Consider the following 60948-nt stretch of genomic DNA (forward strand, 5'->3'; position numbering starts at 1 on the left):
GTAAATTTGCACATTGCATCCACAAGCAATGCAGAAGCAAATTGCACACCACATCAACAAGATATGCAAGAACATATATGTGTGACAATAAGGCTACTAGTTCTTAGTAAAACTTGCACATCACATCCACAAGCAATGCAAAAGCAAATTGCACACAACATCAACAAGCTATGCAAGAACATATATGTGTGACAATAAGGCTGCTAGTTCTTAGTAGAATGTGTCCTTTCATTTCTGAGGAACTGAATGTGTCATATTCTCTACTTGAAACCGACACCAATTCCCTTCCCTTCTCCAATTCTTTTCACAGTGGATGGAATCTAATCTTTTCTTGAAAAAGGAAAAGATCCTATATTTCCATCCAATCACAAACAGAGCAGGACCAAATGCCCAAAGACACAGGATACAAGGTAGTCCTAACACATCAATTTAGCAGACTAGCAGGTAAGCCCCACGGTGCATGTGCACTGGCTCAAAGTTCGGGCTGGTCCAGCCATTAAGCGGACAACCTGAATGATATTTGGGCCACAGCACATACATGGTGGGCTTGACCTCATGAATGGCACAGATCTTGCACACGTTTGCATGAGTGTGAAGGCAGGATGCTAGATCCGGTTCACAGTCTCATTCTAGAAGAAGCCTTGGAATTTCTCAAAATGAAGAGGAACAAGGAAAGCCGTGGGGGGGACAAGGAACATGATTATATTTCTAAAACATGAAAGGAGCTACACCCAAGCTTGGATTTTTGAACTAATACACATGTAACACTATCAAGACCACTGTATATTTTAAACAGAACTTCCATTGCGTCAGGATGCAGGAAACGAAGTGCTACAAACATGCTTAGTAGAACAATGGGAATATGATTCAATAACTCTTTTGTTTATGGATATTTAAATGAGCATTTGTATAACTACCATTCCTCATAAAATTCAGGAGGAAAAAAAAAATCAGAATTAAAAGAAATGGAAAGTGGGGATCATGATCCAACCAGAATCTACTATATTCTTTAACATAATAAAACACTTTAAATAATTGAAATAAATACTCCACATCATACCTTTTGCATAAGGCCTTTAAGAGAAGAATGCTGCACCGCATCTCTTCCTGTCTGAAATAACTCATCTATCGACTTGCAAAGCATAGCATTTTTATTCACCTGAAAAAAGCTTCACCAATGAATGCGAAAAAGCAATTGGCTTTGTTCCTTGAATGCAATATTCTAAAACCAGCTGGGATACCAAACCGTTTTTGTTTTTTTTTTTTTTTTGTTTTTTTTGCCATTAGGTCCATTTGCCGGTCCAACCAGGTCAAACCGTTCCAACTTCCAACCAGTGCATCTTCTCAAGTACAATATGTTAAAGTCCCTTGATATACATTGATACACCATCCTCGGCTCGAGCTTTTAGAGCAAGTGGTTATTTGACATGGTATCAAAGCAGAAGGTCATGTGTTCGAATCCAGTGAGTAGAAAATATGCCTCCGTAATATATTCTCCCATGGGGGGGTATTGTTTATGGTGTGGAGTTCCACCCCGCACGTGCAGGGAAGTGTTAAAGTCCCTTGATATACATTGATATGCCATCCTCTAATAGCTCGAGCTTTTAAAGCAAGTGGTTGTTTGACATGGTATAGCGGATAATACTTTTGGCATTTGAAGGTGCATTTGAAGGTGGCGATATTAACAGCATATCTAGGTGGCTGAGACAAATACTGGGATGAAAAAAAAAACAGTTACTTTTATTGGTGATAACATTTCCCATATTGCAAAAATATAGTCACTGTTATGGATGTCGCCAATATATCATTGACACACCAATACAAATATTTACCTATATCGGCATTATAGTCGATATTATCGCCGATACAGTGGATATTGTTGAATGATTTAAATATTAAGAACAATAAATTAAAAATCTATTTATTTTTAAAGAATAATTATGTATGCATGTATGAGCGGATGGATGCATTGATGGATGAATGGATGAATGTGTTATGCATGATTGGATGCATCGTCTATGCAATATATGTATGTATGTACGGATTGATGGATGGATGGGTGCATTGATGCATCATATGTATGTATGAATAGATGGATGGATAAATAAATGTATCATGTATGTAAGTAGTGGGGACAGCCGACAGAGTCACAGAGATGACAACTTCAAGCCGCTTTGTAACTCCATGTGGGTTTAAGGCAAAGGTAATTTTTTTTCATTCTCTCTAGTTTGTGGATGTATTGTTTATGTTTTATACTTTTATTACTTGCATTGAAAGGTATTTGAACGATATGAACTCATTTGGTTATAATTGCACATTTGCACTGTTTCTTTCCGACAACACATGGTTTAGGCCCCTATAAAATGGAAACTTATTATGTAAGTTGTTTTTCGCAATTCTTTGATTCCTAATTGTGTAAAAGTGTCTTTTAACATCCCCTGAAGTTTCACTGAAAAATCCTACCTTTTTCCTAATGTTCCCTCAATTAGAAATATTTTCCCAAATATTGGGATAATATCGGAGAATCAATACATGTTTTTTGTATCCTAATTCATTAATACATGTAGCAATATGCATACTCTGAACTCTATTTGAAGGTAGGTCACTAGTTTAAGCTTCACCAATGTAAATGCATAATATTTTAAGGAAATAGGAAACCATCTTCTGTTTCAAGTGAATCAGGCAGTTTTTTTTTGCGTCCAGCTCAAGCCCAATCTGGTCTGAACATCCAGTCCAGTCCAGTTTTTTAAACGTTGATCAAATGGTCAGGTGAATGATTCTGTAGTCCAACTTATAGCTGTGGGAGAACATCTCTATGTGATAAAATGCAACAAATTGCAACTGGTGTGATAATGAAGATTGAACTTTGATCTCAGCCATTCATCCGGTGGGCCCCACTGTGGATTTGGCTAAACTGCTTCAATCAGAGGATCCAATTATCCAATAGGACTTTTTTTCTCACTGAAGGTGAAAATTGTGCTTATTTAACCATCCATTTGCAGAACACTGAGCAGTAAAGTCATCCAATTAGCGTGGTTATGGCTATCCCTAGGTGGGGCCCTAGGATGGGTGGTCCAGATTACAGCTGAGCCTACTGAAATAAACCAATCATGACTCGCCACCATTTTACTTTCAATGGGACTATTTCATAATATGATTCCTCTTCCATTCTAAGCATAGAATTTGGACAGTAGGGATTCAAATGCACAATAATTAAGGCTGGATTTGGATGATCAAATCTCGATTCAATCGAAACAATAACAATAATAAATTTTGGAAAAACTAGATGACATTATCCTCATTCCAACCATTGATGACCAACTAGCCCCCAAAATAGCAAGTCAGGTTATTCGAAGCCCAACCTGAAACCTGTAAAAGTGCATTTTAGGGGTTGTGCATCTTAAGAGTTAAAATGCCCGACTTCCATTTTGGTAATTTCTTCTATTTTCATGGACTTGTTGCTCCTCAGTCCAGCTAAGCATCCAAATGCACTCGAAAAACATCATCCAGTACTCAAAAAGCCCAACCAAGCATTTGAAGAAACATGATGAGTAATTCAAACAACTCCTATTAAGACTAGTAGAAAAAACAATTCCAATGTCTCAAGAAAGTAATGCAAATGATGACGATTGTGAAAATGATGATGATGGAAATAAGACAATTTCAATGATGAAGATGACTATGATGATGAACTGAAAACATACCACCAAAAAAGCCCAGAAAATTCAAATGTGTGGAAATGAACTAATCCTACATACTACACAAAAAATCCCAAAAACCCAGAAGAGAAATTCATAACATGCAAAATCTCCAACTATATATGAAAGGTTTAAAAAAAAAGAAAAAGAAAAAAAAGAGTAGTAAAATCAATAAAAACATAAATTACGCCAGAAAAACACAGATTTTCTACTGATTCAAAGAAATATCCATACCAATTTCTTCCGCTTCGCCTTGGGCGAATTGAATTTCCTCACCGTCTTAACAAAAGCCATTACGAACGATAACCCAACATAAGCCAGAGGGACCGCAAGAATCCATGGCAGAGAGCTCTGCCCGACTCTGGGCCCGGGGATCGCCTGAGTGACGGTTCCCGTGAACTCAACAAGATCCATCGCCTTCTCCTGAATCCACGGGAGATCCTCCTCCACTTCAATATCCTCCTCTCGTTCTTCCTCCTTGGGATTTTTAGGGTTTTTTTCACCGTCCGATTGCAGAAATGCAGTTTCTTGGTTTTTACCCTTTGCTCTTATAGCTGGAAGAGAGTTGGAGCGTTTTCTCTGTCTTTCTATTTGAGGAAGACAAGGGACGGAGATGAGGGAGGGCGTTGGGAAAAGGGAGCTGCCCTTACGAAGCGCACCTGGGCGCAGGTTAGTGCCGGCGCCAAGTGGTAGGAGCAGATGCTGAGAAGCCATGGGAGTGCGTCGGGGGCTCTGCTTCCGCTCTCGCTGCTACCTCTTCTTACAGTGTTTTTACATGGGTTTTATCGTTACGCTGGCCAGGGTGTCCTTTCTATGCTTGCCGAATTCCTTTTCTATTCGGCGCGTGGTGCGGCGTGCTCGTGCGCACCTGGCTTTGTTAGAGATGCGAGTTTCCTCGTATTGCCGGTAGTTTCCTGCAACACAGAGCCATGTGAGGCCCACTGCGTTGTGTGTGTGAAATCCACTCCGTCCATCGGTGTCAAAAGATCATGTTACAAAAAAGAAACCAATATTGAGAAAGATACAAATCCAAGTCGAACACACCAGAGGAAACATTGGGAATAAAAAGACCACTGTTGAAATCGTCACAGTATTTTATGTGCCATCCAACCCGTTGGTAAGGTGATTCCCTTCCCACTGGTAGGGGAAACACAAATATCAGCCTGATCCAAAACTTCTGTGGGCCCCAATAAGGTTTGATGGTGGCATTTAGTCCACTGTTTCTTGTGGTGGGGCCCACTTGAGTATTGGACCTGGTTCATTTTTAGGCTCTCATCTAAAATGGGCTGTCCACACTAACGACCGAGCAGATGTGCCACGGACAAAGCGTGCATTGGCCCCATGGGGCTCTGTGTCGCAGGAACTCTGGTTAGGGCTCGAGATGGAACGTTTGATGGATTGGTTGTACTTAAAATGGCGAATTTGATACGAAAACGCTTGAGTGACTTTCGCTTCTTGCGGATGAGGTCGACCGACGCCAGGTGCGCCACTCTATCTCTGGACTGGGACTGGGGCCCAAAAATCAGGCCGTTTCAACGCTCAGATGGGCTACTACATGGGAAACACTTAAGATGGAATGTTCCACCTTTAAAATAATCTAACTTATGTGTGGGGTATAGATCATCCAATCCACTCATCTGACAGGCTACACCAGGATGGATGGATTTGTTCTGGAGTATGACAGTTAGAAACACACTTTTGACCATGGTTATTGAGTCTTGGCTCAATATCATGGATGCATTGATTGTAAATCTGCTCAAAAATAAGATATTTCGGTTCTCATATGGAGCTGTGGATTAAGTGAACAAATGGCTCGGATGGTCGATATCCCTACAATAATTGTTGATTTTATATTACTGGCAAAAAAACCGTATGCACTGATAGAGCCAGTGCGCACATCCCCGCCATCCAACCATGGTGGGTCACACCCACCATGTGATTCAAATGGGAGGTGGTGCCATTTATAGTCAGGAGAAGATGAGCATAATCGCTTCACTAGGGGTGTTTGTTTTTCAGCCCCATTAAGGACTAAGGAAATGAGACAGCTTCTGGTAAATCCACCAATTTGCAACAACTATCTACGAATCTGCAGCAAATTCCAAAATACATTACATTACATGGAAATCAAACTATAAATCCGTGAACATTGAAAGCATTTATTGCAAAGGAGTAGCTTTTTTTTTTCTTCCTTTCAAAAGTCTTATTGTGAGGATTTGTTAATTCTTTTGTGATTTGCATGGTTCTCTTGATACTTGGCAATCCTTTTTTTTAAAATTTACGCACACCACGTGGGGCACACCAGCACTCAAACAGTTGAAATGCACTACCACTGAGCCATGAACCATGAACCGGGTTTTTCTTCTATGTGGCAATCCACTTAGGAGTGAAGTGGCAGTTTCTTTTGACATGTGGCGATCTCCTTCAAAGTGTTTCGCCCAGTTCTTTTGACACGCTGCTTCATCTGCACCGATAAACACGAGAGGACGAGACACAGGAAGTTGGAGTAACATAAATCAGTGTAGGGACCACCACGATGTGTAAAAATAAATAAATCCAGTCCAATCCAAAACTCTAGCGGGCCACACCATAAGGTGGGAATGGTAATACCCACCATTGAAACCTTCATGGGGGCCCAATGTTCTCTTTATACGAAATCCAACCTGTTTAAAGGGTGATCTAAAACTTCAGTGGGTCCCAATAAGATTTCGATGGTGTGCATCTTATCCGCGCTGCCATTTCCTTTGACCCACTTGAGTTTTGTATAGGCCTGACTTTTGTCTCAAGCCTACACGTGAGCTGGTGCAAGTGGGCGAAGTGATAATACATACATCAGTGGGGCCTACAGCGATTTATGATAACTAAGATTCCATTGCATTCAGGAGACGAGCATTTGATGCCAGAAAAAGGGAGGGTGGAGCAGTAACGTGACGAACTGCCGTTCCTTTTTTTTTTATCTTTTTTTTTTGGGGGTTAGCTTGTTAGTACACACCCATGTCAGTACACACACTCCATGTTAGCCACCCCCACTAGGAATGGATACCAAGACCTCTAGTGTTGAAACGAGGTATCTCCTCTCAGTCTGCCAGTTGAGCTATGGATCTGGGTGTTGCTACGAACTGCCCTAGCATTACTCAAAACAGGGAGATCAGTGTCAGCCGGAAAGGCCCAGAAATTGATTTCCAGCTGCTGAAAAGGAAATAAAAGACTACTTCGCTCTTGACTTTTGCACATTTCTATTCGGATCTGAAGAAAACTGCACTCCAAAACCAAGCACACAGATCTCCATATAAGATACAAACAGTTTCCATTTTCCTATAGATTCCATGTCCACGAAATGGTTTCAACAAAACAAAAAAGCAAGAGGTGGAAGGAATAACTCACCAAAATGCACAGGGAGATGGAAGAGTGGTCCTGTTATAGAAAGAACAGGTCGCTGTCATCCAAGGTACAGCAGCTTCATTACATGATCAATATGGATGGATCCAATCCCTCCTTAACACTGAAGTCACATCCAATGGTTGTGATTAATTGCCACCTGCATATCAGAAAAGGGGGGGTAATTTCTCTATCATGAGATGACAAAAGCACTTTTGACATCGTCCGTTTCAGCTCAATCAGACCATCCCGCAGGAGATGACACCGTCTCCCAGTAGATGGTCGGTGGACTGTCAATCAAACATTCTATTTAAATTAATTTCAGCAGACAAGACTTTATGAGCTTAAATTAACCTCACCCCTGTCCAGAAATGGCGCTGACTGTTGGAAACATGACTGGTTGACCCGAGTAGAACAGATGCTCGTCATACTCGGCTGTGTGGATCCCACGTCCTTAATGAAACAAGCAGAGTAGGGGCAGGCACATTTCCAAAATGCACGCCCAAAATCTAAAATGCAGGCGGATCACCAACAGAAAAGTGCTACACATTACCAATATTTCCTATGACTTGTTTCCAGACATTCTGACCTTAGTCTACTTGAATATACATACAGAACTCTTCAGTTTAGCACTTGAAAAGTGTAGCCAGTAGCCACCATAACTTTCCAAACACACCAAACAGGTTCTTAAACCGCTTCCTGGTCCCTGCCTGTGTTTGTGCTGCAATTCAAAAGCAAACCAAATATCAAGGCCAGTCAGCACAAGTTTTCCTGTGATGAATATATTATTTCCAGCCTTTAGCTTGCAAACTATTTCTTCCTAACTAGTTTTTGAATTTTCTAAAATAGGCTAATAGTACTGGAACTCAACCAAATCAACTCGACTTTGGCTCGTCTCAAAGTACTACTAGAGTAAAATTTTCAGTTGCCTGAAAAATCAGCCCAACTCAATGATCAACTCAATGACTCAGATATCAAATCACCTTTTTTTTTAAGGTAACACTACCAGGGATTGAACCCAGGATCACTCACACACACTACACTGTCCCCACCAGCTCATCTAACAACTGGGATGGAGCATGCAATGGACCAGGCTGTCCCCCTCGACAGTCCTGCCTAAAGAATAAATGCCTAAAGTTGGGGTGGGCAATGGACCAGGCTCACCCCATGCAGCAGCACTAGGGCTGCATGTCCAGCTCATTAGGGCAGCCTCACAATCAAAATTTGGGGCTGGGTGGATAAATGGCAGGTGGCTTGGGCTTAGGTTTGACAACTTTTCTACTGAGGCCCAGGTGAAGAATGGATCCAGGCCCTTCTGTTGCTGTGGAAATCTCAGCTTGACAGCTCTAAGTGATGAAACATTCCAAGTTGAAAACAAAAAGGCAATAAAGGAAGCAAGTAACATTTTGGCAAATATGAATAATCTAGCATAGAAAAGTTCTTGGTCTCTTCCTATGGTGGAATAATATCCTCTCACATAAACAACAAAGACGAACCAAATGATATCCATGCAACTGCATAAGGTGTTCCAAAACAGTAACGGTGGCTATAACAGCCACCACCACCGTTATCGTTATGATACAGGCCATATTGGCCGTTACGGCCATTTTTTATTTTTTCAAAAAACTGTTACATGACCGTTACGGGGCCGTTACGAGCCATTACGGACCATTACGGCCAGTTTTTTTTGTAACAGCCGTTACGGCCGTTTCGACCCCATAACGTGTAACGGTTATGACCGTTACTATTACATAATGGCCGTTTCATAACCGATTTTGAATACCTTGAACTACATCAACAAGTTCACTAGCAAGCATGGTTTAAAACCAAACAAATGAGATTCAGAATTGTAAGTAGAAACTATATGAACTGATACAAAACAATAACATAACAGCCATAGTTTGAAGACTTGAGACACCAGTTTATGTTGCTGCTATTTCTTTATCATCTGCCTTTAAATAGTCCAAGGGCATGTTTTGGTGCCACTTAAAAAATAAGTTCATCTCATTTTAGTTCATCATGATTATGTATCAGAAAACTTGAGACCAAGTCTACGGTTGAATTGAAACTTTTAAGGCATGTTTGCATGGAAACTCTAAAGAGAGATTAATCCATTTGGTTTGCTGATAATTAATCCGTGTCTCTTTTTTTTTGCCTTTTGCGAGGAACTGGTTGCTCAAATCCTTTTCTGTTCACACTCTGACTCAAAACCAAAGGCATTGGAAATACGTTGCTCTCTACCACAAAGAACACAAGAAAACGTGATGTTGGAATCTTGGGACTAGGTGATTCACACTATTAGAAACTGTCAGAACCCAAATGGATTCAATCACTTTGGATACTTTCCAGACAAAGAAGCCATAGAAAATCAACTCAATATACTTTGGAACCAAGAATTTTTATTTTTATTTTTTGCAAGTAGACAAAAAAAGGACTATATAAAAAACCTGATAGAATATTCGAAAAAAAAAAAAAAAAAAAATCCAAACTACCACATAAGCTCTTCAAACTAGAGAATCACAATTTAGTACTGGACTGAGGTGGGAGTTAGCTTAACATTGGGCACTAGTCAACTCCAAATGGTCCAATCAGAAGTCATATCTTTAGACCTTGCACACAACCACCAAATGCATGCAATGCATATATAGGTGTTTCATGCTGCATAAATGGGAACATTATGCACGATTTAGTCCTGATGACCCTGATTTGGAATGCATAACCCAACAGGAATCTGAATCAGTGTTTTAAATAGTAGTAGTGTGCCGCATAGCATTCAACCCTCTGTAGCATGTAGTGTAAATAGCGTAGCGTGTAGCATAAGCTACATGATACTTCTATTTTTTAATTTAAATATAGAAAAAATATGATAAATAGTAAGAAAAAAGCAATATATATATGCCTAAAAGATTATTCATTTTTTCAAGTATAAGCATATTCAAGTAAGTTGTTAATTATCATTTATCAAAAGCCAATCCACATATAAAGTCATAAACCAAATTAAATAATTATCACATCAACAACTTTCTAAGCAAACCACTTTAATTAATAATGTATAATTGAAACCACAAGTCACACCTCACAACTATGAAAAGAAATAAAAATCCCACAAGTTAAGAGTACTAAGAACAATACAGATGTCATCTATATAAAGAAGGTTTTTCAAAAACCCTCTTTCGAAACCTTTTTTCTTTTAAGTTTAGTTTTAAAGGTTTTTTAGCATGTGAGTTTCACACCAACTTTAACAAAGGATCATTACCATTTTAAGTGAAAGTAAACGAAGAAAGGTTTGGTTTAAACTTTACATTTTAAAGTTTTTTTTATTTTATTTTTTATAATATGAGTTCCACACTATTTTTAAAAAACAAAACTAAAAAATAAAAACAAAAATAAATGTTCTCATCACTCTTTGAAAATAAAAATAAAAAATACATTGTAGCATACGCTACAAACGCTACACACTACGTAACTGTAGCGTACAGAATGACCCACGTAGCGTACGCTACAGGGGATTTATACTACGCTACGAGCGCTATTTGAAACACTTATCTGAATAGTGTAATTAAACTCATTTGGCACAAAATGGCTAAAAATAAAATAAAAAGAAACTAAGTGGTTCAAAGTGTAGTTAGCAAAACTCATTTTTAAACTCCATATAAAAATAATAATAATAAACTCATAATTTTATTTTTTTTGATAATCAACTTTATTAGAAGGAACTAAGACATAAATCCCCACAACCATCCACAAGATAAAAGAAGAAGCAGTTGAAAACATACATACATACGTACGCACGCACGTACGTATGCACGCACGCATACATACATACATGCATGCATACATCTGCCACCCATTGGTAAAATTGAGTAGATGGTAGAAATTAAAATACCCCAGTGCTCTCAGAGATTGCATTGAGACACCGACAATCACGCATGATATAGACTTTAAAGTAAGTTCAACATAGATTCTTTGGGATACTATATATATATATATATATATATATATATGGGAAAAGGTACTATGCGCTCGACCTCACGAGTCCGTCCCATGAGGTCGAGCTGTGTGGGCCCCACCGTGATGCGTTTCGAACATCTAACCCATCAGTCAGATGCACCATTCCATCGTGGGCCTAGGTCTCAAAAATCAAGTCAATCCGTGACTTTTGTGGGCCACACCACATACAGAAGTGGGGAGGGGCCGTGCACCATTAAAACATTCATAATCAGTTTTTTGGGCCCACCGAGATGTGGTTTGCAAATCCAGCCCATCCATTATGTGTGTCCCACTTGCATGAGGGTTCAGACCAAGTTTCAGCAGCATTCAAAACTCAGGTGGGCCCCACCAAGTGCTTTTATATGTTTCACATGATTTTAGATGGTATGGCCCACCTGAGTTCCGTATACGGCTGATTTTTGGGATATCCCATAATTTAGAGGGTACCCATCAAATGCACGGTGTTGATGGTCGACACGCATCACGGTGGGGCCCACACAGCTCGACCTCATGGGAGCTAATCGTGAGGTCGAGCGCATAGTACGCACGTACGTATGCACGCACGCATACATACATACATGCATGCATACATCTGCCACCCATTGGTAAAATTGAGTAGATGGTAGAAATTATAGCAGAGACCGATCAGTTTCTGTGGGGTGTTACTTCACAAGGAAGGATTTGAGAGAGGCAAAGAATGATATTAAGTATTAACCCACTATTTGATCACCTATATACATTATTGCTCATGCATGTAGAGATTCTAATCATTTTCACTTAATTTTCTCTTTTAACCTTGTTATAAACAATACATACACACATACTCGCATATATAGCCTTTTAAAGTACACTTTTTTTTTCACTTCGAAAAAAATAGTACACTGTTTTTTTAGTTGAAACCATATTAAACTTGAACTTCTCATTCTCTGAACTTTTGGCATTTCCATTACTTTGACCAGATTTTTCACCACATTTTTAGTTATTGAGACCAAATTAAACTTTCTATGGTTCATAGTTTGCAACCCTAATATTTTAATTTGCAAATTTCCACGTCGAAAAGAAAAATCAAGCACAAACATGAGATCCTTGTATGATACGAAACCAATAGCCAGATAAGGTTTCCATACACAAAATTCCTTCCCATAAAACAAAAGACACAGGCCGGAATTAGAAATATCTCAAGTACCTGCACCAAATCCTCGTGCAATCACAAACAAGAACTTTGTGCGCCGATAGAACTTGGGACTTTAAACATTATCTGGCCAAAATTCCCTGAAGAAAGCTCGCTCAAATTCCTTTTCTTGAAACTGCTTCTCTTCTTCCTGAATCTTCCTCATCCTTTTTGAGGAAGCCTTGGATTTCTTTTTTGATAGCAAGTGTTCCTGTCATGTAGAAATACTGAAATTAGTCTAAAATTCATTAGTAGGGTTTTATGAATCAATGAACACATCAAGGAAGCACAACCGACAGCTAAGATAGCCATATCCATAATATCATAATATTCTCACTTGGTTAATAGTAATACAACCTCATGCAGAATTTGCAAAACACTTTGCCTCGAACAAATTATAGAAACTAGTGGGATACATCCCACATGTTCAATCCGGTGAGCATTTTTTTTTAATCCTTTTTTTTTTCTGTAAATCATGTTAAATCAATGTCAAATTGTTACAAATCCACGATTTTTCATGTTTTGCATGGCATGAAAAATCATGGATTGAGAACTTCGAATTTGAGATTTGGAGAAGAAGGACCGAGTTGCGGAAAATTGAAAAAAAAAACATAAAATCAAACATGTATGTAACCTAATCTAGTGATTCTTCTTTTTCTTTTGAATGTATTGCTTGTGTTTTCACATGTCTTCTTACAATTATAAATTATATAAATAGACTTTGAATATACTTGCATCAATTTAGTTAGACAGCGCATAAATTAGAACCCCATACAAAAAAACTCATTATGTGCACTTGTTTTTTCTTTTTTGATAGCAAGTGTTCCTGTCATGTAGAAATACTGAAATTAGTCTAAAATTCATTAGTAGGGTTTTATGAATCAATGAACACATCAAGGAAGCACAACCGACAGCTAAGATAGCCATATCCATAATATCATAATATTCTCACTTGGTTAATAGTAATACAACCTCATGCAGAATTTGCAAAACACTTTGCCTCGAACAAATTATAGAAAGCCGCCCAACTTATGAAAATGAATAGGAAAAAGAAATATAGAAGGAAAACGTGTGGAGAGCTGAATATGGCTCATTCCCTAGAGGGACATATCTTCAGTCTGTGAACAACAATATATGGCCCTTCCAGTGTCACAGGCCATATTGGTGTTCATTCCCTTGACGTTTTTCTTAGTTCTTTTGAATAAAATTTAGCGTTATCTTACCCTTCAAAAAAATAATACTATCTTTCAAAAAAAAAAAAAAAAACATTCTACCCATAGATGGAGTTGATTATCATGTTACTCTAAGGGATAACAAATGGTCCCATGTCTCAGTTATTATGCACCACTCCACATAGTACGGCTAACCTCAGTTTGGGTCCAGTCACTGAACGTTCAGCTATCCCAGGTGGTAGGAGCACCAAATTGGGTCCAGTCACCAAATGTGGGTTGGAAAAGAAACCATTAGAACTATTTGAATCAGATGGTTCATTCAGTGCAATGGTTTGGATCAAATTGCCATTCTATGCTTTATTCATTTATGACATCATGCTCATGTCACAGTTTGATTGGTTCCAACTAACCCACAAAGAGTGGTTGGGTCCATGCAGGTTTCAAAACATTGTCACTAGCCAGTGATGATAATTAAAGTGACTACTGTACCTAGTAGGTTTGGGACCCATCACACCTTTAGATCCAACCGCATTGGTTTTCATCAGTAAAATTCCAGGCCCCGTGGTCTAGTGATCCAAACCATTGATATGATGGACCTCATCATGGATGGACCACCGATCCATCGCTCATGCACCAAAATCCCCAAAAATGGAAGATCTCATTCCTAGCTATATAGCATATGCCTTCTATAGTTGAGTGTTGGTATTGTATTTTGTTTCTTCCCAGTTATTTGATGGCCACTTATGAACGTCCAGGATCCCCCCAATCCAGGGGATTTTCCTAATCTGCAGGCCCCACATGTACGAAGTTAAGGCGTCATTTGAAAAGCTGGGCATTCAAAAGTTACTAAAGAATTTGTTTCGAGGAAACAACTTCCTTAAGAAGGATATTCTATCAATCATGTTTGGGTACTAGGAACATTTTTTTTTAAGAGTTGGGTACTAGGAACTTAATACTGTGGAATCCGGGTTAAGGTTATGAACACCGGTATCACTGTATCAGTGGGTGGATCAGCTGGGCCCAAAGACAATATGATACGGGGTATATCGGACTGTTAATGCCCTCACTGGCCAGGGAAAAAAAGATGCAAAAAAATCTGGGAAAATATTTGGAAAATAGGAAAAAAGGTAAAACATCAGAATCTATCTTCTTTTTTTAATGTATCCAATTGTGCATCAGACTATTCTTTATTAAGAATGTTGTCTATTAGCTTGACCTGCTGAAAGTCAACCAAGCAGGTCCTGATCGAACATAAATCAAGCATGAATTGGTGGATTAGGGTTCATTACATATAAATACAAGTACACAACAAACAAGAAGATAAAAAAAATGAAAAAAGTGATAGATCCATTCTGCTTTGATTGCTCAATCTCACTCAAATATTGTGCTTTGATCCTCAAAATAGGCCTAATTCTAGTCTATAAATAGTTTCTAAGCTTCCTTCATGGTTCAAATGAAGAAGTAGAAAATTGAGGAAAAAAATTTTGAAAATATAATTTTCAAAATGGGGTCCTTATGGCCGTATCGGCTGTAAAGGTTCTGTACTGGTGACCATGAAATCCTATCTCTTGATGGACCAGTTCACCCCCGTATCGCATAACGGGGTTGGCCGATACGGTGACAATATGGCCATATCACAACCGATATTTAAAACCCTGATTCAGATACATATATAATCTGATGACCATGAAACCATATATATATATATATATATATATATATATATATAACACACACTTTTGGTGAATGTCTTTTGTCCATGCAACGGCACTTTTGTGATTTCAGAAAATGGACTACAATCACTTTGGATTCTTGGGTTCTCTGCCTCGGGCTATAGTGGAATTAGGGCTGTTAATGGGCTGGGCCTGGGGTTGGCTTCAGCCTGGATTTTAAACCGTTCAGGCTGGCTGGGCTTATTCAAGATTTTGATTTTGCCTGCCTTGCTCGGCCGAGCCCAGCCCCAAGTGGAATAGACTTAGGACACAGAGCTGAAGCATCTGTGGGAGAATTCAAGGTTGAAAGTAACCATTCCATCCCATGTGCAATTCTTTTATAGGCAGAAATGTCGCATACGGCATAACTAATCATTGCAGCCGACATACTTCTTAATATTTAATATTGCTTACTGTGTAATGAGAATTCTTGAATATGCTCATCTCAGTTTCCACGGATTGTGAAAGTACTTGCATGACCTCTGCCCATGAATTCAGGAGCCTTAATATCTTGAGGAATGCTGCTATAATATGTACAACGAAACATCACTATTTTCAGGACTGACGTCGACGGACCATGTCCATGAATCTAGAGATTGGGCTGTGGTATCCATTTGAAAACAGAGAAATAGTCCACATTCCAAGGACAAAACTCGTAGTAACTGGATGGTTAGAACTGCCCCATCACTACAAGGTTTGTTAGGATCTATGGACCCTGATCATCAGAGTGTATTGTTCATCCAGCCAACATTTTCACAGGTTGAGCTCCGCGCTGAGCTCGTTGGGGGCCGCAAGAGGCAACACCCCCTTGGTTGGGGTTTTGGGGGCGTCCCCCGGTCCAGAAGGCAATTTTGTAATCTCACATGGAATTTTTATGTAAACCCTAGTTCGTTTGGGGTAATATATATTGTCGTGAGAGAGAGAGAGTCATCATTGTATTGAGAACTGCTTCCTCATTTTTGTCTTTTGATCATAATGGATTGGTGTAAATCCGTGGATGTACCAAAAGGGAAACATGTAAATTTATGTTTTGTGGTTTGCCTCTTTTTTTTCTAGTTTCTTTTGATTCCGATATTGTTGTGCGTCTGGTTGAGAACGGATCTTTCTCCCAACCAGGTTTGCCCAATAGCAAATCCATGTGTAAGGTTGGGACTGAACTATATAGAACTAACATGTTCGCCACATGCAAGCGTCTCTTATATCAAACATACATGGAGTTCAGTTGCCTTGGGGTTTTTTTTTCCCAATACAAGCATCAATTATAGACTTCTAAGGTATTTATTGAGAAATTTCAGCATTGCCAAGTGAATTACCCATCCTGTTGTTCTTATATATGCAGAATGGAAATGGTGTTCAGTAATTTGTGATTGTAGGTAAAAGTAAGCCAATGATACTCATTGGACCTTGATTTTGCAGGATACTGGTAAGAACTACACTGCTCTCTTCGCAAATACTGTCGGCACCAAGCAAAAGAAGAATGATCAAATAATAGTTTGGAAGGTATTTTAGTACAACTTTCCATTTAACATGTGAATAATCCACATTCAATGATATTGAACCCAACTATTCAGTGTCATTGAGGTTCAGGTCAAACTAATTATTAATCTGCCTTTTTTTAGTTCAGTTTTCTCCAATGAATTGCTCCACGGCAATATGGATGGATGGGGTGATCTTGAATAGAGTGACAAGGCAGTGCAGATACTTGCACGTAACCAAACAAAATGGTAAGTTTCAATTGTAAAAGTGTGATTTCATTTTGGGATGTTCTACGTTCTCTTGTATTCTTCTCAAGATATTCAATAACGGTAACAGTGGACATAACGGCCAACCTTAGGCCATGAAACGTTCAAAACATTTTTCAAAGGAAGCAACTGTATCAGCCCCATATCACGTAACAGGTCCCACCATCACCGTTACTTAACCCAACTAATGATTCCTCTAGGCCCATCAACAAACTGCCATCGTTATCATATAAGCATTATTCCAACTAATTGGGTTTGGTTACAGTGCTATGCAATCCCTACTCTGCCATTCCACTCTATGAAGGCTCTTACTTTATATAATTGAATGAATTTACCTCAGTTCATCTTGTATCTCGTTTGGATCAGTGGCATTCTATGCAATTTAAAACTCAGTTGCATATTGTGAAACATTAGGTCAAAACTATTTCTTTAAGCTCATAGTTATAGAGTATGAACTGATTCAATATTCTTACGGTATAGTGGATGCAGCAAATCTCTAACTGTCCTTAATAGCTCATCAAGAACTCCCTGGCTCAGAGCTAGGTCCCTTTCTTTGGCTTGGTCCTCGAGGTGGGGATCATGTTCTCTTTCAAGCTCAAGCAGCTCCGGGAAAGCATATCAGATCATATTATCGTTCATTTTTATACTGATCGGTGGTGGTTGACTTCAAAATTAACTTAGTAAGGATGAAGAAAATATGAAGTGTTTGGTGGCTAGGTTTTTGGTACACTTTCTATCTAGATCAACTGTGATTGTTTCTAGTAGCCCAGTCATTTGAATGCTGCTTTGGACAACTCTCATGCATGCAGCTTTTGTATGGAATTTCTTGAGCATCATGGTTTGGGGTTTATCACTAAGCACATAGATGATGATAATAGATGCGCAAGCAACATGAATGACTAGCCTCCCCATAAAATAGTACGAGCCCCGCCGATGTATGAGAAACAGTTGCCAGCCTTTAGAAGTATTTATCCTCTTTGGCAGGGTAACCGTGCATACATTTATATAGTGCGTTAGAACTGGCACTATATCAACTGATTCTACTCTCTGGTTGAAAATATGCAGTACACAAATATAGGACCTTTTTCCTTTTCTTTTCTTTTTTTTTTTCTTTTTTCCAATGATTCCAGCTGGCAATTTGGATATGCCTCATTTTTATGAGGTTACCATTACCATCCATCTAATGATAGCAGTTACATAAACTTGTACCTGACAACTGTAAAAGGTGATCAGGCAATGTAGATTACATTTGAACCAATTGCTAAAAACATTCTTGTGACACTAACCTTTACCAAAAAAAAAAAAACTCATGACCCTGTTCAACTCTCTTCAAACATGGTGGGGAAAAAAACTGAACTGTTAAAGTTGTCGTAGGGAGTATCAAATGATTCTTCCTTTTTCACCATACCATTTAGTTATCAATCTACCTTGTTCTTTTGAATCCTATCACAGCTAGGAGTAGTTTTCATATGTCAATCTACCTGTTCTTTTGAAGCATATCAAAGCCATTAAAGAATGTAACTTTTTTTAATGATATGGAATTCGTAAGGTATTTTGAGCCCATTGAAGCTTACACTATCATTTTGCCCTCTAGGGGTCAGGTCTTTGTGGAACTCCACAGAATTTTTCTTTATTTTCTCTGCACCTATAACTTATATTAAGGATTTTCTTAATTCGAAGCTCTGTGGGCCATTTTCCAGAAATTCCTCAAAAATAGGTATTTATACTTTTTATTCAATGTTTTGCTGTTTTAATGGCAGAATATGATGTGTTAATCATAATAGAAGATATTAATGTACATTTTATAGATTGTTGTTGTTATTGTTGTCATTTTATAATTTTTTTCTATTTACGCACTATTTTCGGCCCTTTTTTTGAAAATTCGAAAAATCATTTTTTATTGAATGTTTTGCTATTTTAATGGTAGAATATGATGTGTTAATCATAGTAGAATATATTAATGTGCATTTTATAGATTGTTGTTATCATTTTATATTTTTTTATAATTTTTTTCTATGTACGCACTATTTTCGGCCCTTTTTTAAAAAATTCGAAAAATCAATTTTTATTGGATGTTTTGTTTTTAAATGGTAGAATATGATGTGTTAATCATAGTAAAACATATTAATGTGTATTTTACAGAGTGTTGATGTCATTTTATATTTTTTATAATTTTTTTCTATTTACACACTATTTTTTACCAATTTAATATTCGAAAAATCAATTTTTATTGAATGTTTTGTTGTTTTAATGATAGAATATGATGTGTTAATCATAGTAGAATAAAATGTAAGAAATTTTCATATTACATTCATTCTAATATATCTATCATTGATAGTAGATAGTTAGAAAATTAAATATATGAGTTTTGCATGAGTTTTGCTTCATAAATTCATCAGACAATCCGATACAACTTCTCACCAAAGAGTGGACCGTTACACCACCATAAACATGTTCCAATTTATAAATGAATGCATATTTAGAATGCTTAGAATATTCCGGATTTAATTCATATTTTTTCACTTTTTTGGCAAAAAAAAAAAAGCACCGTTACGGGTCGTTACGCCCCCGTATCGTTACTCCCGTTTCTCCAACCTATCTGCATATCCAACTTCACCTCTCTATTGATATGGTTTTTTTTTTTTTTTTGAAGACACGGGGTGTCTCCACCTCTTTTTTGAAGTGAGACTAATCCCTGCAGATACACGCAGTCACCCACAACCACGTGTATCGCGTAAAGCCAAGGAGAGGAATTGAACCCTCACCTATAGGGAGCAAACATATGGTGAAGACCATTCGCCCAAACCTCGTTTTCACCATACCATTTAGTTATCAATCTACCTTGTTCTTTTGAATCCTATCACAGCTAGGAGTAGTTTTCATATGTCAATCTACCTGTTCTTTTGAAGCATATCAAAGCCATTAAAGAATGTAACTTTTTTTAATGATATGGAATTCGTAAGGTATTTTGAGCCCATTGAAGCTTACACTATCATTTTGCCCTCTAGGGGTCAGGTCTTTGTGGAACTCCACAGAATTTTTCTTTATTTTCTCTGCACCTATACCACGCTTGTTCTTCTTCACATGTGGTTGTAGTGGCTCCAACCTACCCTGTCCCCACCAAAAAAAAAAAAAAAAAGAGAGATTGGTTAATACCACTAACAGGAAAAGGAAGAGTACATATGGGTATGGAATCCATCACGCATGTGCACAGAAATCATAATGGAAAACATAGCAAGAATGTCAAAAATAGCATAAGTTTCAATCTTGCCTGCCAAAAAGAAAAAAAAAATGCATTGGACTTTCAATCTTGTCAACAACTGAGAAAACAGCAAGCTGGTAACCAAGATTTAACAGATTCTTTAGCTTAAACTCTATCCTCTTTATTCTTGTCAGTAAACTTCATTAGAAGGAAACAAGAATAAAAACAAGGGATTTTTCACCTGGAAATTCCTCAAAAATAGGGATCATACGGGGAAAAAGTGCCTCTATGATTCTTTTTTCCAAAATGTATGTTGGACAGTACAGATGAGGGGTGAAACAGCAAGATTGCCGCTCACCCCTTTTTTTTCCAATTTGGAAGTTGGTTAAACTTTAAAAGCTTTTTAGGTACCTTTCTTTCCTGTTAGGTATTTCGACAACAATGAAGCAGCAACCTTTCTACAAAAAAAAAAAAGTTATAATACTTGTAACAAAAGGATTAAAATAACTTCTTCTTCTTCTTCTTTTGAGCGTTAAGGTTTAAAATAAATTAGTACCTTTCTTTACAAAATGGACTGTGATTTTGCCCTAAGTTTTTCACAAGTATTCAAACCAACCTGTGAAATCCAAAATTCACAAAAATGCACTTTAGAAAATTGAGATGGTCTTACCCACTACAACCAATTCCCTCTCCAAGTTGGCTATGAGAGACTGTTGGCAATCGTAAGGCTTGATGAGGGGAGAAAATACCTTTCTCAAGAGATGGAATTGGGGAAAGCGGTACGAGCAAGGTATTCAAAAACGGTTCTGCAATGACCATAATGGAGATAATGGCCCATAATAGTCTGTTATGGGGCTGAAACAGGTTTTCTTTACAAAAACAAAAGGCCGTAATGGCCATTACGGCCTGTATTGTAACAGTAAAGGCGGTGGCCATTACGGCAACCATTACCATTATGGAATGCCTTGGGTATGAGGAAAATAACAAATAGGATGGCGATCCAAATAGGGAACCTACAAGAAAGGTGGCTAATGATTTCGAGAAAGTGTTTGGTTCATCATAGGGAAGGACGATAAGATTCACTTGGAAGGATAGATGGCTTGGCAACGTTTCCCAGGCTGAGTCTTTTCAGGATTCCTCTCTTTCATTCTCTGGGAAACAAAAGGTGCATGAATGCTGCGGAATTCTCGAGGGAGTTATTGTGTAGTGCATTTGTCCTTGCAAAAATCTTTCAGATGTTCAAATGGACCTTTTTGAAAGGCTTCAGCATGTTAAATTAGGTGCATGTTGATATGTTAGTTGAGGAGTCATCATTGCTATGGTGGGTCAAGTTTACCACTTGCCAAAGTGTGGCACGTAGTTGCACAAACCACGAAGCAAAAGATTCAAATGCGGGAGCAAGGGACCATCTATTTCAAAATGTTATCAAGCATATACAGCTAGGAAGCATAAGCATGAGCACGAGTCTGAAGTGTGATTCAAAGCAGGAGCAGCACCTATTTAGAAGGATCCTGCAACTTTGGCACACACACGTTCTGTCTAGGGTGCAAGCATTTGCTTCGGCCACTGTGGTGAATAAAACCCTCAGGTGGGAAAATTTGAAGACGCCTCCCAAATAGATGCTCCATGTGTTTCAATGACCAAAAAAGTGTTGATCATTTGTTCCTTCATTGTCGCATGGCTAAAGAGATTTGCAGGGCATTTCTTTGGCCTCTTTTGGATGAAGTTGGACTATCGATGGATCCCTATTCTAGTTAATGAATGGGTGGTTAGTGGGTCCATTTCTGGCCAAGAGGTAGTATCCTGTGGAGGATGGTGCCTTTTGATACTTTGTGGGGCTACTGTTTGGAAAGGATAAGAAAAAACTTTGAGACAAGCATGCTCCATTGGATTCAATCAGGTGAAGAATTTTGGCTATACTAATTGATTGCGCTCTCCGAAGACCTGAATTCAAGTGATGCTCCTCTTAGGGAGAATTTATAACTGATTGGAAAATGGAAATTGGCACTTCAAGGCACTTACTTTGGGTTTCATATTGGTCGCCTTTGTTATTTTTGGGTGTTTCCATTTTTGCTTTCTCTTGTTTGGGGCCAGCTTTCTGGTAGTAACGAGAGGTTCCACTTTCCAGCACTCGTAATTTGTGGCTTTTAATAAAATTTTGTCACCGTTTAACAAAAAAAAAAATTTCCATGGGCACAGTGTGCACCAAGAGTCATTTCGCATTAAAGTTCCCACAATTTACAAACAGTATATCGAGTCTTAAAATGCATTTCAAAATGGAATTTGAGGATTCAAATTTTGAAATGCTGTTGGATTCCCGCCAACCATCTTTAAACGGTGGGAGATAAGAGCACGCTGTGCATATTCAACTCACTCCCCAGAATTTACAAACATTAGTAAAAATTAAAGAACTACATAACAATCTACCAGAGAACCAAAAACCCTCCACAGAAATTTGATCCTGACAAGAGATGGAAAGAAAATGTGCAAGAAACCCTAGAAACAAACAACCTACACATGTAGAAGAAACAGAAGGCAATAAGCATAAAGAATACGACAATTCAACGAACTGCGGGTCTTAAGAAAAGAAACCCTGATCAGCAGATGAAATCATGCAAATTATAGGATCAGATAAAACGTATCCGTATAGAATTCCGAAGCGAACCTGTTCGGCGATTCCAAGACCCGTGCCCTCCTTCCATCCATGCTTCTTCAGTAGCTGCAGGACAGCAAGACGCGATGCGAAAATCTTCAAAATCGGAAATTTCCGAAGAGAAAAGAAAAATCCCTCGTGAAAGAAGAGCGGGAAATGAGAAACCGACCTGAAATCCGATGTTGGAAGAGTCGATGGCGCTGGAATTCGAGCCCAGCTCTTCTCCCATCGGTCAACGCCTCGATTTTCAACGACCCGACGAAGATCGACGTCAGTATTTCTTCTGCAATTTCAGAAGGTACAAAAGGAATCGACGTATGACTCGATCCACCGTCTTATAAAGAGAAGCTGAGTCCAATGCTTGGCAACGTCAATAGCGTCCTGATGCACCTATTCTACAGGTGGGCCATGGTTCGGCGATCCGTACCGTTGATATTGTCTGCACGCATCTGATGTAAAATCCACTCCGTCCATCAGATCCTGTCCTCCATTCTGTTTTTCCATTCAAATGACAAAAGAGATCCACAAATCATTTGGGCCACACCACAGGATTAACGAAGATGGATGTCCATCATAAAAGATTTAAATATGGGATCACCATTGTGTGTGTTCTTTAATCAAATCCGTTAATCAGGTATAACTCACCATGATAAAGTGAAAATACAAAAACCAGGATTCTCCAAATATCAGGCTCGCCACACCATGTTATTAGAGGTTTTAGGAGTTTTTTTTGACGTTGCTGCCATTGGTCTGGTCCATCAGAGCTTTTTAATTTCTCTTATATTTTGTATGTACGAATAAATTAAAATTTATCACCCGATGAACGTAGTCGATATACATATGCAATATGGTGAACCCCACGAAACTTGGGTGGCTGCGTGTCGACGATTCCGGTTGGAATTGTCTACAGCACCTGGTTTAAGTCGGAAACGGATTGGCTACTGCCCCTGCAACCAGCCAATGGCTGGTGTTCGGTGCTCTGTGGGACCCACCATGATGTTTGTGTTTCATCCATGCCGTCCATCTAGTTTTATAGATCATTTTATGACATTAATTCAAAAATGAGTTACATTCCAATCTCAAGTGGACCACATTACAGGAAACAGTGTCGAATGAATTTCCGACCATTAAAAATTTTTTGGCGGCCATGAAAGTTTTGGATCAAGCTGATATTTGTTTCTACCTTTCATCTGGGTCTGTATGACCTAATCAACAGATTGGATTTCAAATAAACAGTACAGTGGCCTTTAGGAGGATTTTAATGGTGGATATCCAATCAATATTGTTTTCCTGTGGTGTGGTCCAACTGATATTTATATTCCTCTCATTTTTGTAATCAATCACTAAAATGATCTTTAAAAATGAATGAACGGAGCGGAGAAAACAAATACATCATGGTGGGCCCCACAGAAAACAGACCATCAGCCACGGGGCTGGTGGCAGGGGGAGTCGCCAATCCGTTCATGTAAACCATCCAACCTGTGTAGGCCCACCATACTAAACATGCGAAAAATCCACCCCGTCCCTCGGGCGAATACCATTATTTGGACGGTAAATACAGTAGATAAACCCAATTAAAAACCCATGTGGACCCAATGTCGGGAGTAACGTGAAACTGCTCCCAAAGATTCTAACTTCGTGAAGTGTGGCCTGGCTTATCATCCCTTCATCCGGATTAGTTGCACCTGACTAGCGGGTTTGATGGAAACGATATCATGGCAGCCCCACACAAACCTATGGTTGGCATCCCATCAACACTGTTTTCATGCCTCGTGGCTCATTGAATTGGAGATCTAAGTTATTTTTTAAAGGGCGCTTGGATCATAAGTTACTTATGCTATGAGTAACTTATTTTAATTTATATTTATGAGGTTAAAGTAATTGAGTAACTTTAACTAAAAAAGTTATTTATAATTGATCTTAAATCAAACTTATATATCTCACAAGTAATATATCTTTGTTTTTACTTATTAAGAAGAATCAAACATGCCTATCAGCTTCTCCTCTCTTTTGTTTTTCCTATACCTTTCTTTAGCAACTTATGAAAAAGTAAAAAAGCTATATTTTTTATAAAAAAAAAGACAATTAAAGTGATTATTATTTTTAAGTTTTAAAAAAGTTTATAGCTAATTATAAACCAACTTACTTATCCGAAATAAGTTACTTATCTACCATTGTAAGTAAAAAAAGTAACTTATTTGGTGGTATTCATACTGACCCTAAATGGCACAAAACCAAATTAAGGGCCAACAACTAAAACATCTCATTTTTTGCATTTGCTTACTCTCGAACTCATTGAATGGTGCTAGATTTGCCATGTTCAAACCTCACGTAAGCCATTGCCTAGAGTCATAAAACACATTCATTCAATGCAACTACCAATATGAGGCAAGGATAAAATTTGACATAGTGAACATTACGGTTGTCAAATCATCAATTTCTCTAAAAGCCTAGGCTATTAGAGAATAATGCATTAATGTATATAAAGGGACTAATACTCACACACATGTGAGGGGAACTCTGCATGGAAATATACTGGGTATAGATGGATGGACACTCACAATTCACACCATAAATGGCCCCTTATTGGATAATATATTAGGAATTCACACTGTTCTCAAGATTCCTAAGAAAACATGATGTTTGTGGGGTGGGTGACGCCTTAAAAAAAAAAAAAGAAGAAGAAGAAGAAAGAGCTCAACTTTGGGCTTTTTCCAAGTGAAAGGCGAGGTCGTTGGTGTAGCCGAAATGTATAGACAGACAACGATAGGGTTATGCTTGTGCATCCATTTCAGACAATACGTAAAACTGCAATACTGAGTTTAAGAACATTTGTAAATACTTCGAACAATCACATTTGAAAAATAATATATTTGAATCTCAGCATGCATGACTATCTCCCATGCTCAAGCGATGGGGTTTGCGCCGGTTTTTAGTAAACATCTCATGTGCAAACAAACCACATGTTTTGGGAAAAAAATGCTCATGTTTTCATAGCACTATAAATTTTAGTGCTCCTTGCTGCATATGTTCCCTGGATGGGCTGATCTGAATCATCCATTGAGGGAGCAGATCAGGTGGTACCTTGAGCATAAGTTGGTGTTACCTTGATCACAAGGGGCCCACCCTTGATGAATGTGTTGTATATCCATGTTGTCCATCCATTTTTTTCATCTCATTTTATAACTTTATTCTGAATTTTAAGCAGATCCAAATCTCAAGTGGACCACACCATTGGAAATTAAGGCGATCGACCATTAAAAATTTATTGTAAGTCATAAAAGTTGTGGATCAATTTGATCTTTATATTTTCCCTTCATCCAAGTCTGCTTGACATTATCAACGGGTTTGATGGCAAATAAATATTACCGTGGATTATAGTTGTTCTTAATAGTGGGCATTTAATCATCGATGTTTCCTACCTTGTGGTCCACTTGAGATTTGGATTTGCTTAAGTTTTGAGACAACGTCCTAAAATGATCTAAAAATTGATAGACATTATGAATATAAAACACATTAACCAAGATCGGCCACACAGTTAGGGTAACACTCACTAACAGCTAATCCTCTCCCATCCATTGAGCCTAGGGATGTTCTAGGGGTATCAATGGGCCACACTTGGACTAGAACAAAATCAAAATTTTGAATAGCCCAGCCCAAAATAGTTCAAAATCCAGGGCAAGAACTACCCTAAGCCCAGCCCATTGACAGCCTTAATTGAGCAGAACACATTTTACATGCTCTCATACATGCTGATGAGATGATCCAATTCATCCCTCATGCAATGTCTCCTTGTTAGTATTGGTATTATTACAGTTATCATCCTTTTTCCAACAGGACTGGCGCGGGTATCATTGCCCATAGAAGTGTTTCTTTTAGAATTATGAGTGATCCATTATGGGCCGGTCCTGAAAAATAAATGGATTAAATTGCTGATTGGACATGTTCCGGTATAAATAATCTTGACCGTCCACGTGTGTCAAATCAGTGCGATACTCGCTAGCTATGCGTTTTGGACCTAATGAAAAATTGAGATCAATGGATTGAACTGTCCCAATGCAACCAGGAGCACTTACAACTTATCGTGCCGATCAATTTCTTGCTTTTATAAGTAGAAGATATAAATAAAAAGTTAGATGGTAAACACGTTCCAGAATATCCATGGATTCTACTACATAATAAGTAAACTTTGTGTGGCCCAGCATAATGTATGTGTCTTATCCACACTGTTCATCCCATTTACCAGCTCATTTTAGCCGCGAATCCAGAATTGAAACACATACACAGCTCATGTGGACCACACTGCATGAAATAGTGGGAATAATAATGTTTACTATTAAAACTTTCCTAAGGCCCACAGTGATGTTTATTTGTCATCCAACCTCTTTACAAGCCTCACAGGCATGTGAAGCCAAAACACAAGTATCAACTTGTTTCAAAGCTTATGTGTTCCCAATAAGGGTGGGTTCAATTTCTAGTTTCCCGCGGTGTGGTCAACTTGAGCTTTGGATATAGTTCAATTTCGTGATCATGTCCTCAAATGATCATAAAAACGGATGGACTGCATGGATACAACATTTATATCATGATGGCCCCCACAGAGTTTACTCAATATGTGACACGCATCTTGGTGAGACTAGGGGTGTACACGAATTGAGTTAGGTCGGTTAGCTCACTCGACCTAACTCAAAAAAGCTCAATTTGACTCGGTTTAAAGTTGAGTTCGAGCTAAGTCGAGCTGATTTTTTGAGCTTGAAAAAATTTCAAACCGAGTTTGAGTTTACCCGAGCTCGACTCGACTTGGATCAAACTCCAACTTGAAATGAACTCGGATCGAACTAGTTCAGTGACTCAATTATTTTGATATTAATGTTGCACACCAAGTGTTTGATGAAATGACTCAACAAAGAGTCCGCTAGTGGCAAGGAATGCATGTACATGAAACAGATACAAAATTTCCTTGATTTTGATGTTGCCTATAAAGTGTTTGATGAAATACTTGTAAATAGCTGCTGCTGTTTTACACAGGGGTGCACATCGAACCGGTAGAACAATGGAACGGAACTGGAACCGATCAAACGGTCCGGTTTAGTCTGGTTATAGAGTGCACCAGTTTTGATTTTGGTTCCAAAAATCAAAGAATGGTTGGATACAGTTCAGTTCTGATTTAGGGGGTATGAAGAACTGAATCGAACCATGGAATCGAACTTAGAACCGAACCAAGAACCGTACTTATGTTTAAAACAAAACAAAAAACCCTAAGTCTACTCAACCCAACTGTGTCTGCGTGTGGCTGCCCAAGCCCCCTGCCCTCTCTCGCCATCTTTCTCTTGTAGTCTCTCTCTCGCCATCTCTCTCTCGTTGTCTCTCTCTCTCTCGATGGTCCTCTCTCTCGCAGCTCCTCTATCTCTTGTTGCTCCATTATATTCTTGTGATGTAGTCCTTAGATGGACGGTGGATATAAATGCATATTTACAAAATGGTCCTTAGCAAGGTTTCAACATGTGGCCGTTCATCACCACTATTTTCTACGGCGGGGGCCTACTAGAGCTGTTGAATCTACTTTATTTCTGAGTATCCGCTCACGCGCGGGTCTATGTGACCAAATCAACAAGTGAGTGTGTCAAAACGTGGGCCCCAACAATTCATACTAATTAGGTTGGATTTTAAAAAGCTTAGAATTGCGGAACCGAACTGGTTTTCACGGTCCAGTTCCAGTTTGGTTCTAGTGTGCTAACGGTTTGGTTCTGAAAATTCCTAGAACCGTATGGAACAGTTCGGTTTTGGTTTCACCTCATAACTAGATTGAACCGACTAGTGTGCACCCTTAACTTTACATACAATGGGATATTGAAAGTGAAGTGCATGTGTCCGTGAAAATGCCATAGATGCTTGATTTTGGCTTGAACTGGCCCGATCGGCTGACTGAACTGAGCGAGCTGGCCAGTCAGGCTTGAGGAGGACTGAGCCGAGCCAAGTTCGAGCTGGGTTAGCTGGTAGCTGAGCGGAGTCGAGCTGAGGCCAACTCGACTCGGTTCGGCTCGATGTACACCCCTAGGCCGTGAGACCATCTAGAGAAGCGATACAGTTACTTATCATACGCAACCGTTTCTCTAATTTCAAATGGTAAAAGATCTGATACGAGGCATCAGGAAACAACGGCAGAAAACAGAATTTGCTCAACGGTCCACACATTTAAGCAAGGGAAAGCTACACAAGTGATGGATAACATTGTTCAACACCAGATGGACGCCGCCATTGATAAACCATCCATCACAGGCCCACCAGATGGACGCCGCTATTGATAAACCATCCATCACAGGCCCACCAGATGGACGCCGCGAGATGTCTGCACCATTATGGCCCCACCAGATGGACGGCCACCGATTTATTTTATTTCTCGTGTGTGTCGTGTGAAAAGCAATCTCCATTTCATCTGCGTCTCGTTCTCCTCTCGTCGCACAAGGACACAGGTGCCTCTTAGAAAATATCTCGGGGCTTTTCTGACCTTTTGCGCACCTCTTGTCAGAATCGCCTCCCTTGGAAAAACTTGCCTATAAAGGCCAAGAAATCAATTTGACGAATCTACCCTCGCCTCTAGCCTCTGTTTGTGTCGCTCGCCTGCTTCCCCTTTTCGAATCCCCTCCTCTTTCGTCAAAGCTCGAACAGTTCTCAGAGAGAAATCGCCTCTCTACGAACAGCCGCCATGGATCTCGATCTCTGGATTTCGAAGGTGAAAGAAGGCAACCATCTAACAGAAGAAGAGCTTCAGCTCCTCTGTGAATACGTAAGATTTCGAAATCCCCGCCTCTATCTCTAGGTTTTCTGTTTGCACTCGATATGCCGATCTCTTCTCGCGCTTGCGGAATTAGTTTTCTGTTTCTGATTCATTTTCTGCCCTCGATTTCAAGCTGCCCCTGACTCTTTTTTTTTCCCTCTCTCGTGATGGTGATTCTATGGAAAATTTGATATTCCGCGCAGTTTTTTTTTTGGTGTGTGCGTAAGATTTTCGATTTTGACCTTATTTCATTCTCTATTGGAATTTTGACGTGTTTTTAATGCTGTAATTTCTTTCCTGTCATTTTTTTCCCATTTGAATTGCTATTCATCATAGGTAGATTAGGAGAATTTTCTATCAGATAAATCCATAATGTACATTGGGACCACGAATCATCTATCAGATAAATCTAGGTGATTGATATTTTCAATATTGATGGTTGGATGCTCCAAATCGATAATCAGGACCCTTGAATGGGCTTGTTCTTTGCTCGCCCAGCTTGTGTGGTTTGGATCCATATCATTGTTCTGCTGATTGGGATGTCTTTTTCAGCAACAGTTTGGTAGCTCCAGTTACCACTTACTTTTACAAGCTTAATCTAACTAATGGAGTGGAATAAAAAAGTTGGCCCATCTTTCTCCATTTATCAGAGTGGGCCACATTACTACTAGCGCATGGAATCGGGTATGGCTCAGGAATGGGATTTGCACGTGGAATTGAAGTGCAGACATAGGCAGATCATCCAAGTTGTAATGTCTGAGCAATGTAGCGAGTGATAGTTACATTTGTGTTAGCTGTGGGTTGTTATGCCAAGCCGTCCACGGGTTGCTTGCTTGGCTCACAAATCAGTTCGAGTGAAATGGGAGCAGCCTAAACTGTGAAAACAGGGTTGTGGGAGAGCAATACAAGTGTCGTGCTGCTAGGCGAAGCAGTGGAGTGATGCACCCTAGATGGCTAGAGTCTAGTAGCCGAAAGCATCACTAGCTTACTCTTTGACCCGTGAAGCATGGGGCACATGGAATCCTGTGTGAGACCAAAGATCTTGAGCGACCAATCCAACAGAACAACGCAAAAGATAAAGAAGTATTGTCAAGTTCTTCATGCTCGTTCCAAGTTTGAAGTGGTGTGAAATCCGTGTAGAAGGCGTATTTATGATGAATTTTTGGATTATTGTGAGCTGCATTTTGCATTTCAGTAATATGAAGATTGACACAAATGTTTGGGCAGCATGCTGAAAAGGGCAATAATTGGGTTTTATTTGTGATTTTAGGGTTCATAGAGATTCAATACCAATTTTGTATCTTCAGTTTGTAGATGACATAGTTATATTTTGCAAAGCAAAGCCGGATATGGTGGACAAACTTCAGATGGTGGTTAGGTGTTTCAAAGTGCTGTCAGGTCGGAAAGTGAATATTACCAAGAGTGAAATGTTGGGTAATTGGATATTGGCTGAAGATGTGAGACAGTTGGTGTGGGTCTTCGGCTGTAGAGCGGGGTCTTTTCCATCTATGCATTTGGGCTTTCTCCTACATATTGGAAAACCAACAAAACATCTTTGGGATTGAGTTGTGGACAGATTCGAATGGAGAAAAGCAAATATCTATCATTGGGAGGCAGGCTGACTATCATCAAAGTAGCCCTTTCAAATATTCCTCTCTACTTCATGTCCCTCTTTAAGTGTCCTAAATTGGTTCTAGTTCAATTTAAAAGACTTTGAACATAAATTTTTGTGGCAATGATCGGAGGAAGAAATTCCATTTACTTGAGTGGGAAGAGGTTTGTAAGTCTTAAGAGGAGGGGGGGAGCTAATATCGGAGACATGGAGACAACAAAATTGGCTTTGTTGGCAAATGGTGGTGGAGGTCTGGGACAAAAAGATTTAATCTGGAGAGATGTCGTAACAGCTAAATATGGTGGTGAGATGGGGGGATGGACGACTAGGGACTCATATTTATATAGACCGTCGGGAATATGGAAAGGAGTCTCGAATGTGAAAGCAAAGTTCATGTAGGGGATTGGGTTTTCCCTAGGTAATCGGGAGAAAATCCAGTTCTGGAAGGACATGTGGGTGGGAGAATCTTCCCTTCAGGATGTTTTTCCGAGACTATAGCTAAAATAGCGGTACACATTGACCTTTTGGTTTCGAGGTGCCACTCGAGTAGTGATGGTGTGATGGCGTGGCTGCTTTCGTGCCTAAGGAACCTTTCCAATGAGAAGATCCACGACCTTGTCATGCTCTTAAGAGGTATTCAGCTCCTTTCTCCATCGGAGGGGGAGAAAGACCGGATGAGGTGGCTCAAGGAGGCTTCAAGAAGCTTTTCTATTCATTTTTTTTTTCAAGATGCTTAGCAACTATCAAGAGGAAGGCGTTATCGCAAAGGCATCTTTCATGTGGAAATATGGAGCTCCTCAGTAGTTGTGGCATTCACATGGCTAGTAGGGAGGAAAAGAGTATTGACAATTGACAACCTCCAAAAAGGCCAATGATCATTCCAAATGTTTGTATTATGTGCATGAGGAACTCGGAATCGGTGGATCACTTGTCCATTATTGCCTGTTTGCGCATGAGGTTTGGTCTATCTTCCTCAAAGCCTTCGGTATTTCATGGGTGATGCCTAACGGCAGGCATCGTAGAGGTGTTGCTATCTTCTTGGCATGGGATGAAGCTAGGTAAGCAAGAGCAGGCATTGTGGAGGTCATCCTTATTAGTCGAGCTTTGAACGCTTGCGGGGGGGTTTGTCCTTTGTTGGTAGAAGGGCAAAGAATTGCTTGGTGGGCTGGATCTTTTGTATAGATGCTTTATTAGTACTCATGAATCTTTATAACTACCGATTGCTAAGGATACATTTAGTTATCTACTACTACTACTACTAGGGGGATGTCACAGACAATGCATGTGGAGAGAGTTGGGGAGAGAGAAAAAAGGGAGAGAGACCAAGGGAAAGGGTGCGGCTACATGCATATGGACTACATGCGGTGGGAGAAAGTGAGAAGGGTTTCAACTGTGCCATGCCCACATTTTCTAGTGTTATGACCCACTCGAGCTTTAGACTTGCCTCGTTTCTGGGCCAACACTGTAACATGATCTAGCACAATAGGTTTACGGTTTGGATGTTACGGATTCATCGCAGTAGGCCCACCAGAGCGTTAGTCGCACATGCTCCCTTCTGTGTGGGCTACACTCAAAAGAAGAGAAGAAGGGGTGCAGGCTACTCCTGTGAGGGAGTTGAAAGGACACAAGTGCCCTTGGGTCAAAGGAATACACAAACAAAAAAATTGAAGGGTTTTCCCTCCCCATGACTAATCACATGGGTAAAAATGTCTAAAAGATCCTTGCATCATATGTAGTATAGATGTAACAAACAAACTCCACTCACTTCATACTGAGCCATTAAGACATCTGTTACTCAATTTATCCTTTTGCATACTTTATTTTTGTACTTATGTTTTTATTTATTTATCTTGACATTTACGTCTTTGATGTTAACTATTATTTATTTAGTAATATATTTTGATTACATAACCTTAATGGCGTGAATTAAAATATCTGTCTGTTTCTACGTTACACAGACTATATGTTTCAGCTTAACACCACAAATCGCTTTGTAACATGGCATATTTTACCTAAGCTTTTTCATGTCTCGAACTAGGCTATTGTTACCGTCCTCTGACTCTGTATGTTAAACTTCGCAGGTGAAGGAGATTCTCATTGAAGAGTCAAATGTGCAGCCTGTCAACAGCCCAGTGACAGTTTGTGGTGACATCCATGGCCAGTTCCACGATCTAATGAAACTATTTCAGACCGGAGGTCATGTACCTGAGACAAACTACATTTTTATGGTAACCTTCTATGCGGCACGAATGTAGTGTTCTTCCATTTCACCTTACTAGTGGATATTGATTCGTCATACACCATGGCAGGGTGATTTTGTTGATCGTGGTTACAACAGTCTGGAAGTTTTCACAATTCTTTTGCTTCTGAAAGCAAGGTATCTCTATATGTATGTCCATTTGATATTTTGATCACTTTTGCCACTGCTGGTGCCACTCTGTCTCTGCCCCCCCGGGTGCTTCAAGAACAGAGCACTGCCCTTTTTTTGTCTTTGATCTTTTCAAATTTTTTTTTTTTTTTATCAGATACCCTGCGAATATAACACTTCTGCGTGGAAATCATGAAAGCAGACAACTAACTCAGGTATGTTCTTATATCATAATTTAGATCCATTGTTGGTTGGTAGTATTGATTTTGTGTGGTTCCACGAAACCTTTTGCAGAAATTTATGTAATCCCACCTAAAATTTTCTCTTTTGCATGTTCATTCAACAGCTTCTTGTATTTTAAAATTTGGATTGTTTAACATCGATGATGCTCCCCAATGTCTGCTTATTGTGTATGAACAAGGCAGAGTTGGTCAATCACCTTTTCCCTCAATGCAAATTCTCAATATAAGTTTGGGAGACTGTTCTTTAAATCTTTGATACATCTTGGGTGACGCCGGAATCTGTTGAAGCCCTTTTATTGGATTGGCATGGTGGCAGGATAGGAAAAGAAGGAAAGGTTGTGTAGTGGTGGGCTCTTATGGCCATTCTATGTGCCATTTGGGAGAGAAATAATTGCTGTTTTACAAATTTGAGTGGGTTTGGGGTTGTAAATAGAGTCAAATGAGATATTGTGCATTGGGCCTCTTGGATAAAAGATGTGGGTGGTTTTAGTGTAGTTTCTTTGCTGGGTTTATAAAGGTTTTTCCCTTTGGTTGCTTTTTTGGCAGTTTAATAAAATTTTGGTGCTTCTCAAAGAAAAGAAAACCTTTATAAGTTAAATAGATGGCTAATTAAGTAAAAAATAAAGATGGTTTGCATCTTTGAAATTCCTTATTTTTTTGGTACAAAAACTAATTGTAGTGTGTAATGTACTGTCTTAGTCCTTGTCCTGGTTGTTTTGAATCTCTAAGGGGCTGTTTGGTAGCAACAAACATTTTGGACAAGTCTCTTTTCCATGGTTTTTCTGCACAGAGCCCCAAAAATAAAGGCCTAGTCCAAATATTTTGACCACCGGCGGTCTTCCTTGTTCCTCCAAAAAGTGGAAACTAGCCAGTCCTTGTAATGGTACATGGTGGACCATGCTCCTGTGAACAAGGCATTCCATAACGCTATGGTGCCTGTAACAGCCACTGCCATTACCACGTTATGATATGGGCTGTAATGGCTGTTACGTTTTTTTTTTTGGTTTTTAAGAACCTATCTCGCCCCCTTTAATGGCTGTTAAGGTCAATTTCCATTACGGCCATTACCACCCCGTGACGCGTAATGCTTACCACTATTGCCGTAAGCTTATGTAACTATTTTGGAATACCTTGCTTGTGGTACACATGCCACATGTGCTAATGTGCCACAGGTGCCATTGTTTATCTTCAAGCACCGACAATGTGCTATCTTTGACCCTTTGTGCCCTTCAAGTGTCACATTTTTCACACGTACTATTAACTCTTTAAGTCTTAAGCATGAAATGGGGGATGACTCCTATATACACATTTCTGGTAGCAACTGTATATTGAGATATCAAATAGTCAATATGTTAAGGTTAGATATATTTTAGAACCTTCCTTCAACAAGACAACTACTCTCCTATTCTAAAGAGAGATGCCTGAGAACTGTGGTTTAACCACTGGAGTAATTTAATCTTTTGCATAGAGAATTACTAAAAAAATTCAATGTCTGTCAGTGGATCAATTTCATCTCACCATTACCTTATTGATGCTATTTTTTTTTTTTTCCTACAACTAGCGGTCGTCTGTGAAAAAGAACCTGATGGTTGTCTCTGCTTCATCTTGACCCAGGCTTGCTGCTTCCATTTAAAATTTCCCGATAAGTATTTTTAAAACTGCCATCCCTGTTACCGCTCATTAGGTAAATCCCAAGTGGAAATGAACTTTGGGTTGTGCTCATGTAGGTCTTGTCAAGTTGTCGGTGAATGGAATCTTTGTAACTATATAAGTGACAGGCCCACAGGAACACCAACAAAAAGTAGGTATGGTTATTATTATTTTGAAAGGCAATATTGGGTCCCATGTTTTCTTTGGAGAGTCCATTGGGTTTGTATTTGGACTTCGTTCCCTCTTCGATTTTCCTTAGTAAGTTTTCTCATTATATTTTTTAAAGAGGAAGTAGATTCTGTAGTAGGAGTGTCACCTTAATATTTTCATGCACAACTCTTAAGGTATCAAATGGAAGTAACAAGGCACATGTGAAAACAAATTTTGTATCCAATTCATGTGGCTCCACCGCTAAGTACTCTTTTATTGTAGAATTGGCCAACCATTTTTCTTTTGTTCCATTCTTGAGCTCTTCCATTAAAGATTTTTTTTTTTTTCCCCTCTTTTTTGGATATAAAATGCAAGTGATCCCTTTACATTTTCCTCAATGGGATGCTTGGTGCCCAAAATATTTATGCTAGGCCAAAGATTTGCAAGTGCAAAGAGCTTAGTCATTAGAAGAGTCAAGGAGCAAGAGTGGCAACAAATAATAGATATGTCGTTTTGTGTAATGCAGCTCGAGATGCAAACTGGATCAGAGATTATGGGCAATACATGCCTGAAAGCAACAGCATTTTTTTTAAAGGCCAAGAAACCTTTATTAAAGAAGTGCCATGAAAAGTGAACCTCAAAACTACAGCTCTGCCCTCACAAATCAATCACTTTGGATGGAGGCATTAATACAATTGATCCAAGATAAAACATCGAAGTTTGCTTTCTCAAATACATCCTTTCTTGACTCGCTCTTATCATGGAAAGAACGATTCTTCCTTTCCTCTCATAGCGCAAATTACTGTCAACAAAATTAACCTCCACACCACCGTCTCTTCACTCCTGACTCCTCCCTCATGCCATGCTAGAAAGAGCTTGCCAATAGACCCTGGCATCACCCAAGAGATCTTAAAACAATCAAGGAACCTCTCCCGCACCTTCCGAGCAAAGGTGCAATGGATGAACAAGTGGTTCACCATCTCCGCATCTTTCTAACACATAGTACAACAATTGGGGATGCCAACGATCTCTTTTGCAAGTTGTCAATTGTGAGCACCCTGTTCATTCCCACTAACCAAGCGAAAGCCGCTGACTTGGAAGGTGATAGGACTAAACATAAGAAGTCTGATCACATGTCACATTCAAAGAGTTTTCAGTCAACAAGCTATAGAAGAATCCGTCTTGGAACAGATTGTACTTACCTTGGACTACACCATCAAATCACTCATGCTTAGGGGGCTTGATGTGTTGGTGCCTCTTTAAAAGCCGAATGAACTTCACTGCCTCCTCATCCGACAAGTTTCTTCCAAAGCGGCGAGGGGGTGCAAAGGTCGACTTTTGGAGAAGCACGACGCTGCTGAAATGTCTCGGTCTGGGGCAAGGTAGGCAATTAACGGAAACTCCTGGAGGGGTTGCCCCAATCCACTAGTCTTGCCAAAATCTAATCCTTTATCCGTTTCCACATGAAAACTTGAATCCCTCTTTGAACTTGCTTACCATTATGTCCCTTGCCTGCCTTTCATATCCTAAAAGCCCAATAACGAACCGTTCACCCACTAAACCCCCTTCTTGAATGCCATATTTACTTGCAATCACCTCCCTCTACACCCTCCCTTCATCTACCCCAAACCTCCACAACCATTTCTTCAGCAAAGTGTGATTCATCCGCTCCAATTTCCTAAGCCCCACCCCCCTTCTTGATACGGTTCACATGTCTCATCTCATTTAAGATGGAAAATTTTCTTCACTTCGGCACATTGCCATAGAAAGTTGTGTCTCAACTTATCCAACATTGCTGATGGGAACTTAAAGAGGGATATATAATAGATTGGTAGATTCGAAATTGTAGCTTTAATCAATGTGAGCCTCCCCCCCAGGGAAAGGTGTTGACTCTTCCACCTAGATAGTTTCCTCTCTATCCTTTTTATCACATTTTTTCGCAAATGTTTAGTAGGCTTGCCAACACACAATGTGAGCCCAAGATACGATGACAAGAGATTCCCAACCTGGCACGCAAACACCTCTGCGAGCCTTTTCACCTCTTCTTTTGCTGATACCCAATAGCTCACTATTGAAAATATTAACCTTTAAACTAGAGACTACCTCAAAGGACCTCACTATTTTTCATAGATTGTCCACTATCCCAACATTAGCATTGCAAAAGAGGATCTTGTCATTGGTGAACTGAAGACATGAGATCTTTAAGTCAGTGTTCTTCACCCGAAAGTTGTTATCAACCCAACTGATTGACCTTTTTCCAACATTTTCCTCAATGCTTTTGTCACCACCACAAACAAAATAAGGTGAGAGCCGGTTCCCTTACTAGAGACCTCTCACTGCTTGAAAAAATCTTTTAGGAGAGCCGTTAACTAGCACAGAGGACCTGGCTGAGCGCACACATCTTGGATCCATCTTTTCCATTTTTAACCACACCCCAACATCCCCAACATATAGTCCAAGAAATCCCAACTTCACATGATTGTCAACTTTCTCAATATCCAGCTTACAAATAATACTGTTTTTTCTTTCCCAATGCCTCAAGTCGACACACTTGGGCAATTAGAGCACTATCTAGAATCTACCCTCATTGTGCTGAGTTATAAAAAAAAAAAAAAAAACACCTCGGGGTTTTGACATAACACTAACTTGCATTGCTTGAAATCTTGTAGGCCCCTCCAATAAGGCCGATGAGCCTAAAATCCTGCAAGCTTTTGGCTCCTTCGACTATCAAGATGATAACAATAAATGATGCCCTTAGCTATGACAAAATCTGACCTATCTCCCAGAATTCAGATAAGAAATACAAGAAATCATCCTTCACTATGTCCAAAAAGACCTTAGAATGCCAATGAAACCCCTCCAGCCCGCATCCCCTGAAAAATGAATCCACCACACCTTTGACCTCCTCCATGGAAAATGGTTTTTTATACCTGTCAGTCTTCTCCCCCGATAGTTGGCTAAAGGGCAGATTGTTGAACGTAACCCTCATCTGTAAGCAACTCCTTAAAAAATTTCACAAATTGAATAGCAAACCTAACTATTTTCTTCAATCCTACTACCAGCCACTAGCATGCTATGGATCATATTGTTCCTCGCTCGAGCACTTGCAATTCCATGAAAGAATTTAGTAATTTTGTCTCCTTTAAGTCTCATTGCACGAGAGTGTTGCCTCCATTTTATCGCTTCTTCCTTAAGATGCTTCAAATGTTCGAGCGAAATGTTGACTCGCAAGGCCTTCTCTACTTCCGAAATTGCGTCGCACTCCTCCTTAATGTCAATGGCTTGGATTTCCTGAAGTATAGACTCCACTTTAGCTTCCTTGATCCCTCCTCCTTGTCACCTCTCTCATCTTCCCTCTCAGAAGCTTTAGTTTTTGAAATAATTTGAACCCATCATAACCTTCAACTTCAAAAGATTTCCACCACTCCTTCACTAACTTTAGAAAACCCTCCACTTGTTGCCGCATCAACTTAAATCGGAATGTCATGTGTCCCCAATTCTCCTCAGTCACCTCCAACAAAATTGAATAGTGGTCGGAAACTGGCCTTGGAAGGCCTCTCTGCTGCGCTTAAGGATACTCATACACCCACTCGCGGGAGACTAGGAAACGATCCAACGTAGACTTGACTGCCCTTTCTTGCCCATTCATCCAAGTGAACTTCACTTCACTCATGGGGAGATTCACCATTTCATTTCTTACCATCCATTCCAAGAAAGCTTGCATGCTCTGCATGATACAACCACCACTCAACTTCTCCAATGTAAAACTGATCACATTGAAGTCATCCCCCACACATTTTGAGTGTTGCCACCTCCAGTGGATCTCATCTAGCTTCTCTTAGAAGGCCAAACATAATGTTGCTAATTTGGACCGTAGACAACAGGGAAGATCCATCAGAAACTCGATGGACCCTCCTTCGGCAACACTGAAATAGAGAATGGTCCACACCACCAATACTCCTTTTTCCACAGGGGAAAGTTCCAAATCACCAGAATTCCCCTAGCAACACTGATCGCATTGAGAGCCACCTAGTCCTTTCCACCCAATTTTGAATCAACCACCTTCTTATTAAGGCCATCATTTTGATCTCCTGTAGCGCAATTGGCTGGGCCTTCTTTTCTCCCTACTCCCTAAACCCCTTACGTTCCAGCTAAGGATCTTCACAAGCAAGAAGAAGAAGAGAAAATTCTTCATAGAAAAGAAAAGAGCTAACTTTGATTCCACCATAACTATTTGTAAAAAAGTGTCTTTACATGCTTATATACTTATTCTTAAAGAAAAGGAAACACTTATTTTAAAAAAAGAAGTAGCAAAGGAAAACCCATTGTAGTTCTCATCATCCATTACTTCTAGTCCTAACCAGCTATTTAATAAAAATATTATAATGATAGAAAACCTTCAATCCCGTTACAACCATATACCTTTTATGTAAATTGGTTGTAACTTACACCAATTGTATCATAATCAGATGATCTAGGCTTGTTTGAAGCTAATTCAATAGGGTTTCAAATGGGATCAATTTCATGGACAACATTGATATTTGAGAAGTGGCTCATTAAATAAGATATGATTGGTGCTTTCATAATAGGAATTCTTCGATTAAGGGGGTGGTTAATCAGATTGTGTTGTTAATCAGGGAGTGGGTTCCCTCACGGGGTTTTTGTTGTTGTTTTTGTTTTTTTCCTTTCTCTTTCAGTTTTGTTTCTTTCAAGGGATGGTTAATCGTTTTTTTTTAACACACCCCAACCTACGCCACATGGGCGCTCGATCTCGTGATCTCAGTGTTGAAATAGAGGTTGTCTACCACTGAACCATGAATATGTTGTTAATCAGGGAGTGGGTTTCTCGCTTTTTGCGCCCCCCCCCCCCCTGGTTTTGTTGTTTTCTTTTCGGCCTTTGGCCTTTAATAAAGTGTATTATTTGTTGAGAAAAAAAAAAGGAAAAGAAAAGTGGCTCACCAAATATATGACCAAAACACCAAAGGAGCCCGGCTGACTCTTAACTCTAACAACTAAGTAAATGACTACTAACTTAGTCTATAATACTCATTAGGGGAGGAACTTGGGCAGATTGGGCTGGGTTGAGGGTCAACACAAGCCCAACCCAACCTTAAAAGGAGTCAAGAGGAGTGATGCAACATTAGACCAACCCAAGGTATTGAACACTCAACCCTAACACAGTTTTACTTTGGTCTGGTTAACACTTGCAACTAGTAAACTAATCCATAAAATTGAACATGTAGCCATCAAATATCACCTGCAATTTCTGAAATAAGACCAACAAAATAAAGTTGACAATCACCAATCATAAAAAAATAAATAAATTGATAAACATTTGACATGTGGCCCAAATCAGTTCCGATCATGAACTCTATTTTCCATGCATGGATTTTTTATTTTTAATATGAATCCAATATAGCATGGACGGTTCCAACCATGAACTTTATTTTCTATCTAGGTCATGATTTTACATTTATATTATGTAAGTCAAACTTATATGTCTACATACCGCGTATAAGGTCAAGTTTAGGTTGGGTTGAGTTGCCTGAGGCCTCATCCCAAGCCCAACCCCAACCCAACTATGGTCGGGTTGAGGATTGTGAACCCAATCCCAACTCACATGTCCCCGTGTGGTGTCCACACGATGGAAGGAAGAAATGTTAGCTTGTTCTTTGTAGTGCTTTTAAATAAAGGGGAAATGTCAAAATGTCCCTCATTTAGAACTATTATGGTGCAGTGTTTTATTAAGGGCATATATTAGTCATTTTACATGGTTGTAGGCTTTTCTTTTTGTAAAAGCCTATATGAAGGCCTCTTTAGACGTGTTAATGCTATGAATATGATTGATGTTTTGGAGAAAAGTTAAACATGTTTTTCATCATCATCATCATCTAAGCCTTATCCCAATTAAGGAAGTCTTATTTATTTATTTATATAATTAAGAGCTTTGTGTTTGTGTGAGGCGTGTGTTGATTGGTTAATTTTTGCATGTGTTAGTAAGCATTTCTATTTTTCCATTTTTTGTTTTCCACAATCCTTGCTTTCTTACCTTTGATCCATTTCGCATAACAGGCTGCATTAAAAGTAATGGGAAGCAAAAAATGCTTGAAAAATAAGAAAATAAAATTTTTACTCCATAATTATTCATAAAAGAGTCTTTTACATGCTCATGTACATATTCTTAATGTAAATGAAACCCTTAATATAATCCTAGGAATCCATTACTTCTAATTTTAACAATCTATTTCAATAAAAAAACATTAAAATGACCAAGCCTTTGAGTTGTTTAACTACCATCAGAGTTCGAAATATCGGTATCGCGCAATGTATCGCATCCTTGGGATACAGATACGTATCGGTTATCGCACGGGATATATCGTTTATATCGCATAATTTATCGCACTTTTTGGGAAACATTGGGAAAATGGTTGAATTTTTCAATGAAACTTCAGGGATGGTTATAAAAGACTTTAATACACACTTTTAAATCATAACATCTCAAAAAAAAAAAAAAAAGTACAGACAATAGGTTTCCTTTGTATAGGGTCATAAGCCATACATTGTCTGATTGAACTAAGTCAACTATATTCAAATATAATGTATAACATTTATAACCATATCAAAACATGTATGAAAACACAACTAAGTGGACCCCACCACAAAAAAAAAAAAAAACAGTGGGGACAGTGCCACCCGCCGTTGAAACCTTCCTTCTTCGAAACCAAGATGTGCGTGAGACCCTTAGTGTGGCCCCTTGCCATTATATATGTGTTGTATCCACAACATCCATCCATTTGGAGAGATCATTTTAGGTCTTGAGCCAAAGAATTAGGCTGATCCAAAGCTCAAGTGCACCCTATCATAGATAACAATGGGGGCAATGACACCCACCATTGAAACTTGAAACCACTTTTATGGGGTCCACCATAATGTTTATTTTTGATCCAATCTATTCATAAGTTCATACAAATATTTGCTAAGGTAAAACACAAATATCAGCTCGATCGAAAACTTTTATGGCCCTCACAAAGTTTTTAATGGTAGGATTTCAATCCCCATTGTTTTGTGTGGTGGGGTACCTTTGGATTTGACCCATTATTTGTCTCATGACCTAAACTAATATCTCCAAATGGATGTACAAAATGGATATTCGATACATACATTTATGTGGGCCACCTTTGATGATATATTATATATCCACTACGTTCATTCATTTTTGCGGATCCTTCTGGAACGTTTTTCCAAACTTTAAGTACATCCAAATCTCAGGTGGACCACACCACATGAAACAGTGATTATTGAACGTTCACCGTTAAAAATATATCAAGGCCTACTTTAAGTAGATCCTTAATGTTTATTTGTCATTCAAATCGTTGATAAGGTCAATAAAAACCGAATGAAGGAAATGTACAAAAATTAGTGTAAACCAAAACTTTTGTGGCCTATAAAATACTTTTAACAGTCATTCACCAGTTTTTCTGGTGTGGTTCACCTGAGATCTCAATCTGCTTAATTTTTCATATAATATCCTTAAATTATATGAAAAGACGGATGGATGGCTTGGATAAAAAATATACTGGACCCCACAGAGCCCATTACAGACCGTTTGTCTGTATTTGCGCATCAATTAAAAAAGTACTAGATTGCGTCCTACCACAACCCATCTCCAGCTGAGAATGGGCAGCACCTTTGATTGGCCACCGTGATGTATGGGTCTTATCCACACCGTCCATCCGTTTTTTCGTATCATTTTACAGTATAAGCCCAAAAATCAGGAAGATCCAAGGCTCAAGTGGACCACACCACAGGAAGCAATGGTGATAATGACTCTCATCGTTGAAACTTTTCTAGGGCTCACCGTGATGTTTATTTTCCATCCAACCTATTCATAAAGTTATGTAGACCTGGATGAAGAGAAAACACAAATATCAGCTCCATGCAAAACTTTTGTAGCCCCCAAAAAGTTTTCAACGGTAAGAGTTTAATCCCCATTTTGTAGTCCACTCGAGCCTTGGATCTGCCTATTTTTGGGTTTATACCCTATAATGATATGAAAAAATGAATGGACGGTGTGGGTAAGACCCGTACATCTCGTGGCCATTCATGGAAGCGGATTAGCTGTACCACACACCAGCTATATAGCTATTGTGGGTACGTGTCGTGCGAAGACGAGCGCTAACACTCCTCGAGCTCCGAATTGTATGACCGGTTCAAAGGAGATCAAAATTAGATGGGCCTACAATGATGTATTTATTATATCCACACTGTTAATCCATTTGGCGTGATCATTTTAGAGGATGAGCCAAAAAATGAATCATATCCAAAGCTCAAATGGACCACACCACATATAGCAGCTGTGATAATGATTTTCACCGTTAAAACATTTTTAGGGCCCACCATAACGTTTATTTTCCATCCAATATGTTCATAAGGTCAGAAAGACCTGGATTAAGAGGAAAACAAATATTATATTGATCCAAAACTTCTGTGACCCCAAAAGGTTTTCAATGGTAGACGTTCAATCTCCCACTGCATTTTTCAGTGTGGTCCACTTGTTCTTTAGATTTGTCTTATTTTTCAGCTCAAGACTTACGACGAGCTCGCCAAATAGATGGATGGTTTGGATACAACGTATTCCTCATAGTAAGACCCACAGAACTTGCTAACGTCAATATAGCAGCTATATAGCTGGTGTGTGGAACACCAGCTAATCCACTTCCGCCGCTCAAAGCTGTTGCTCGTTCCCACCTTCCGAAGAAGATGGCATCCTCAAAAAAGGCTTCCGAAGCCATTCTCGCAGCAACAGGGATAGAGTTCCGGTCATCCCGGAACCATGAAATTTTAAAAATCTCCCCAAATCCCTACGAGTTTTGGTCGACCTGTCCATCGAGTGGCCCCACGGTTCCAATCACTCAATCTTCTTTCACAGGTACCGAAATCTCCTCTTAAGAAAGAGTCCCCCCCCTTTTTTTTCCTGATTTTCCGGTAAATCTGCGGATACAACACGATAGTATCGGTAATTTCGCAAAAAAATCATGCGATATTGTGCAATATATCGCACGATAAAAAGATTTTGATTTTTTTTTAATAAAATTTCCGAGGGTATCGGATGGGTTTTGTCTTGCTGGGCAGCGATAATGATAATATCGGCTGATAGTATCGATATTAGGAACACTGACTACCATATAAGCTTTATGTAAATTTGCCATAACTCTAGCATTATCAGTATCACATGACCTTGGCTAATATAAAATCTAACTCAATAGGCTTTCAAATGTGACCAGTTTTGTGTCATTCCAGCAATGTTTGATATCCAAAAAGTGGCAAACAAATATGTGAAGAAAATACCGATGGGATACTGGTTCAACTAAGTAAATGACTACTAATGCGGCACATAGTGCTCATTGGTCATTAGGACTGCTGATCTTCCAGAGGATCAATCTGGTTTATCAAAGTAGTTCCAATTTTCAATCTAGATGGTTGGATGGTCGATATCCTTGATCATGACCCTTCGATAGGCCCATTCTTTGTTTGGCTAACTTGTGTGACCGGGAGGCATATCTTTGGTTTGTGCCTGTAGTATCTAAGAACCAAAAAAATTCTGATGTGGATTGACTCCCAGAGTAGATAGAAAATGTCTGCTTTTTATCTTCTTGATTAAAAGCAAGGTGATCCCTTCAAAATTGAGTCAGTGGGATGGTCAGGGCACAAAATGTCTGTGCTAGATTGAAGAACTATACGTGGAGTTTCTGCATGTGGGTGTAAGCTTAGATGTCAGAAGAGGCAGGACCAGCCGCAAAAAGTAGCAAAATAAACTTTTTTGTGGCCTGTAGTACATTCGAAACATGAGATTTCAATGTGGGATCAACGATCTGGATGGCTTCAGAATGTGGCCAGTCCCATTGCAATGTTTCAGAAAACTTGCTCAAGTCTCTCTCTCTCTCTCTCTCTGTTTTTTTTGGTGTGTGTATTTTTACTTTCTATGCTTTTAGAAATCTACTCTGTCCATGTGAATGTCTCAGTTGTGAGGGGTGATCGACATGCAAGAAGTCCCCCAGTCAAGCGACTGAACGACCTCATCTAACCATTCACAAGGAGGGTTATTGAAAATTTCCATTCAGTGTTAATGGCAGTTGGAATCCTTGCAAACAGTCCATTATCTTTTACTCTATCTTGGGGTTCTCTTGTTTTCTTCCAATGGTTTCCTCTTCTTGGCGGTCATTGTCTCAAGTCTTATATGGATCCTATTATGGCCAAACAAGATAAAACATTGCAATAAGGGATTGAGGGAGACCTATGAAATGCTGCTATGGTCTGCTGCAATGGAAGTGTAACATCAGTAGATATTAATCCTGCTGACTAGCATTAGCAAAAGGGTCCCTGGGCCTTTGGCATTTTCAGGTGATGTTATTGATTATGATTTGGATGAGAATAGTGGCAGTTACAGGCAACTGAAGACAACTTAAGCTACATGTGTGATGGGATAGAAAACCAAAATGTTTCAGCAAAAGTGACCCTTTAAATGATTACTGGGTGGGCAATCTCTGTTTTGGTATTATATCTACTTTTTTGTATTACACTATTATGCCTCTTACAATGCCAACAGCTAGAATCCAGACCAGGCCTGCTACTATTTTATGACTTAAATTCTCAAAATGTACCCTTGCAGAATTCAGCATGTAAACCTGCCAATCAGATATATGCTAATGTAATGTTTCCATCTTTGCTAGGTATATGGTTTTTATGATGAGTGCCAGAGGAAGTATGGAAATGCTAATGCATGGCGGTATTGCACTGATGTTTTTGATTACCTCACTCTTTCAGCCATTATTGATGGAACTGTAAAGCCCCCCCTCTCTCTCTCTCTCTTATACGCAGACAACTATCACCTTCTTCTTCCGTCTACTTCTATAATTTTATTGAGGTACTTGTTATTCAAATGTGTTTCTGTTTGGCAGGTTCTTTGTGTCCATGGAGGTCTTTCTCCTGATGTTCGAACAATTGACCAGGTTTGAATTCATCTCACCTGGGTGAAGGTTTTTTCCAAAGATATACTGGTATTTTAATTGCATGGGTAGCTTATATAATTTCTACCGTTTTCTTCATCTCAAAAGAAAAAAGAAGAAGATATTTCACCATTTCGTCTCCATGATATGCTCTTTCTTTGCCAATTTGAAATACTGACGCACAAATTTACAAAATTTGGCCCCGTCGGATTTTTGTGAACGTCCTTAACCATCTTTTTGAGTCTGTTCATGTCTCTAAACAACACTTCTATGCGTCGGCTCCTTACATCTCATTCTTATTTCCACTTATGCTCATGCTAGATGAGAGTCATTGAGCGGAATTGCGAAATCCCCCATGAAGGGCCCTTCTGCGATCTCATGTGGAGTGATCCAGAAGAGATTGAAACGTGGGCAGTCAGTCCACGTGGTGCAGGTTGGCTTTTCGGGTCCAGGGTTACGTCAGAGGTAAATAGACATTCTCAGCATCTAGGGCCATCCTCATCAATGAACTGTTACTAATAAAAAGAAACCAACATGCATTTCTCTTTCTACAGTTCAATCATATAAACAATCTACAGCTGGTTTGTCGGGCGCACCAGCTTGTCCAAGAAGGTCTCAAGTACATGTTTCAAGATAAAGGGCTTGTAACTGTAAGTCATGCACTTTTTCTTTACTGGCTGATTATGCTTTCTACCTCCGCTGAATTGATGGCTAGATCCTTGATGTCTGCAGGTTTGGTCTGCACCAAATTACTGTTATCGGTGTGGGAATGTAGCTTCTATATTGAGCTTTAACGAGAACATGGTATGTTGATTCAACCTTGTTAAACAATTTTCCTCTGCCTTTATAATTGGCAAACGTCCTCACAAAGCTTCTGCTGTAAATATAACTGAAGAAATTCAGGGTATTTCCACACATCCAAATGTCTTGTTTCTGTGGCTATCTGTTTATCAACATCAAGAGTTGGTTGGACTTCGGACTCGATCGAGGCTTCAATGCATTATTCACCAAGTCTATGACTTGTTTAAGTATTGGTAAATTGAATCACAGAAAAACTTGTTGTTCTCCAAGATTGCGGTTGGGTAGTTGGACTGCTAAAGTGCTGAAAGTACTCAATTGAATACTCTTAGAAGTTTTTAATCTCCAAATCTCAGGGCATGTTTGGGTTGGGGGAAAACAAAAGAAGTGAAAGGAACACTAAGACGGTGAAATGAACAGAAGTAAAAGTGACATCACTGCTAGGGAAAGGGAGCTCTTTACACTTGTTTTGCTGCAAAAACTGTCCCGGAAAATGCCTTTCCTTTTCATTTTCAAGTGTTTGAGTTGCAATTTTCAAAGGAAAACTTCTCTTCCCACTAATTTTGTCATTTAAAACATCACATCAAAGGAAAACCTATTTTCCCACCAATTGACTTTCTGAAGAAAAGGTTTTATTCACTTTTGGAGGAAAGTAAATCAGTTTCCCACTCTTTTCATGTTTCTCAAATAGAGGAATGTCACATCAAAGGATTCATTTTGCTTTCATTAGCTGTCCAAGGTTTTCACCCAATCCAAACATGCCCTCAATCAAGTACCCAAACGATGGAAATAACTGATAAACATTGGCAACCTGGAAGAACTATAGTCCCTGGGCCACCATGGTGGAAGGCATGGGCTCCCACTGGGGAAGTGATGGCCACCCATGTTTTGTGTGGCCCCCTATTTCAGCAGCCAGTAGGGAGCTCTAAAAAGCGAGAACTATAGTTCTCACAAACTACTGAATTGGCTTCTCGAAGTCAAAAGAAATAATCATGTATTGGATAAAAAAGAAGAAACCTCAACCATGTATTAGGAAAAAAAACCAGACCATTTAATGGATGAAAAACAACGGAATTTGGGCTGCAAGACAAGCTTTCTATTCTCGAAGCAACATGATGGGTGATTCATCTGAGTTTGACTTGCAAGTTGACTCAGGATTGTACCCCATCGAGTCCAAGTTGAGTTTTGAGTATGCCAACATGTCTTGTTAAGATGATAGATGATTGCTTTCCCCAATCTTTCTTTCTTGACCCTGCAGGAGAGAGAAGTGAAGTTTTTCACAGAAACGGAGGAGAACAATCAGATGAGGGGGCCCAGGTCAGGAGTGCCCTACTTCCTATGAAGAAGATCCGCTTCTCTTCCGGGGTGCACGCATTTCCTCATCACATGTAAAATTATGCTTGAATGTTAGCCAATTCTTGGAAAGAAAAGAAAAATGTAGTTTCGAGGGCCTTGAAAACATAAGACAATTGCAGCAATTGATCTTGATTTTTGTCAGCAGGTGGAGCGACGGCAGAGCTTTTCTGGCCAATTGATCTTGATTTTCAAACATTGTGTGCTGTAAATTACAAATGTTGTTCTTGTTGCTTTCTATTGATCTCCTTTTTATTTAGCTTGACACTTGTTGGTCAGATTCCTGTGTCCAGGTGCGGGTTGTTTTCGAGTTATGCTGGCGATTTTCCGTGATAGCTGATGGGGTTGTTGGGGGTTTTTCTGGGTTTTCTCCCTGCTGGTTTTCTCTCACCAAATTTGCAGTTTCAGTAGCTGTTAAGGGCATTGCTATCAAAAAGGTGTGTAACAATGGGGATTTCTATGTAGTACTAGACTAACGGGTATTACACAATGCTCGGGCTGATAGCTTGTGTGGCATAGTTCAGTCTCTTGTACAGGTGGTTGCCATGCTCAGAAATCCAATCCGTTGACATTGTTGCGCTGCTTTGGATGGTGCCTGCATTGGAAAATCATCCAGATGGAAGATTCTCTTTACCTTCAATTGCTGGTCAACAAGTAGATTGTTAAGAAAGACAAATACAGCAACATGTAACATTAAAAATGCCAAGTGCAACTGGGCTTGGCTCTTCACATTCGGGAGCTTTGGTGTGTGGTTATAGAAACCTCAAATAAGTATGTGTGTGACAGTTGAGGAATTATATGTTACATTGTTTGCATCTTTGCAGAGCACCAGATTTCAATTCTGACAAGTGAGGCCCATGGTCTGGTAGTCCAGTCCAGTGGATTATGCCCCAAAAATCTGAGTGGAAGATCCCAACCACCTAAATTGTAACCCTTTTTAGTTAAAGTGTGGACTGTTATTGTAACCCTCTGCTCAACTATATGCATTCCACCAAAAAAAAAAAAAAACTAGTCCCTCGGACGAGATTTGTTCATCCATGGTAAAAATCCACAGCTCTTCTTCGCTGCTTTTCAGGCTATGGTGCACTTGAGCCTCCTATCTGTCTTCTTTTTAGACTCATGGCTTAAAATGATTTGTCAAGATGGATGGACCTCGTGGATAAAACATATACATCACAATCGGCCCACAAATCTTTAACAGGACTGTCAGTCTCTAGCTATGTCCTGGTAGAGTGGTACTCAATTCCTGCGGTGGTCCATCCATTTTTACAGATCGTTTTAGGATATGAGCCCAAGAAAGAGGTAGATTGGAGGCTCAAGTGAACCACGCCACAAGAATGGCGGTGTGATTGAATTCTTACCTTGAAAAATTCCAAGGCTTCCTGGGCTCAGCGTCATGTTTGTTTGCCGTCTAACCACGTAGACCCATGTGAAGGCAAAATGTAAATATCAGCTCGATTCAAAACTTTGGTGCCCCGGATAAATTTCGAAAGATATGAATTCAATCCCGACTGCTTCCAGTGGTGTGGTCCACTTGATCTTTCAATCTCCTTACTTTCGGCTCATGCCCTAAAATGATACGTGAAAATGGATGGACGGCATGGATAAACCATATACATCACGATGCCCCAGGGATCCTTTTCAGGATCGTCAGTCTCTAGCTAGGTCCTGGTGGGAAACGGATTGGCTACTCCCTGCCACCAGCCAATGGCTGGTGGTCGGTGCTCTTTGGGCTCCACCATGATGTATGTGTTTCATCCATGCTGTCCATCTATTTTTCTATATTATTTTTTGGTACGAGACCAAAAATTAGGTATATCCCGATCTCAAGTGCACCACATTGCAGGAAACAGTGTTGAATGAACGTCAACCATTAAAATCTTTTTGTGAGTCATGAAAGTTTTAGATTAAGCTAATCTTTATTTTTTCCCATATTTGGGTCTGTATGACCTAATCAACAGATTGGATGTCAAATAAACAGTACAGTAGGCCTTAGGAGGATTTTAATGGTGGATATCCAATCACTATTGTTTTCCTGTGGTGTGGTCCACCTGAGATTTATATCCCTCTCATTTTTGGGATCAAGCCCTAAAATAATCTGTGAAAATATACTAACGGAATGGATGAAACACATACATCATGGTGCCAGGGGGAGTAGCCAAACCGTTTCCGTCCTAGTGGGGGTAGTACCCATTCCGCGCCCTTTTTTACCGTATCTAAACAGGAAATAGCACCTGACGAGCGGCTCGGATCTTGCACACGTATGAAAGTCCCCACGTGCGAGAGGTGAGTGCTAAAAACCGCACTTGGCACGCCTCCAAAGAGAGATGCTTTTTGAGATGGCAGCGTCGGCCGATGAAGGAGAGTCGGAAGCGGAGGTTCGACTCACCTTCGGGTCGTATCTGCCACCGGTTCGATTCGTGAATGACTCGGCCGAAGAGATCCTGCTGCTGTGGGCGATTCAACAGCCCACGCTTTCTAAACAGAACTCGTTCGTCCGTCACTCGTCTCTGCGACTCGACATAGAGGCCTGCGGCCGCCGACTCACCATCTCCCAGTCTCCATCGTCCATGGTAAAAATCCACTGCTCCTCTTCTTCATCATCATCTTCCCCCCCTTCAATTTTAAGGTTCTATGTTAACATTTCAAGTTGAAGACGACATCTGTTTGGAGAATTAAGTTGGACAATGATATCTCAGTTCTGACGAGTGGGGCCCATGTTTCGTTAATCCAGACCATTGGTCTGTTGTGCCCAAATCTGGATGGACCACTAGCAAAAGTTTCTTATTGGAGCCCTTTTTTCTTCACTTTGTTGAATGCATTTCTCTTCTTAACCGTCTATCTGTAGTCCACGAACCGAGTCGTTGAGAATGTTCTACCAGGGATATACTGGAGGCATAGTCCATCCGCAGGGGGATGCAGCAGATCAATGGTCCGGATTAATGAACTGTGGGGCCCGCTTGTCACTTGTCTGCCAATTATAGACGCAGATTGTCTGGATACCCGGTCCGTGGTGACCCGACTCTGTGGGGCCCACCGTGATGTATCCACGCCGTTCATCCTTTTTGCCGGATCATTTTAGTGCATGAGCTGAAAAATGAGGCAGATCCAAAGCTCACGTCTACCTCACCACAGGAAACAGTGGGGATCAGTGGGTGTCATTATCCCCACTGTTTCCTGTGGTGTGGTCCACTTGAGCTTTGGATCTACCTCATTTTTGGTTTCATGCCCTAAAATGAACTAGCGGAATGGATGGACGGCGGTGGATAAAACACATACTTGTCCAGGCAATCTGCGTCCTCCCATTATTGGCTAGTTATTGCAATTCAATTCAATCGTGCATCCAAACACAGCATGATCGGCTTAGTTGACCATAGTTAAATGGCAAAATAGAAGTTCATGTCACAATATTTGCATTTTACTAGGCCCACTTGCTTGTGCAGATCTGAGCTTTCATGATGAGTGCCTCACTGTCTACATACTTGGGCCAAAAACCGGCCGGTTTGGTCCTAATGTTGGCTATGGGATACAAAACAAATGGAAGGCAATCGCCAAAACTTTTCACCTTCTACTAAATTCTTCTAATGGATGGCAGCCACCAATGTTTGTATTTAAAATTGCGCTCAAAAGTTCTTTTGAATCAAACGTGTTAAAAAAACATTTTTAATTCGGTTTTTGCCCAAAAGATTAGTTTTTTCCTTTTCTTTCTCTGATTTTCTGAAAATAGGGAGTTTTAAATACTAGATCAATTATATGAGTATTTTAAAAAATACAGAGTTTTTCTAACTAAGGTTCGAAGTTATCAGTGAGGTTTTTCAAACATGGGCTTCTCTAGTAAATGTAAATTAAATTCAACGAACCTTTGTGGTGATTTGGAATGTTCTGTTGCTATGAAAAATTTCAATGCATATGATGTCTTTTCATTTACCAGAGCACACCTGGAGTAACTGGAGCTGTGATGTGGGATAGTGGAGTAGTTTTGGGGAAGTTCTTGGAGCATGCTGTTGATTCTAGAATGCTTGTTCTTCACGGGAAGAAGGTTGTTGAATTGGGCTCCGGCTGTGGATTAGTCGGGTAATAAGCCCTTTGGCACATTAGTATTGAATCCTGATTATTATGGTTAAGTTTTCATTTGGATGTTGTATAAAGAAATTTGTGAAAATTCGAAATTATAATTTTCAACTGCTGCATATTTATATTTTGTGTTATTTTAGCTTTCTAAAATCAAGCTGTTTGGTTGTGTTGACAGAATGATTCTTGTTTTTTTTTTTTTTTTGGGTGTGTGTGTGTGTGTGTGTACAAAAACATGTTTGAATAAGTTTAATTAAATTTTTTTTTTTTTGAAAGATAATTGTATATATATTAAAGGAAAGAGGAACTAGGGAAAGAGCGGGGCCGTTGAGAAATCGAACCACCTAAACTACAAGAAAAAGAAAATTACAACCCTTAAGATTATATACATTAGAAGCCCAGTCTATCATCATCTATTTAACCTTACGCAGTAAGAGCTCCGCCAATTGGAAACATCCCTGAAGCATCTCCCGTTTCTTTCTTTCCATACAGACTACCAAACGGCCAGGAGAGCTATTCTCCATAACCATGTCCTTTGCTTGCCTAGACTGACACCGTGCCAAGCCTTAAGAAGTAGACCTGTCAAGTCAGGAAAAGACCATTTGATTCCGAATGGACTTAGGATTTCTGGCCAGATTTGGTTAATATAGGAACAGTGGACAAATAGATGATCGACCGATTCTTTGTCTGCCATGCAGCATAGGCACACGTTAACTAGTGTCATCCCCCTTTTTCTCAAATTGTTGACCATGAGTACCTTTTTCTTTCCAACCAGCCATCCAAAAAAAGCAATCTTAGGAGGGGCCGAATAGCTCCAAATCTGATTTGTCATGGGTTCTTCTTTGGGGGAGGAATTACTGCCCATAAATTTATATAGAGACTTGACTGAGAAAGTACCGGATTTATCAATCCTCTAAACTAGTCTGTCTGCGCTGTATTGATCTGGCCCACTTTTGGAAATTCGATTAAGGAGGGCCACATACTCTGCAATCTCTCAGTCGTGTAAATTTCTTCTGCATTCCAAATTCCATACCAACTTCCTGCCGAGTATTGTATAGCAACTAGCCACTGATGAGGCTTGATTTGGAGCTACACGGAATATGTTTGGAAAGTCTTCTTTCAAAGCTATTTCTCTCAACCAAATATCTTCCCAAAATCGAATGTTTTCGCCCTTTCCAATGTCGAAATCGATGCCTTTGAGAACCTCCTTTTTCATGGATAGCACATCCCCCTAGAGGGCCGAAGCCCTATAAGATGATGAGTCTTTTGTCCACCAACCTCCCTTAGAACTTTCATACTTGCTTTTGAGTAACTTGTTCCAAAGACTCCCACTTTTGGTCCATAGTCTCCAGATCCACTTCCCTAAGAGGGCCCGATTCATTATCTTGAGGTCTTTAATCCCTACACCTCCTTATTGAATATGCTTGCACAACTCCTATTCTACTAAGTGGAATTTCTTTTTCTCCTCCTTCCCGTGCCATAGGAAATTGCATCTAGATTTATCTAGAATAGCCAGAACTGAAGCCGGGCACCTAAATAGAGATATGAAGTACAATGGGAGATTTGATTAAGCCGCCCCCCAAGAGATAAATATCTGCATTTCCATCTAGTAAGCTACTTCTCGAACCTGTCTATGACCTTATCCCATAGAGATTTAGGAGGCTTTCCAATGCACAACGGGAGACCAACAAAGGAGGTCGGGAAACGACCTATAGAGTAGTCAAAAAGTTCAGCATATTTCCTGATATCTTCTTCCTTCATATTCACCCAATACATCTTGGAATTAGACATATTAACTCTCAGACCAGAGACTGCCTCAAAACAACAGATCGTAGTACACAAATTGCTCACCTTCTCCTGACTCGCATCACTGAATAGCAACATATCATCCGCAAACTGAATATGAGAAATCGGAGCGCCCATGCCATTTACTCTGATGCCGTTTAAAATACCTTCTTCTTGGCCTTTGATCAACATTCTAGATAAAGCCTCCTTGACTATGAGGAAGAGAAAAGGAGACAATAGGTCTCCCTCGAATCCATTTACTAATATAGAGAAGTGTGCGGAACCAACGCACTCCCCCATCCACCCTTTCCATTTCTCACCAAAACCCATACGCGATAGCATATACTGAAGGAAACCCTAGTCCACATGATCATATGCCTTCTCAAGGTCGAGCTTGCATAGAATACCCTTCGATCTGGATCTATGGCTGGAATCCAGGCATTCATACGCAACCAAAGCGTTGTCAATGATTTGTCTACCTGGAATGAACGCACTTTGATTACCAGAAATTACCTTCCCTATCACCTTCTTTAAACGAGACGCCATAACTCTTGCCGAAATCTTGTACGACCCTCCAATTAAGCTTATCGGTCTAAAATCTTTAAAGCATGCCACACCCAAGACTTTAGGAATTAACGCTATAAAAGATGCCCCAAGACCTTTTGAAAGACAACCTCTATCATGAAATTCACTAAAGAAATCCATAACGTTACCCTGAATGACTTCCTAGAACGTCTGAAAGAAAATGATCGGGAACTCGTCTGGCGCAAGAGCCTTGTCTCCTCCCAAGGCTTATATCGCTGACTTCACTTCTTCCGGCGTAAAAAAAAAAAATCATAATTAAGGGTTTAGTTGATGGATGATAGCTCCCTCTTTGCGACACATGAAATTTTCAAACCATTGATCAGGATGACTATAATCATCCTATCAAATTGATCTTTGAGAGGGATGGACAATCAAAATGTAGACCCACAAGATGTAAGGTCAAAATCAATAAATCTTTGTAGTGTAATCAACATGGGCTGTTTTTCTGAGCCATTCTTGGATAGTTAGTATCTTTTAATCAAAGTAATTTCAAGAGGGGTGGTTAATCAAAGGTGGCTCCCACACGTTAGATGGTTTACCCCCCTTTTTTTTCCCATAATGGTCCATTCTGCTTTGATTTGTCAAATCTCACTCAAATCTTTTGTAACGATCTGCAAAATCGGCCTAGATATAGTCTAAAATGACTTTCTAAGCTTCCTCATCATCATCATGATCATCATTTAAGCCTTATTCCGACTAATTGGGGTTGGCACTTTCTAAGCTTCCTCTACTGTTTAAATTTTTTTTTTTTTTTTAAATAAGGGAAGAAATTAACAAAATTTGGATTTTTTTTAAAATTTTTTTCAAATTTAAGCCTTTACGCCTGTATCGGTCTGTATCAGTCCCATGTCCGTGCCGATATGCTCAGTATCGGCTGCCCGGCCCATTTTTTATCCAAGGCTTGTATGACCCCATATTGCATATTGTATTGAGCTGATATAGATACGATACACCCTATCGGTCTATACAATGCGGATATTTCAATCCATGGCATGGTGAGTTAGGTGAACCATTTGATGATCCTATCAATGATTAGGAAATGGATGATCCATAATTATTATAGAAGAAAAGGTACGACCAGTGATCTGGCGGTCCACCCTTGATTGCCAATTCCTTGCAAAATGCACTTCCATCGGATGATCCTAGCCATTGTATTAAAAAAAAAAGAAAAGAAAAAAAAAAAGGCAATAGACGACCCATATTTATTATACCAAGAAAGGTCTAATAATTGTCTAACACGTGCAACCCACCTTTGATTGCCCACTCTCTCAAAATTTCTTTGATCAGATGATACTAACCATCCTAGCAATGGCTTGAAAAATGGCTGGTCTGCATCCATCAATGGTTTGGAAAATTGACATTGTGGCAAGGGGAAGCTATTATCCATCAACTAATAACCCCTCAAGTTTCTACTTTTTCTTTGTTATCCAACCAAACAAGTTTTCGTACATAAAAAAGAAAAAAATGTCATTTTGTCAACACAATGAAACAGCTTGTTTTTAGAAAAATAGCACAAAATATAAATATGCTTTAATTGAAAATTACAATTTCAAAAGTTTCAGAAAATTTTTTAATTCAACATCCAAGCACAACCTAATTCTCATAAATATCATGGAAGGGGCTTTTTACAATATAAAATGAAATTACTTTTTACAAACCAAACCTGTATGTGGAGCAACTTCTGAAAATCGTGAAAGTGTTTATTTTTTTTATAGAGGTTTTCTCAATATATTTGCTGCAACCAAATGCACCTAATACAAAATTAGCTATATAGAAACCATCCCCATATTAATGATCTTCTATCTAGTTCCTGATCTAGACTCTATTGCTATCATAAATGAGGGAGGTTGCATGAATTCTGTTATTTATTTTAAGTTTTAGGATCTAGCGTGTCTACTACCTATTAGCAAATGGTATCAATGATGCAAGCTGCTGATTGGTGCACTATGTCGCTGGATCTGGGCTGTTCAATTAGTGAACTACCTCTTGGATGACCAGTAGCCTGAAATTGTACTGATTGGAATTTCATAACTTACCCAATCCACCGACCATTTTAAAACAGCCATGAAAAGTTTAAATCAATGGTATAGAGAAAGGTTTGGAGATTGGATGGTGGCAAAATGCAGATTGCTGCAATTTTCAACCATTGGCACATCTGCTGGCCTTGCAGTTGGTTCAGTTTATTGACATATTTCCCAATCTAGTGAGTCATAGGGTTGATACCAATGCCATTTACCAAATGTTACTGTATCACACTGTATCTGGTCTCTTGGAATAATTGTTACTGCAGTTCTAGTAGCAACAATACTAAATGAAGTCTTAAAATACCGCCATTTCATGCTGTCAATGTCAAAATTACTGGTCGGGTCCCATGATTTTGGCATCATATAATTGGAGGAAAAGTGTCTTTGGTCTTTTCAGTTCTCTGCAATCTATGTTTTTTTCAAAAAAACAACGATCATTTTATTATTAAAAGGCCGAAGCCAAAGAATACAAAACCAGGAAAAATAAAATTACAATTGACAGGCCCATTACAACTCTGACCAAGAAGCAGGAAACTGATCAAAGACTACAAAATTTGCTGCCTGTCCCTATTCTATTACCTTCAATTTCGGTTTCTGAAGCAACAGTTGGCATACTCAAATGCCATACCTGCTTCCCAACTTAGCCCCTCCATTTCAAGCTAAAAAGAACTGATTTATCAAACTTGGAACAACCCATGCAAGTCAAAGAACAAGGGCACTTCTTTAGAAAAAGAAAATGACAGTGTCGGAGACACATTATCCTAACCTTTTATTTTCATTTGTTGGTTTCATAGATCTTTTATATAGTTTTGAACTGTTTATTCATTTTCACTAATCAGGATACAGTGGTTTTTTTTTTTTTTTTTTTTTTAAAAAAATTTAAATTCGAAAGATCAGATAACAGTTTTCTACATTTTATGCTTCTTTAAACATAAAATAAAATCTTAACCACTCATAATAAACGTGTAGTGTCACTCTACACACAACAAACATGTCAGCATTTCATGTTTTCTGCTAGTGTTTTATTTGCCACCAGTGGCATCTCCATCTATGGAGCACCATTTTGGGGCTGTTTGGGAATGAGGATTCCTCAGGAAATTGATTTTTTTTTTTTTTTTTCCATGGAATGATGTTTTTCTTCTGTATGTTTTCAGTTGTATTGCAGCTCTTCTGGGGGCTAATGTTATTCTGACTGATCTGCCTGATCGGCTGAAGCTCCTAAAGAAGAACATTGAAACCAACATTGAAGGGAATGCACGTGGTTCGGCCATGGTGACTGAGCTCGAGTGGGGTGATGAGCCAGATTGCGAGTTGATTGATCCTTTGCCAGACTTTGGTAAGCCTCTCTTCTTACCTATGAGTTTGTGGGATATCTGTATTGCATTTAGGTTTCAGTCCATGTGTGGAGAACGATTATTGGTAAAGGTATTTATTTGAAACAAGAATATTGCATTATTAATTACTGAGAAGAAAGTAATTAACAATATGAAGTACATCCATGTGATTTTAGCCACCTTCACAAAGTTGAAGTGGATCGTAACTTGGCTAGATCAAATTCAAACTGAACCATGAAATCATATTGTTAACTCGTCGAATCAACTCACAAACTAGGTCGACTCAACACAACTCACAGTGACTTAGACCAATTATTTGGCTTGCAAAACCAGTTTGTATAGAAATGGAAAAACTGTTAAGGAGGAAGAATCAAACTCAAGACATCCATGGGAGGTAGTGACAACTCTACCACCAGGCTACACATTAGTTCGTTGTTAAATGTCCTATTTTGTAGTACTTGTATTGAATTTAACAATTCTAAATATTCTCTATAGTTATAAATGTAATAATTTATAACTATTAAATATCAAGTTGAGTTGGGTCAAGTCTCCAAGTTGACCTGATCTGAATGAACATCGAGTCGAGCGTTTTCTGGTTTTTAAACTATGTTTTCAACTTAAGTTATTTGGCTCAAATAGTAGGTCTTTGTAAAATCAATAAATAGCTAATCATAAGATTCTATTGACATCCTCAATTGAAAATCTCAATCTTCTGGACTTTACTCAACAAAATTCTTTGCTTTTCTGTTAGCCTAGGGTTGAACTTTGCAGATCTTGTTTATAGGTGTAAATTAATGTACAAACATTTTGTGTTTTAGTATTGGGGTCCGATGTAATCTACAGTGAAGGGGCGGTCACGGATCTCCTGGTTACTCTACGGCAACTTTCTGGGGCCCACACAACTATTTTCCTGGCGGGAGAGCTACGAAACGGTAAATTATATCATACCAAAGCTTGACGTCAAGAATCTTCTCATTCCAATTTTTTGGGTGTGAGGAAAGATCTCAACACCCATTTCTCTTTGCAGATGTTGTGCTGGAATGCTTCTTGGAAGAGGCTATGAAGGAGTTTGTAGTTGGTCATGTTGATCAGGCGCAATGGCACCCGGATTATTGCAGCCATCGGGTAGCAATGTTTGTTTTAGTGAAGAAATCGCAGAAAAGGGGGCTGAGGGAATAGTTTCTGAGTCTCGGTTTTGGGTGTCGGTCTCACTATCAATCCAGTCTTTCCATAAGGAGTGTGTTCCTCTTCTACAAGGATACCAACAGTTCTGTTGCCTAGTTACCAGAAGCAGCAGGAAGCAAGAGCAGCAAATGCAGAAAGTTATTTCTGGATTCAGATTCCTTAGGAATTCTAGGAATTCTGAGATTTCAAAACTGGTGATGGATTGGAATGTGTGGGCAAGGAAGTCGCCCGAGCTTGACGTCTGTGATGAAATTTTCTTATAGCTGTATGCAAAAGCTCTAGAGGCATATCAGGCATGCATGAAGGTTCTTACAGAGAGAAGTGAACAGAACGCCATTTTAATGGCAAAAATGGAACAGAAAACTGATAATTTGATAGAAGTATGAAAGCTATAAGGAAAGATATCGAATCCAATGGCCTGCACAGCAGTCAGAAAAAGCATAAGAACGTCTGGATTAATGCGAAATGAACTAGAGTCATCCAGCAACTGAAGTTGTGTATTTGTGTATGATAGAATTTCTGATGCCATCAAACTACAACTTTCCATCTCAAACACATTGATTGGTTACAATTGATACTTGGCTGTGGGTCTCACCACCTATGTGAATCGATCAAAGTGCATGTCATGGTTCTTAAACTCAGTCACTGGACTCAAAACTCAGCTGAGTCAATTTGACTTGATGAGAAATCGAGCTGAGTCACCGTGAAACTCGCTGATGACCACAACTCGGTTCAGACTTGGGCCGACTTGTCCAGTTGGCTCGCCTACAAGGTTGACTCTATGCAACTCAACGACTAGAAACAAGTCATTCTCTGAGTAAAGTTTATTTTTTAATTAAAAACAATTACAGTTAGTGGGATTCGGACTCCTGTTTGACTATTTTGTACCCATCCTAAGTATCTATGTTCCTCTGTTTGGTAGATGTGTAAAAATAAAAATGAGTTTATCTCTTTTTAGTTAATAGTAATTTTGTATTTGAGATCTTGATCACATTAGAGATCAAGATTTGTAATACACAATTTCTATTTACCAAGGGCCCATTTGGATCCTACTAAATAAGTAGCTTTTTAAACTTAACAAGTTACTTTTTTTAAATAAGTTTGGTTATTAAACTTAAATAAGTAACTTTTTAGATAAAGGTAGCTTATTTTTATCAGTTATTTTTTTATTGCTTTTTAACTTCCAAAGCAATTCATTTCCTTCATTTTCATTCGTGACAAAGCAACTTAGAAAATTATTTAAGGGATTATGCTCTATGTGGCCATGAACCCATGAGATTGGAAAATCATCC

General features: G+C 39.3%; 4 protein-coding genes and 1 long non-coding RNA gene across 9 annotated transcripts in view; 2 read left to right on the forward strand and 3 right to left on the reverse strand.

Annotated features, from left to right (window-relative positions):
• LOC131236794 (uncharacterized) overlaps positions 1–4585 on the reverse strand; it is an 8759-nt gene extending 4174 nt beyond the window's left edge. Inside the window, exons 1-2 of the mRNA XM_058234238.1 lie at positions 3933–4585; positions 1061–1159 (exon numbers count right to left, since the gene is read on the reverse strand). Of these exons, the coding sequence (XP_058090221.1) occupies positions 1061–1159; positions 3933–4412 (579 nt within the window). The 5' untranslated portion in view covers positions 4413–4585. The remainder of the gene's footprint in view (positions 1–1060; positions 1160–3932) is intronic.
• A 2311-nt stretch (positions 4586–6896) lies between these two features.
• LOC131236797 (uncharacterized) lies at positions 6897–7569 on the reverse strand. The gene is made up of 2 exons (XR_009166882.1): positions 7433–7569; positions 6897–7233 (listed from the first exon to the last, which is right to left on the reverse strand). It is a non-coding gene; the product is annotated as an uncharacterized LOC131236797 (long non-coding RNA).
• Positions 7570–7694: 125 nt separating this feature from the next.
• LOC131236795 (uncharacterized) lies at positions 7695–22961 on the reverse strand. The gene is made up of 5 exons (XM_058234239.1): positions 22885–22961; positions 22728–22781; positions 19849–19971; positions 12250–12445; positions 7695–7794 (listed from the first exon to the last, which is right to left on the reverse strand). The coding sequence occupies exons 1-4, from the start codon at positions 22942–22944 to the stop codon at positions 12311–12313; spliced, it is 372 nt and encodes a 123-aa protein (XP_058090222.1). The 5' UTR covers positions 22945–22961; the 3' UTR covers positions 7695–7794; positions 12250–12310.
• A 6196-nt stretch (positions 22962–29157) lies between these two features.
• LOC131236798 (phytochrome-associated serine/threonine-protein phosphatase-like) lies at positions 29158–49489 on the forward strand. 4 transcript variants are annotated; one of them, XM_058234243.1, is made up of 11 exons: positions 29158–29502; positions 33187–33333; positions 33415–33482; positions 33631–33688; positions 46246–46356; positions 46474–46524; positions 46843–46986; positions 47076–47171; positions 47254–47325; positions 48578–48707; positions 48952–49489. In XM_058234243.1, exons 1-10 carry the CDS (start codon positions 29422–29424, stop codon positions 48659–48661), a joined length of 912 nt encoding a protein of 303 aa, XP_058090226.1. In that variant the 5' UTR covers positions 29158–29421; the 3' UTR covers positions 48662–48707; positions 48952–49489. The 4 variants fall into 4 exon arrangements, with proteins under 4 accessions (XP_058090226.1, XP_058090225.1, XP_058090224.1 ...); XM_058234242.1 differs by lacking the exon at positions 48952–49489 and adding an exon at positions 48818–48937; XM_058234241.1 differs by lacking the exon at positions 48952–49489 and adding an exon at positions 48821–48937.
• A 1476-nt stretch (positions 49490–50965) lies between these two features.
• Positions 50966–60211, forward strand: LOC131236799 (uncharacterized). Of its 2 annotated transcripts, none has more exons than XM_058234245.1 (5): positions 50966–51245; positions 52604–52711; positions 58353–58473; positions 59290–59403; positions 59499–60211. In XM_058234245.1, the coding sequence occupies exons 1-5, from the start codon at positions 51000–51002 to the stop codon at positions 59648–59650; spliced, it is 741 nt and encodes a 246-aa protein (XP_058090228.1). In that variant the 5' UTR covers positions 50966–50999; the 3' UTR covers positions 59651–60211. The 2 variants fall into 2 exon arrangements, with proteins under 2 accessions (XP_058090228.1, XP_058090227.1); XM_058234244.1 differs by having other exon boundaries at positions 50973–51245; positions 52604–52746; positions 58292–58473.
• Positions 60212–60948: the final 737 nt, after the last annotated feature.

Source organism: Magnolia sinica, chromosome 2 (genome assembly GCF_029962835.1).
Source record: "Magnolia sinica isolate HGM2019 chromosome 2, MsV1, whole genome shotgun sequence".
Classification (NCBI taxonomy): Eukaryota; Viridiplantae; Streptophyta; class Magnoliopsida; order Magnoliales; family Magnoliaceae; genus Magnolia; species Magnolia sinica.

Excerpts from the sequence above, each read along its gene's own strand:
- LOC131236798 (XM_058234243.1), top strand. The coding sequence starts at position 29,422 with ATGGATCTCGATCTCTGGATTTCGAAGGTGAAAGAAGGCAACCATCTA. Across the intron at positions 33,334-33,414 it reads AGACAAACTACATTTTTATG|GGTGATTTTGTTGATCGTGG; the intron begins GTAACCTTCTAT and ends ACACCATGGCAG. Across the intron at positions 33,689-46,245 it reads AAAGCAGACAACTAACTCAG|GTATATGGTTTTTATGATGA; the intron begins GTATGTTCTTAT and ends CATCTTTGCTAG.
- LOC131236795 (XM_058234239.1), bottom strand. The coding sequence starts at position 22,944 with ATGGGAGAAGAGCTGGGCTCGAATTCCAGCGCCATCGACTCTTCCAAC. Across the intron at positions 22,782-22,884 it reads CTTCCAACATCGGATTTCAG|CTACTGAAGAAGCATGGATG; the intron begins GTCGGTTTCTCA and ends GCTGTCCTGCAG. Across the intron at positions 12,446-19,848 it reads CTAGAGGGCAAAATGATAGT|GAACACTTGCTATCAAAAAA; the intron begins GTAAGCTTCAAT and ends TCTACATGACAG.
- LOC131236799 (XM_058234244.1), top strand. The coding sequence starts at position 51,000 with ATGCTTTTTGAGATGGCAGCGTCGGCCGATGAAGGAGAGTCGGAAGCG. Across the intron at positions 51,246-52,603 it reads CCCAGTCTCCATCGTCCATG|AGCACACCTGGAGTAACTGG; the intron begins GTAAAAATCCAC and ends TTCATTTACCAG. Across the intron at positions 59,404-59,498 it reads GGCGGGAGAGCTACGAAACG|ATGTTGTGCTGGAATGCTTC; the intron begins GTAAATTATATC and ends TTCTCTTTGCAG.